Raw genomic sequence first — 72,089 nt, forward strand, 5'->3', positions numbered from 1 at the left:
ATCAGTCTGAAACGACATCTTCTACTCCAATTTTCAAGCGTTATCGTCCATTCGGTAAAAAGTGTCAAACATCGCAGTAATGTCCAAATAACAGTCGAGAATTAGGAGTTGAAATTAACTGAAGACTTCAATCGAGCGAAGATGAAGGTAACTTTGTGAAAAATCAAAGATTCGGTATTAACTGGCCAATAATATAATATTTTTCTTCTTGTAGCTAAGTGTTGTTTTTCCTCTGTGTATGACTAGCTAATGCTTTTGACACTAATTAAGTTGTAGTTCCCGCTTCGTGCTAAAATATATACAAATTCGAAAATACTTATATTACCTTATATGGGTGTGAGTTTGAAATATGGTTCATAAAATGCATCAAAACAAGTGTGTAATTTCTGAAAATTGTAGTCTTTGGCATACATTTTGTAACATTTTAAACAATCTCAGATTGTTTTGCAACTAAGCTAAGAACTTTCACAATTATTAATGTGAATTGCTTATGCCTTCAAGGGAAAAAATAGAGACAAATCGATACAAACCTGTGCGTTGGACCGACCACACAAAAAACAGTTTCGTACAAACCTTATATAGCCGCAATGTTTTCATTAAAATATATTATAATATAACTAAATATATTAATTATATAAAGATAAATGGCTGTGAGTAGAATATTAGGAGTGTTACTTTTTCAGAATTAAAATTCATAAATTAACGCTTATAGGTCTATCTTTGAAACACTTTAAATAAGCTCTACGTTTTTAAAAAATAAATTTGTTATTATATTCATTCATATTTAAAAAAATATAAACTATTTTAACAGAGGGAGATTTCGAGAGACTGAGATTAACGAAAGGAATCCTGCCAAGCAGCGATTGCTCTTAAGTATTCCCCAGAATCATAAATAAAGTCTTGCTCCCACTACCAATCAGTTTATGTTGCAGCTCTAATATCGCAATAATTCATCAATTAGTCAGTTGTATGTAGGCGTATATATGGCTTAAAAAATATATATATGAAATTTGCGCCAATTTACCACAGTTTTAAAGAAACTTTTGGCGATTATATCATCGAGCTGGAAACACCAATTTGCATGGCAATTGAATGAGAAAAAAAAAAAACAAAAAACAATTTACTCTGCCACTTGGCCGTTTATGCTAATAAACTTTTGCCATTGAAATGTATTATTAGGCGTACATTTTAATTGAGATATATCAGGCACACAGGCAGCAGTTAGCAGTTAGCGATGACAACACCAACAACACCAACAACAACGACAATGGCAGCAACAACAAAAGTCATCAACTAAATGAAGCCATTTGCATTATTTGAAGCGACAACAACTAAAAACTAATTGCAGGCCCAGTCGCAGTTCTCAGTCATCATACTTTTGCCGACCCATTCCCCAATCCCCGATCCCCATTCCCCATTTCCCCAGGTAAGGGGCCAGAGTCAGGCAGTTAGTTAGTTAGTTAGTTAGTTAGTTGAAGACAACCCCATCATTTGGGAGTCCAACTGTCGACGCCTGTCAAGGGGGCCGCCCCCTCATTGGCACATTGGGGGCGTTTGGGATCGAGGGAGCAAGGGTACAAGGGAACATGGGAACAAGGGAAATGGAAAGGAGCCGTGAGGCACACTTGAAACAATTTAATTAAAAAGCACAATAAAATAAATGCAATTAAAAATTAAATTTTCATTAAATGCATATTTCCAGTTGTTTGAGCGTCATCAAGTGGCTTGCTACAACAACTGTAGTTACAGTGAGTGCCATTCAGAGTGAAGAGCGCGGCAAGGGGGCGTAACAATGTTCTCTGGTTGTTGTTGTTGCTGTTGTTGTTGCTGTTGCTGTTATCATTATAACGGTTAAGCAGCAGGTGCGCGCGCGTGCTCGATGAGGAAATCGAGGAAATGATTGGGAAACTTTGCGTGGCGAGGCGGCTTCACAAATTACAGCCTGTTTAATTAAATGTTAAAATGGCTGACAGCGAGAGTGTCATCAAGAAAATGTCTCTGGACCATGGAAAGTGCAAAATTCTGGTGGAAGACAGTTTCCTTCTCATCTGCATCCACTGGCACTGCCACCCACCCATTCACCCATTCATCCATCCAACCATCCATCCATCCATCTTTCCATCGAAAAAGGCAAATCAAGCATGCCCAGCGGGCAACGCCCAACTTCAATGGGTGCGTTGAAAGTTAAAGCAGAGCGGACGAGGAGAGGATCGGGAGAGGGAGCTCCAAAATCGACGACTGCATGTCAGCAGAGAGGCTACGAAAGAGACGACGACGGCGACGACGATGACGACGACGACGACGACGACGACGACGACGTCGTGCAGTGCGTGCATTGAATTAATGAAATCATAAATAAAGTCGTGCCGAGCCACTCTCAGTGCCTATGCTTGTGCCTGTGTATGTGCATGTGTGTGTGTGGTGTGTGTGTGTGTGTGTGTGTTATGGCATGCAGGCAATCAGAGCCACTCAAAATGGGCAACAATACAAAAGGGAGTTGGACAGGCGGTGGTCGGTCGGTCGGTCGGTCGGTCAGGTAACCACCCACTTGGCAAAAGCCAAGAACAACAACAAGATGTTCAGGATGATGAGGATGAAGAAGAGGAAACGGCAGCGGCAAGCTAACCACAAAATGTGAGAGTCAAACACACAGCCATGACGCATGCGAGTTGCGTGCGTGAGTGTGAGTGCGAGTGCGAGTATGTATGAGTGCCTGCTGCTTGCCGCTGATTCGCCCACACAAAGCTCACATACACATACACATGCACACATACAATTAGGTATATGTGTGTGTAGGTGTGTGTGTGTGTGTGTTTGGGTACTCACTGACAATCACTCAACTGTGGCCGGCACTGTGCGCTTCTCTTATCAACTTTTCGGTCAGCTGGACGAACTTGGCCGCAGTTTTTCAACGCCCTCCTGGGTTTGGATAAACGCAATACGTCGTCACACTGTCCCAGCTGTCCCCGCTCTCGTTCCCCCCCTTCCCCCTCAACCACACCGTCCGATAGTCCCAATTGTCCGTCCCCGCTCTGGGCTAGTAGTAGTTTTTGGGCACAGCTCAGGAAGTTTAGTGGCTGCACAAAATGGCCTTGATATGATGGCCAGAGTCGAAGGTGTTTGCTGGCAGGTTTATGCGCACACAATTTCAAAACTTTTACATAATTACAAGTATAATGCAATTTAATTTAATTAAGATTGAGTAAATGTTGAACGCTTTTAAGTATCAGACCTAAATAAAATTATGGAATTTTATTGGCTATCAGAAATGCTTTTTAATGGCATTGGATTATACTTGTATGAATTTAATATTTACTTTTTTTCTTCATTTTAAATTGTTTGATAGCTTAGTCGATTAAAACTGTTCGTGAAGCGCCTTTTTTTTTGGAGATTTCCCAGCAAGATCTTGATTTCTACAGATAGAATAAAATGAAAATTCAATTCTAAAACCATTTCATGAAAATTTAACGAAACTAATGTAAAGACCTTGAATTTCAAAACTATTTGGGACAGTTGTTTATCTTCCCGGGGCAGCTTGGGAATGAGATTTGCAGCTTCAAATTGGTACTCTGCTAAAGGAAACTTTTTTTTTTGAAATCTCAAACATATTTTTAACCATTTAGAATCAATTATTGTAAGTTAAACTAAAATAAATGAAAGAAAAGTATTTCTTTGCCAAAATATTGACGCAGATAATAAACTAAATGGGACCTTCATGTCAAGGTATGCTCGACTGCCATACATTTATGAATTAAATTATTCAGAGCATTAATTGCAAATTGGTTATAATATAATTTTTGATATGTGGCGAACACAGCAATATATTGTTACATATTTGTGTTTCTTCTAATAATGTTTCTATACAACCGCAATGCATACAGAACTACCCCCTGAAGCTAAGCATATTAATTAGGGGTGGAAAAGAAACCAAAAATAGTTTTCTTAGTTGCAACCACTTTGTCATTTGATTAGTATGGCTAATGTAAAGGTCTATGGTCTTAAATAGACTATTTATCCATAACCGCATAACGTTAAACGTTATGATTTCGAAACTCTACTTGAAGCTAAATATAACCAGTAATCAAGTACTATAATGTGGGGTGAAGTGGACAAGAACTCTGAATAGAGCGTTAAATAGTTTAGGCCTGACTAATCTCGATCTTCCCTATGACAACTCATCATCATTCAATACTGCAATATTTATTCAATATGATCAATATTATTCTCATTTTTTTGATTAACCTTTTGCCCTGGAATTTTATTGCTTACTGAACAAAATTATGCAAAGACAATCGATTTATTAATTGATTGTTTAGACAATGAACTGACCAGCTCATCTATTGACTGGAATTGTGTATTGGGATATCGTGTAAACGAAAAATGAATGACTGTGCTGGGCTTTGGCTCTTCACTGGCGCTTAAAGTGTTTCGGACTGACGTTGATGCTGCTGTTGGTGTTGCTGCTGTTGTTGTTGCTGCTGTTGTTGTTGCTGTTGTTGTTGGTGCTGCTGCTGCTGCCTTGCAGCAATGTCGTGAGATATGCGCACCAGACAATGTCTGGGCCTGGACGCCACAAATAGTCATGGACACTGGACTATGGGCAATGAAGTGGAGCCTAGTGCTTGGGCTAGGGTTATGGTTTCTTTTTTTTCGGGTCTCTCTGGAGATTTGTGCTGCCGGCGGCCAAGCGGCATGTGCTGTGCACACGATTGTCTTGGCTTTGGGGTTGATTTTGGTCAGTTATAAGCGTCTTAAGTGGCTAGCACATAGGTGTGGGACGCACCGTAGGTGCCTACAAGAATATATCTGCTCAAGGGGAGAATGAAAATCGTAGTGTGCTGCAATTGACAGCAATGAAAACTGTTTTTAGATAGAACTCTGCTACATCAGCAGAAAATTTGTGAATACAAATTAGTTGGGGCATTGATTGTATTACAGAGTGTGTGATGGCATTCCAACGAGGCACAGTGGAGTAACTAAATAAATAATAATGAATCAAGTTAAAATATATTAGCAACTCTTCTTCAAACACTTTTCACAAAGGGAATAAGTACATGAGCAAAAAATGTTTTTTTTTGAAAGTATTTGTATAAAGAGTTCACATATTGCTGGAGACCAACAGACTGTTTCTGAGGTTCATTCCTTTTAAAAATGGAACTGTATAACTAATTAGTAAAATAGATACAAATGGTGGAAGTTATCAAAAATGTGTATTTTCTATTTGAGGGAAAACGATATAGTTCCAAATCTGCCAAGTATATTTGTACTTCTATAACAAATATTGCATTCGTAAAGTGTTGGTCACACATAGATGACAGAATATTGTCTCAGCTAATTGTTTGCGATAAAATCGTTAAAATAATTAAAGAAAACCTTTGAACTACTGTCAAAAGCTGGATTTAAAAGAAGTTGGTATTTTCGAAAAAAATGAGGGATCACATTTCCATTTGCGGATGAAATTGGCCCAGTTCTTGAACAGCTGATTAGTGGTGGTGAAAAATGGGTCACATACGACCATTATTACAATAAATGAATAAACTTGAACAGATAAACGTATAGAATTATAGTCTCAGTAGATTCCACCAGAAAACTATTATAAATCGAAAACTAAAAAATGTATTTTAGTCCTACTTGTATATCTATTATTTGTAAATTGATTTTCGGTAGAAAAGTGACAAAAAGCAGTTCCATACAACACATTTAAGCAAAAATCCCATTACATTAAAACTAATATTCGAGACACCAGGGCTCCATTATAAGCCCCGAATATGAAAAGTGTTTTAGTTTCTTTGCTGATTTATAGAAAGTACCTGTCCAAGAATAAATATATATATAAGTGGCATGCCATGTAAGATAAGCTTATATGAGTTTTTTCCAACTAACATAAAACTCTAGTTCCCATTAACGATAAATGCTATAAAGAAATAAAAAACTGCTCTTCATTTGCATTAATCAATAGTTCCAAGAAAAGCAGCAATGCCTTTCAATTGGGCACACTTTTCAAAAAACAATACGTTTGAGGTAATGAAAACAACAACAACAGCAGCAGCAACAAAACAAGGATTAATAAACGTGTGCTGTAATGGCAACGCAAAAAAATGACGAAAAACTAAGGGAGCAGCAAAACAAAAGTCCGTAACATTTTATCAGAGGCTCAGCAAAGCGCAGGCGATAAAATTCAACTGACTGTGTGGCAAAGCGCCAGGCAATCCAGCACTGCAGGAGCGAGCGAGGGAGAGAGCGAGAGGGAATGAGAGAGAGAGAGAGAGAGAGCGAGCGCGCACTCGCCAAGGATACGCACATCCACGTAGTACTGTAAACCGGCTTGCTCAGAGCAGACAAGGCTAGCTAGCGATGGCCGATTGCTCTCGCTTTTGCCATCCTGCTCGCACAGCGGCCATCGCTCTAATTATAGGTTAGGGCGCATTGAGCATAAGACAATGCGCTCATTGGCTGACAGCTGGCGTAGCGTGCACGCAGCGGGGCGTCGCCAAATCGAGCTGTGTATGAGGATTAGCGACGGTGGCGGTGGCGGCGACGGCGGCGTTGGCGGCAAACTTGTTTTGAGTGAACGGCGCTGTTAAAATTTTATGAATGAAACGAACGCTAGCGAGCGGCGCCAAGCGAAGGCAGCTGCTGCCTATAATACATCATCATCACCAGCAGCAGCAGCAGAGGCAGCAGCGAGAAACAACAATAACAACAACTGTGCTTATGATCACTTTGAATGCCTCGGCATGGGCCTGGGTCTGGGCTCTTGGGTGAGCGCGTTTTGTACATTCTGGTGGTTGCTTTTGTTTTCTTCGGTCCCTCTTGCTGTCTCGCTTGTGCGCCCAATGAGAGCCAGCAGCAGTGGCAGCGACTCCAATTAAATGTGTTGTTGTGCTCTGCGCCAATGTTGCGTGTAACGGCGTCATGATGAATGGCTGCATGTGTGTATTTGAGTATGTATATGTGTTTCTGTGTTTGTGTTGGCGTCGCTGTTGCTGATTCTGCTGCGACTGCGACTGTATATCGTTGAGTCGTCGTCGTCGCCGCAGTCATCGTCATTTGTTGTTGTTTGGTTAGTTTGCCAGTCAACATCAACAGCAGCATTACACACGCACGCGTCACACAAACACACACATACACGCAAATATATTCACACATTCGCCAGAGAATTGCGGATTTTGGCTGGCTTTGTGTATTCCACTCTACGCTCCCACCGCCGCTGCTGCTGCCGTTGCTGCTGCTGCTACTGCCGTTGACGTCGGCGGCGACGTTGTCGCAAGCTTTTTGTTTGAGTTGGCATCGCGTGAAACAGTTGCAAGCCTTTGAACGATCAGCGACGACGACGAAAACTTTTGCGCGGATACTTTTTGGGCTGTGTCCGTTTGTTTGTTTGTTTGTTTGTCTGTTTGTTTGTTCGCTCCTTGGGCCAAGCAACAGCAAGCGAGAAAACAAGAATACAAATTAAAAGAGAAAAGGCCAAAAGCCGTCATACAGCACCTGTGCAAACAAAAACAAAAGCCTAACACGAAGAATTCAAAATCATCGATATATTCAAAAGTTACGAGTGTGTGCACATCATTGCTTCAGTTGTTAATTTTTTTTTCTTAAAACCCGCTTTACACGTGCGTGCCCGATTACTTATTTTTTTGCGTTAATTTATTGCCATAAACAAACAACTCTGAGCAAAAAGTGTGAGTGTGCCAATAGAAACGAGGAATATTTTTTAAAATTAAACAAAAAAAAACATCGCAAAACCTCAAATCGCTTGCCGTTGCAGCAGCCGTCGCTGCCAGCAAATGACAGTTGAGCGCCTGCTGTGTTGCCTTCAAGTCAAGTGGCCAGAGACATTTTCCTCCTCATGTGAGCCGACGGTCCAACAACAAAAGCAACACCAACAGCAACGTGTTACAGCGTGCAATGCCCAATAACACCAACAACAACAACAACAACGACAGCAAAAACAAAAATAACAAGAGCAGTGAAAAGTGCATAAGCCCTCGAAATATATTCGACTAATCTTTTTTTGTTGCAATTTTTTTGTGTTCTCATTTTATGCCTTGTACGCAAACAAAACAAACCAAAACAAAAGATCAAGAAGGCGAGGGAGCGAGTGAGAGAGCGAGAGAAAAAAAGGAGAGCGCGAGTGCTAGTGTGTGTCCTTTGTGAATCCTGAGACAAAGCACCTCAACCATAACAACAATAGCAACACTAACAGCAATAACAACAACTGTAAGAGTAAGAAGCTGTTTTTAACAATTCTTCGGCATTGTTGCCATCGCAAAGCTTGTACTTAAATTTGAATTTTCTGGTCTACCTGTTAACGGCCGTGTGTGTGCCGGTGTGTGTGTGTGGGCTTGTGCCTCAGCCAAAGCAACAAAACAGAAACAACAGCAACATTGTACGCCTCAAAATCACAGCAACAACAACAACAGCAACAACCACTGCTAAGATGCTAACGGACATGACACCGACCGCCGGTCAATTGTATGGCTCACAGATACCGGCAATGGGCATGAATATCACAAATATCGCAACACATTTGCAGAAGCCACAAGTTAATCCGGTGAGTTAACAAACGCTGTGGACGATCAGTAGAGTGTCTACTGATCTTAGATTAAGATACCAATACTATATACGAGTTTGTGAGGGCCAAAGAATGGATCGCACTAAGCAGATATGGGAAGATCTCGACAAAGAATTCCTCTTAACAGTTGGGAATAGCTGTTCCATCGGGCTGATGTTGGTGTATATGCCCTAAGTTTCATCGGAAATAGCATTGATTATTATTTATATTCATTAAAGCAGCTGTTGGTTCACTTTTAAAGCAAGAAAATATTCTCCTTGATGCAACAGAACGATCATAGATACATTGGAGACACTTTTTGTCACAACAGGACTGTCGTAGATACATTAGAGATACATTATAATTCAACAGCATTGTCGTCGATACATTAGAGAGACATTAGAGAGACATTGGAGATACATTTTCATACAGCAGGACTGTCGTAGATACATTATTGATACATTTGGATACAGGAAAATGATTATAGATACATTAGAGATACATTTTGATACAACAGGACTATCTTAGATACAGTAGAGATACTTTTTGATGTAAAAGAACTGTCAATTATAACTTAGAGATACATTTTGATACAGGAAGACGATCATAGATACATTAGAGGTACATTAGAGATACATTTTAAAGCAACAGGACTGTCATAGATACATTAAAGATACATTTTGTCGCAAAAATGCAATCATAGGTTCATTAAATAAGTCATGCAGTACAACAATATTTATAACACTCATAGATATTTCTCCATGTATCTAAGAGATATAGCTCATTTAGTATTTGACAAATGGAAATGTGCTATAGGATCATAGAGTAACTGAAAGTTTGAAAACGTATTTTACATTAAAAGTATCTTACAGAAAAAAATTCAACATTTGTGAATGGAAGTATTCAATGAATCCTATACCAGCATTTTTATACACAATAGGTATATTTTCATTTAATAGATACATACAAAGAAGTTGTATCTATGTTGTATGTTGTATCTCTCTATCGCTGAGAGTTGTCTCAGATACGTTTTAATGCCACAGTAACAGATGCTTCAAAAAAAGATAGAAAGATGGCAAAACATTGTAAAGATACTTTTCGCATAAAACAATTTTTGTTATACATCTAATGGATACATTTTATGCCACAAAAAAACGACTTCTACGTTTGATGTGGAATGTATCCAGTGCCCTTAAAAGATACATTTTGTGTGTAAAACATTTGAAGTTTTAGGTATAAAGTATTCTCTATAAAGGCCGAGCATCGCTCTATTTTAAAAACGCACTTGGACAGTAACAGATACAAAAGCATCTATTAGCTGAAACAAATACATACTATATAGGTATATATGTCTATAACTTTGGCATTACTTTGTTCTCTCACATTCAACAATCATCGCAAAAATCTCATAGTTGGAATCTATCTCACAGATACGCTTTAGAGCAAAGTGCTGGCAATTCATGTTCACAATCTTTATCCGCAATTGAGCCAAGCTGACACTTTTCAAAGTTATATTTTTCGAAAGTATCTCACAGATACGTGTGAACATGCATGCATCGGTCGCTTTCTTCCCAACGATTTGTCGCCCTGCACGGCATCTCTCAAAAGTCGCCCAAAAATCTGACAAATCAGCCACTTACATGCCATTTGTCATTGAACATTAGCACAACAATAAACAAACAATGACAACAGCCGCAACGACAGCAGCAACAACAATGCCAGCATCAGCAACAACAATAGACAGCAACAACAACAACAACAACAATTGAACGGCATCTGAGTTAACGGCGCTAGACGCGACGCTTCGACATCTCTACAGTAGCGTACCTTTTCAACGGCCCAGTCATGGTACGTTTATCTGTGTGTCTCTGTGTGTGTGTGTGTGTTTGTTCTCCTTTTGTTGGGTGTATGTGTGTGTGTGTGTGAGTGCTTGTGTATCGATGATTGAGCCGAAAGTATCTAATACGGCGGCTGCTGCCCAAATCGATTAGATGCGGCTTGTTCAGCTCCTCTGGCTGTGCCAACGAAATTTCACGCTACAGCTTAGCGCATTCGGGTATCTAGCAGATACATACATATGTACGCATGCACACAAAAAGCGTCAGACTGAGATACTCATCTCACACACATACACTGCCATCCATATGCACATGTAGAAGTATGTTAGAGTGTTCAGGTATGACCCGAAATCAATTATTCTGGGCTCGGTTGAGCCACTTGAGGTGTGAAGCTAGCGATGAAATGATTTTCGTTTTCATTTCATTTCATTTTTGTTCTTGTACATTTTAGAATTTGCGAGCTCGCCAATCTAGATCCGATATAGATATATCGTATTACCCATTTACGGTTAGCTGCATTGACTTTGAGCGATTTGTAGAAGAAGATACGAGTAGGTGCCGACTTTTCTCGATTTTCGTGCACAATTCCTTTTGTTGTTTTGAGAACTGGCTAATTGACTTTTTGCCTGCCCGCTTATCGATATATCTGGTGGATATCTTTGAGCGGAAGCAAACACTTAACGGCTTAGCCGAAATTGAAAAAATTTAACTCAAACGCCTACACTGAAACATTTATAAGTACGGCTCATAAATTCAGAAACATTTGTGGTCACCGCTTAGTAAGGTTGAGGAATAGGGCTAACAAAAGAGAGAAAGATGACCCAATAATTCCTCTCTATTCGAAAACTTTTGAAGCATAGACAGTTGCCGCTTAGCTAGAATGAGCAAAAGGTGTAAAGAAAGAGCTTTAAGGACTCTATAATTCCTCTCAATTCGAAAACTTCTGAACCATAGACAGTCGCCGCTTAGTAAGGTTGAGAAAAAAAGGTGAATGCAAGAAAGAAATCTGCAGGCTCTACAATTCCTCTAATCGAAAACATCTAAAGCATGGGCAGCCGCCGCTTAGTAAGTCTGGTAATTAAAAATAATGATCAGAATCATAAATATTCCGGAGTAGTTGAAAATTGAGGTGAATGCTAATATTTTTCTCCGTGTAAATCATCTGGCTAATGGTTCCGCAAATGCCCATCAATCTGAACTACATTTGGCGCTTTGATGTGGACCGCTAAAACGAAACTAAACTAAACCATATTGTGCCCCCAAATGATTTCCTGCTCGCAGGCAATAAAACACAAAACATAATGATGATTATGACAGAATGCCGTTTTCAAAATAAGCCAAAACACACACACACACACACATATTCGTAAGAAAGCAACAAAGCCAAACAAACCAAAAATAAAAAAAATGTTTTTTTATGTGCGCTTTATTTCAATTTTTAAATTATGCAAATTATTTTTCAAATGCCATAACACGCATGAAAAATGCCCAAACAACATGAACTAAAATTATTATGAAGAGACGATGGCAACGGAGAAAAGATTATAAAACTAATCTCATGCTGCTACGAAGCTGCAAATACCCTTCACTCCCTTCAAAAAACTACACAAAACACGATTATATTCATTTCCTCAATACGAAATACAGGCGAGGTATCTTGAAAAATAAGAATTTTATAATTTAATATCTTTTACTGTCCTGTGAACTAGACTACTCAGCACAAATAATTATTTTCATTCCCTTGATATCTTTAGGATATTTAGGGAGTTTTTTTTTACGACAACTCTATGATGTATGGTCTCTTCGTGGCTGCAGTCTCAGAGTTGCAGAATTCAAGAATTAATGGTCTCCCCTGTCTAACTCTGTTCCTTAAAATCGTACTTTCCAATCACACTAATATGCTCATTCGTTTTGAGCGAAGGGTACAGCGCATAGGTATATGAATGCGATATTTATGGGCTACTCGTATATAAATTTGCTCAGAACTTGAAGCAAAGCCTTTTTCAATAGTTGTCGAAAGAAATTAAAAAAATAATAATAACAATAAATAAAGAAATACTAAATTAAAAAGAAAAGGACAAGTAAAGAGTTGTGTTTTTGCTTATTTATTGATTTCTTTTACCAACAAAAAAGGTCAGTCAACATAACTAATGTTATTCAATTACATTTTAAAATTACAATTTGTGTGGTCGTCAATAGATCTAGAATCTAAATAAACAATACCTAATATTAAATAAATAGAAACAAATTAATGCAATATCAAAGATATCAACATACATATAACTAGAAATATGGCTTTGTATCTCTTTCTCCCACTCACTGCGTTCAATCGTTAAATCAGATTATACACAGAGCTTGGTGTGTACTGTATAGTTAATAACTATATTAATACTTAATACCACAATGGCTTTTAATAATTTGGAAAAATAAGAAACAGACAGTCCGTATTATCTTTTTTAATTCATAAACACCTAGGGAAAAATGCCGTTATATCAACAGCCAGCTATGATGATCACTCGTAAATGGGTAACAAACTATAGAAGCATAATGTTGTCGATATACTATATAAGGTCCTGTTCGACTGCCACATCATCTCAGATTATATAAATATTTAAAAAATGTTGATTTGATAGTTATACTAGAAATTATGTAATACATTTTATAATTCCTTACTAAATAATAACACCGATCGAATCGATTTGCAATTATATATTATATGCTCGTATATACATATATAGTATTTTATACATATTTATACGTTTATATATATTTATTCATTGCTTAAATGGTTTATTAAATATTAAGCTGCGGAAGTTATTTAACGTTTTCCTTCATATTCTTATTCAATAGGATATAGGAAGGCAGACTTAAGCTTTTGTCAAAGAGGCTGGGCATATTTTGGAGCTTTCCTGGCTTAGACCACACACACACACACACACTCTTACACGCACACACACACACACACACACACGCATACAACATAGACACATACGCATAAAATTGATGACTTTGCATGCCTTGGCAATCGCATGACATTTTTAATAGAGTTAGTAACGCCAATAACGCATAAACAAGCCGTTCAAATAGGCGCAAAATTGTTGAAGCAAATGCATTAAGTCAGGCATATAGCAACAACAACAACAACAACAACAGCTGGCTGGCACTGGCACTGGCAACTGCCAACGGCCAACACAAATCATTGGCTGTAACGCCAAACGTAAAGTGCAGACGCCACGCAACTGCGTGCGGCTATAAAATGTAAACCGCAAAACGAAATGTGGTCTAAACGGCGACGGTCAATCGCTTCAACTGATGTGTGTGTGGCTGTGTGTGTGTGTGTGTGTGTGTGTGTGTGCAAGTATGTATGTACATATGTATATGCAGGTAGTATGCATATTGATGGCTGGCCGCAGCATAAGCGTTTATTAAAATTAATACCACATCAATCATTTAACAAACGCGCTGTCGGCCAAGTTCAAAGCATGTTGGCCAGCATCGAAGATGCTAGAGAAGCGGGACTAGAAAGATGTAAGCACGTACCGAGAGTGAGAGACAGTGAGACAGTGAGAGAGGGAGAGAAAGGGAGGGGAGGGAGTGCGAGATGTGGGGTGTGAGCGGGAGGGAGGAGCTAGGGAGCTAGACTCATGCAGGCGCTGTACGGACTACACAGCAAAAAAAAAAAGTCAGTCGTTCAAAGAACAACGATCAACGTCCACTTAACAAAGATTAACTGAAGAAAGCAGGCTTATTCTGGAAAAATTGCTTCAAATTGGTGGCCAGAATTATATTTGGATAGAGATATCATTTTCATATGCTCAACAACTCTAAAAAGAAATTAATCATTTTAATAATTCATGCAGTACAACAATTTTCAGATGCTCACAATTGATTTGCGATTATGTGTACTTTTATGCATCCATATTCTACAATATCTTGCTGCCACATCAATTATTTCGTTCAGCTGGACAAACTCCTTGTAACTGTTCGAAGGCATAATCGTCCTAGGAATATACTGCTGACATAGCATTGGGTAGCTAAGATTATTAATAAATAAGCAATCATTAAACATCATTGCTTACCAGCTAGAAAAAGATACAGAATGCAAAGAAACCAAGCCATATAGAAAGTGTTATTTGTGCTCCCGTTTCTTTTAAATGCACTATCATTTCCAAAAAGCTAGAAATAGGGTTATATTCGCACTATTTGTGCGATTTAGGGGCGCTAATCAGTAGCCATCGATCGATTTAGACACGGAATGAATCCGGCTCGGCATTCCTTATGGGCATGGTCCTATTCCTCATTAGCGTTCAGATTAAAAACTGCAAATCTTTTAAATCTACAATAGTTCGTAGTCCATTCTTCATCTCATATATTGGGGAAACAATTTAGTTAGAACAATTTAAAAGAATATGTTATTAATCGCTGTATTGTAAAACTCTTGTTGATTTCCAATCAGTAGGTCTATTAAAAAATACTTGGTTTAGAATAAATTCGAATTAATGTAGTTTCAATTAATTTAAAGAAAACTTCAATTGTGATCTAGAAAAAATGTTCGCCTACAAATTTGTTTCTATAAAAAAGTGCTTTGAAAACATGGAAGTATTCAATATTGGGTTCAGTGTTTTTTTTTATGTGTACCTTTGTGGCTAGCTATATCGGTTAGATGCGCGGGCTGCTTAAGAAAGTTACACATGCGCATTGGTTTTAATTAAAAGCGTTTAAAAACTTGCCGGCGTCGCAGCAGCAGCAGCAGCAGCAGCAACAACAACAACAACAACTAAAACAACAACAGCAGCAGCAGCGTCAGCGGCGGCAGAAAAAGATGATAAATTACCAAGACAAACTGAAATTAACATTTTTTGCTGTGATGCGGCAGTTGGTGTTGTTGTTGCTGCTGCTGCTGCTGTAAATCTGGACGCAAAAAAGAGGAAGAGAAGGCAAAAGCAGGGGTCACATATGAAAGAAAAATGCGAGAGAAAAGGAAAAGGAAAGAACGTGTTGGATAAAAAGCTTAAAGAAATTATTGAAATGTGCTCAGAAATGAGGCTCGACTTGCTACGACTCCCATACTATATACTATATACTTGTGGATATAGGAGTGTGTGTTTAAATTATTAAAAATCATGCAAAAGTCTTTTTCCCATGAACATCAGGCATAACAGCAACGGCAAGAACAACAACAACAACAACAAGAACAACAGCTACTACTAGGCTGGCATGGGCTCATTTGTTTAGTGTTGTCGGCATAATCAGCATAACAAAAGAAATTAAGCAATAAAATATTAATGAAAATAAAAATACACACAGACAGTGGGACAGACAGACAGACAGTCCGACAGAGAGTTAGACTTACAAGCGGCAAGATCGCCTCGTCATTGACTAATTTTGTGTTTAACGGCGGCAGCCGTCAGCCTTTTTAGCCGCCCTTTTGGCCGCCTTTTGTTGAGGCGCCAGGGCGGCGCGCGCTTCGGCAGCCCTGGAGACAAAAAAAAAAAAAAAAAAAAAAAAAAGAAAGAAAGAAGAGAGAGACGGTACTGAATGGATGGATGGATAGCCGGATGGCTGCATGACTGGATGGCGGGGATCGCTGTCAAAATTGTAGCGTTCAATAGATTTAGTTTCCCGGCCCTCACTTAATATGATTTGCTTTAATGAATTTTCGCTGGCTATTTTCCCCCCTCCCCAATTTCTATTCACAGCTCAACTTGCCGTCGTTTCTTCTTGTTGTTGTTGTAGTAGTAGTTTTAGTGGTTTTTGTATTTTGTGTTTTTTTTTGTGGACTCTGCACACATTTTCACCTTTGACAAAAGGCAAAAGGTTGGCCTGTCGCAATTAACTTGCGTCATTTGGAAAATTAGTTGGCATGATGCTGCAGAAATAAAAGCGCAAGCAGCAGGAGCTGCAAGCAGAGCGGGTGCAGGGGCACAAATAGGAAGGGGCAGTGGCAGTGGCAGTGGTAGAGGCAGAGGCAGGAGCCATTGCGTTTGAAGGTCGCGCGAGCTCTTCAAACGCGCCGCCACAAGCATTTTCAATTGGGTTTCTTTGCTGCGCGCGCGTTCGCTTTTTTTCTGTGTTTTATTTTTCAATTACAATAAAAAGATGCAGAAGAAGAATAGGGGTAGGGAAGGGAATGGAGTGGAGTGGAGTGGAAGGAGGGGGAAAGCAACACGGCCAAAGCCACAGCAAGCACGCACAAAATGCTATGCGTGCTCGCTGGCTGACTTGCACTTTTTCGGCACTTGCATTCATATAAGTATGTATATATGTATATACATACATATATACATAGTATACATACATACATCTGTATACATGCATATAGACAGTCATTCAGCCAGTCAGTCAGTCAGTCAGTCAGTTAGTCAGTGAGTCAGTTGGCAAGTACAAAAGGCTGTATGTCAGTTACTTGGCTGCCAACTCTGAAAATGTTTGCCACTTTGCATTTTACTTGTTCGAGGCAACGTTGCGTATACGCAATGGAAAACAAACTTGTATTTGACGCCTGCAACGCCTGCAATCTGCGGCATATGCTCAAATTTAGATGCAAATTCAATCGACCCTGACCAGAAAATGTCGCAGCACAAATTTCATATCAAGTCAACGATCGCGCAAATTGTGCCAACAATTTCCATTTTTACAGACGACAATAATATTTGGGATACAATAAATGTATGCAGCATTGGAGGACACAACAATCTAATATTATGATGAAATTTAAATACTTTTATGGAAACATACATACATATATTCTTGTTATTAATTAGATATCATTATTGACTTTCCTAAAATGAAGATAGTTCGCCAGTTAGAGCGCAGATCCCTTTGGCCTTAACTTTTCACCCAAGGCTTTGTAGTAAATATTTAAATCATTTTTCATTGTTCGAAGTCTGCATAGATATTGCCTGTAATCAAGAGTTCTACTTAATAGGCAATTTATTTAATTTACTTTTTTAAAACGACTGCCTTATTGGTGAGCTTCGATGCAGTTGAACTCATATACAGGGTATTGCTTTTTCCACTATTTAGATAAGTATATCTTAAGCCTTATATCATCTATATTTCCTGCAAAACAAATTTCAAATATGTGGAAATTGAAAAGAGTAGATGGACGATCAAACAATTGACGTCTAGGCACACGTTCTCCAAATAAACTGTTGCCAACAGTGTTGGGTGGTAATCGGTAATCAATAGTTGCGACTTAGTTTGCTAAATAAACTCGATACTGCCTTAATGGCTATAGGTCTACACGTGCTCTACACACTCACACACCCACAATGGGGAAAAGCAAATAAAAACACCCACTATGGAGCAGAATTGTAAAGCCAAAGTACTAAGTAAGTATGACATAATAAATGTAAAACTAGACACGCCTCGCACTGGCGGACTTGCGCTGAAAGGTAAAGGTCGCCCGCACTCGGGCCTGTCAGCAGTTGTCACCAGCGACACGACTTGTGTCGGTGCAAATTAGTGTTAGCGTTGAATAATACATAGACCTAGAGTGCATAGAGAACTGACTGATGTGCAACGCACAATGCTCACAAATGACAAATATGCTGTATCAGGCAGTCCGTGGAAAATAAAGTGCTTCTTTCTCTCTGTACTCGTATACTTGTATTTTCCCTCTATGCAGTTCTGTTCCCTTTGTCTTACGCCTGCCCCTCATTAGAAGCCCATTCAGACCATTGTTGTTGTTGTTGTTGCTGCTGCTGTTGGTGTTGGCCGTTGGATAATTGCCCCGGACTCTAACACTTGGCTATGTTTAGAACAGTTCATAATATGCATATAAATGGAAAAAGTGGAATAAAATGCTGGCGAGTAAAACAAAAATTCAATTAACATTAGCATTTTACATTTTTAAGCATTTCCATTTTATATCTAAATAGTTGCGAGCCGTGCCGAGAGCATTTGCATAAATTCTATTTGGCATAAATGTTTATAATATTGAACACTTGACGGCAGTTAACACGTGTTGTATGCAATGAAGTTTTCACTATTAATTTTTAACTTACACGCTCGCATGTGTTGAGGGGGTAGGAAAAATGTACATAATACTTGTAGTACTATATATAATCCAGCTGAACATATTTTAATTCTGTAATGAAAATTACTTCCATTTAGTGGAATAATCTAAACAATTACACGCTTAACTGCACACAATTTGTTTTTAATTTTAAGCAAGAAAAATAAAATATAGGTATACGATACAAGAGTAGATAGTCTTGAATATTAATGGATCCTCTGCAAAAGAGTGCTTTAAACATATCGTTAAAAGATGTATGGAATGTGAATAGCTAGATTTGATAATAAACAATTCTGAGAAGTATTTAATCATTTCTTGCCCGATTCCTCATATTGCTGCTTTGAGTTCTTTGTAAACAATACGAACAGAAGTGATTCTTATCGGTTGAAATAACTTCCGGAATATAAGAACTATTAGAGCTATAATGGGTGTTCATACACCCAATAAATTTGCCTTACTTAACCCTAAAGGTTGTTGATATTAAGGCGTCATACAACTACTTAATAGTCCCTTCTGAATATATAGAACAAAATCGATGATTATTGTTTCACAATGGCTTCCATATTACCTTTCTTATAGGTATGTGGCTAATTGATCGTCTATCATAGTCTTATCTTTATTATTAAACAAATCCTTAATTGCTTATAAATATTTATAGCATCTCCCTCAATGTGTTACGTCAAAAATAGAAATCTCCTTGTTGCTCTCAGATTTCATTCTTTGAATAAATCTTTATATGTACATACATATATATACAAGTAAAACAGCTTGTCCTCACTGACTGTAAAAGCTAGGAAGCTGATATTTGTACTCAAGTATCCTATCATAGTGTGTACGCACCACTAAGAAGGGGTTTTGGAAAATTCGAGCTTCAAAGGGGGAAACAGGCTCCAAAATTTGTATGGAAAATCTACAATTTTCATCTGATTAACTTCAAACTCAGTTTGAATACTCTAAGAAAAATTCCAAGAAAAACTGCATAGTTGGGTTTTTTTTTTACATGTTTCTTGTATATACATATTTATTTTCACTCAAAAAGCTTTATAATTCCAAACTTTTGGGTTAGTTCCTTTAGAAACTTTACAGTGTCGGAAGCATATTGTAAATAAAGTTATAATTGAAAGCCAAAAAATACGTAGCCTAGCAAAGACGCGAAAGACCTGCTAGTCAGATATAAAGTTGTCTGCTTTTAATTATTTATTATTGTACTCTTCTGACTTGCCAGTCATCAATTAGGAACCCCCTATACAACACTTCTGATAACATTTGTATTAATGAGGCAGTGTTGGTAAACGTTTAATCTTTCCTACTGCCTAATGCTTGTTACGTTTGACATTTCCGTGCAAACATATTTTCGCAGTCTTGTTTCCGAGTGGTTTAGTTTGTTTTAAAATATTGCGTGTGTGCTCATTTTTTCCGGAATATATTCTGTATTTGTGGGTATTGGGTCATTTCTATTCAGCCATTTTATTTACTCATCCAATTAACTTCAGGAAGGAAATGGATTCTTTGGATGTTCTGCCCAACAATATGATTTTGTTTAACCACGTCATCCATAAGTATAACATATGCAATCAAGAGGCGGCCGAGAATCTGGTGTGTGTCGCCTTTGAGAGACAATTTGTCTTCTTCTTGGTGACAGTGCCGCGAAATGCCAGCGAAAGGTTCACATATACCTTTCTCTATTTAATTCCCTATAACGCGGACTGGCAACGGTGCGGCGCTCTGGAATTTTCCCCACACACTTCGCTCCTCAGCATACCAAATAAGGTGACCATCTGTGCTGGATTTGAGTTGGGAAAGGTGACGATTATTCGCACCGATCTGGACTGCCGAAACACCCACCATGACCTGGTCGGGCACACGATGCAAGTGAATGGCGTTGCTTGGGTGTGCATGGGTCGGAGAATTATAACGGTCAGCGATGATAAATCCTGCATTGCTTGGAACATAAATGATGTCAGAGGATCGAAGATAAAGGCCAAATTCAATCTGGGATCGGAGGGCAAGGCCGTGTTGTCCCATCCACGATTTGAGTGCACAGTGCTGGTCGCCGAGAAGCAGGGAAATGTCTTTCTCATCAATGTGCGCAGAAAACATGTGTATTTGATTGTCCAGACACCCAAGGCTCCGCTTACTGGCATTACTTGGCTACCGCAAGGTAACAAATTGTACATAACGACCATGGTCGCGGGCGAGGTCTATAACTGGGACATCAAGAATCCCCTGCAGATGACCGATGCCCGGCACGGGGTTGCCGACATCTGTTCTAGCCGCGCCATCAACGAGGTGGCCTTTCTCAGTTACCAGATACCAGGAGATCTTAGGCTTACCCGTCCGCACTCGACATTGCCGGGAATCAAGTATCCAATGGAGAGCTATGGAGGCGTGCAATGGTACCCGAAACGGCCATACCTTTTGACGGCCGCCTCCTCCAATAAGCTGATGTTTTGGAAACTTCCGCACCTTTAACGCCAGCAACACCTTTTGGCAACCACAGACTGAGCTTCACCGTCATCTTCACCTGTTCCGCTTTTTTTTTTCTTTTTTTTTAATAGCCCCTATTTTAAATTTGTCCGATCAGCAGCTGCAGCACGATCCTTCCATTTCCCCTGCAGTCTTTCACCTTTTGTGTCCAGTTATCGCACAAAGCGTGCTAAATAAAATGCAGTTAAGGCGAGAATTGCGTAAGAAGGAAAGCGACTCTTCAATTTTGTTGACACGAACTCAAAACGATCGAGTAGATGATTTGACAGCAAGTTAGTTCATGAGTTAATCAATTTTAATGCGGCAGTGCATTGCCAACAACAAGAACAACAATCGTTTCTGTTACGTAGTTAGTCAACGTTCAGCATTTACACTTCATCGCCATTGTAGTCGCACAGTGGTGCCAATATTTGAGTCTATTCAAAATACATACAATGTGTGTAGAAATGGCCATTCGGGAAATGTTGCCCAGCTATTGGGTGGAATGGGAAGGACAGTAAGTCTGGTGTGCCTGCTTAGAGCGGAGAGAGAGTTATATGTATATAGAACTTTAAGAAATGTAGAAGTCTGACTTTGAATATAAATAAATAAAATAATGTCTTGGACGAAGCATTGGTTTCTCAATCTAACATTTGTTTATATTCCTATATTCAATTACTTGAAGTTTTTCAATATTTAGTAGAGGCTTGCCAGGATAAATAGAGGATACATTGTTCTTACATTCTACAGCCCTTTCTTGAGAGCTCACATTGTCTTGATGGACCTGCTAAACTCTTCTATCATCTGCAGTCTAGCTCTAATTAAACATTAAATTTATTTGAGCTAGAACAAAATCTATATAATTTGCTAAAATTCCATAAGCATTGCAATAATATTTGAAAGAAAATTGTACAGAAATCGCTTTCTTGGAGTTAGTCACAGAATGATAAAATTTTGCAAGCGAATTGGAGGCACTCGGATAGCCTCTGTTTTGGCACCACTGTGCGGCGTCGTCAGTCTTCATTTGGCAGCTTGGGCTGGCGCAGGCGCAGGCGCAGCGTCGAGTTGGCCGGGGAGCAATCAATCGATTGGAATTGTTTGATCGTGTTGTAAATTTGCTTTTTGACTTGGTGACGGCAACGACGAAAAGACGGCGGCGAAGGCGACTCAGTTGCTCTTGTTGTTGTTGTTATTAGCTGGCCTTATGGGGCGCAAGCGATTGCAGCAAAGTTATTTATTTATATGTATTTTTTATACAGCGTTGTATAACTTGATCAAAAAAAAAAAAAAAAAGGAAACAACAACAGAAAATACCAGAGCGGGCGCAACAGATCGAGTTACTCGTTTAAAGTTTTCAGTTTGCAGTTTTGTGCTCACCGAATGAAATGATTTATCGTCTGAATTACAGATAATTGTGATAATCATACCAAAAGGCAGGCGCGCGATTTTATTTTGCTGTTCTTTTTTATTTCGATTTTTATTTTATCGTCGGGCTTACTCGTACACACATACATACATACATATGTATGTATGTATGTACATATGCTTGAAATCGATATATAAAATCGAGCAGCGAACAGCCATATAAGTGAGGTCCGTTTGTGCGTGTCTAAAATGCATAAAACTTTGCGTTGTTTTTAAAAGCGGATTTCGCAAATTCCTCGCACACACACAGACACACACACACACACACGCAGACATTTGGAAATTATATGCCCAAATAAAAAGGAGCAGCAACGGTAATAGACACACATAAGTATGAACATGGACATGGTAGATGGGACAAAGGCAATGGGATTCAGAATGAGAATGAGAATTGTGCTACATTGTGGCCACGGATATTTTGGCTTTACGCTTTCGGCTTTCGTCTCTAAGCGGCTCAAGGGTCAGCTGCATTGTTGCAGACACATAATTTGTTTGCTTTGCCCCTTAACGAGTGTGCCAGTGTGTGTGTGTGTGTGCTTGAGTGTGCGATGTGTGATTGTTATGGCGTTCGCCATTGTCCGAGCTGAGATAACAAGCCAGAGCCAAAAACACACACTCATCACCGCCATACAGTCAAACTTCTGTATAGTCGACATCTATAGAACGCAATGGCGAGTTTTCTAGAACGGATTTCCAACAGAACGTTTGAACCTCTCTTTCAGAAAATGTGTTCTGAAGCATTGTGCGCCAATTCACTTTTTTATACGGGTAGTATGTGGGTTCAAAAATAATTCTCTCATATGAAACAAAAGTATCATCATCTTTTCCATGACCGTGATCATCTCATGTTATTTTATACACAAATCTTCCCTATATATGTAGAGCATTGGCATTTAAATTATTATACTATTATTTTATATCTCTCATATATCATATAGAGCGATGAACGTTTTTTAATAAAATTTGATTTTGCCGAGCTTTTTTATGGTCTTTAAGAAAAATATACTTATATCATTTCTTGGACGAATCCTTTCAATATATTGTGTTGGAAAAATATATAGAAATATATTCTGCTCTATTAACTGAATGAACAAAGCTCATTTGACAAAAAGTGAAATCATCTCAGACTTTGAATAAGTTTTTCCTCGAAATCTCTCTCTCTCTCTCTAGTCTTTATCAACATTTGAAATTCTTTCAATGACAAAAGGGCAAAGTATCAGATATACTTGTAGAATGCGTTATTATATATCATAAAATATTTAGTATTGTTTGTTTTCCATGAAACTAGTTCTTATCTCATATCATAACTATGGAAATGAAGGCAATTAAATAAAGATAGCAGATCTCTACTCTCCAGAGAATTTATCTTCTGCTTTGTGTTTTCATGTGCTTGATTTATCTGGGGAAAGAGGTAGACAAATATAATAATAATCAATTGTATTCTTCCTTTGAACCATTTGTAATAGATTGTAAATTCTAAAGAAAATGCACTCCTGATATGTGCCGTACTTCATATAGAAGCTCTTCTGTGGCAGTCAGTCTAGTGTGCCCTCTTTATGAATTATGCGCAGTAGTTGGCCAGCAGTTTGTTTTCGTTACGGCTATTTAGTGCTCTCTACAAAGCACTCGAACGGATCGGGATCGGGAATGGGACTGGGACTGGGATCGGGGCACACATTGAATGTAAAGCGCCTTAGTTTATTTGCTTAGCGGCTTAGTCGAGTAATGCGTCCTGTTTGTGAGCCAGCCTGTGCTGTATGTATATGTGTGTGAGTGTCCCTATGTGTGTGTGTGTGTGTGAGAGTGTAACAATGCTCTGCATGTTGATGGATGTACAAGGGTCTGACAGTTTTTCAATGCGTGCGAGTGAAATTCTTATGGATTTATTTTAGTGCTCGTTTCTGTTGCTGTTGCGCATTTTATGTTTTTTTATGTGGCCATATATCTTGAAGTGTTGAAGTGTGCTGCAAAACTGACGAAATGACTAACTGGCTGACTGACTGACTGACTGACAAACTGACTGACTGATGGACCGACCATAGAACGGAAACGAGCGCCGCGCTGTAAAAGTTTTTAAGTTTAATTGCACATTTGGACTTTTTACAGCTTGACGACCGCCCCAGTCGCCAGTGCAAATATTTTACAAATGTCAAAGCCAATGCTGCTCTAAAATATGTAGTTTTATTTATTAACTGTAAACCCGCTGTCCTCGTTGTTGTTCTTCACTGCCTGCTGCTGTACGAGTTTCTATACATACATACATACGTGTCTGTATGTGTGTGTGTCATGTGTCAGCTGATTTCTTTGGCGTGGCCAAAACGCATTGATTTATACGATGTTGGACTGTATTGAGCTGCTTTGGGGCGTTGATTTATGAGGGAGAAAGGGAGAGGTAGAAACAGAGATATATACATACATACATATGTACATATGTATATAGAGAAGTTATGTTTAGCTTGAAAATCTGGGCTTTATTAGTGAATATCTGTAAATGTTAAATGTTATACATACCTACATACATATGTAACTAGTGCTGTCTTGCGGTTAATAAAAATAAAGCATTTCGACTTCGTTGACCTATGCTGTAATGCTTTCCTTTTAAAACGTCTTCCAACAGACAAACGGGCAATCAGACAGTTATATAGAATAAATGTGTATATAGACAGGAGGAGGAGAATGGTTTCATCAGCTCATATGCCTAAGTTGATCTACAAAATATGAACAAGTCAACATCACGACTTGTTCCGTTTCATCAGTTCACAAATAGTTCGATTAAGTACTTGTTCATGAACTAGTTCGCTTTCCCAAATGATAAAACTAAGTCATATTAGTTGCGCAGATTGGCAATGGACATCATTTGGGACGCTTCGAAGCAGTTCACATCAATTGTGACATCAAATTGGGAGCTAGCTCGCGAACTAGTTCATTCCTATACGGAATCAAATTAATTGATTTCGGATCAATTAGTGTTTCATTTTTGAAGAATAATTAAATATGAAGGTTTTTATAGAAACCTTCTTCTCACTTTCTGCATCGTTTGTTAGCGAACTAGTTCTGTGGCGTCCATTCAGGAATTTCCAAATGAATTCCAACGCTGTTTCTCAATCGCATGCATTTCAATGCACAGCCCATCAAAACTGTCAATTCTTCATGCTATTTAGTACAAACGTATGTACATATGTACATACATATATACGATATATGTATGTGGTATATCAATGAATGAAAACTGATGTTGTTGTCGGCTGGCTCCGGTTGTTGTTTGTTGTTCTCGCAATGTGGCGACAGAAACCACACAACCACAGTGGCAGCATTTGGCAGTAGTTGTAAATATTGTGTTAAACATTAAATGAAGTCGTTAAAATTATTTAATGATGCACTCGTTAGTCACTCGCGTTGACAAGTGAAGCGGTGCTCAACGCCGACGCCGACGCTGACGACGATGCAGACGCTGTGGTTGGCGGCGGTGCCGGTGGTGGTGGTGGTGGTGTTGGCTGCTACTGTAACGCTGCGGTGCATGCTATTGAGGCATGCAAGCGGCACGGCGGCTTGGCGGCTCGGCGGCTGCCATGTGGCAAGGGATTCATGCTGCCGCACAACCACACATCACACGGACGGTTGACGTCGGCGGCTGCTGTCAAAAAGAATTGAAAGGATGTTTGATGGCATGCTAAATTGACAAATGCATGCAAAACACTTCTATCTGCTTTGCATCTGCCACATTTTTCATTTGCCACTAAAAAAGAAGACGCACGACACCAGAAAACCAGCAAACCAGCAAACCATCAAACAGGGGGCTTGCAACTCGAGTTGCGTGTAACTTGCCATGCAATTGCCCTCCACACGCAGACAATCTGCCAGTTGCTGCATGTTGCACTTAGCAGGTTGCAAGTTGCTCCTTCTGCCGCTGCTGCTCTCGTTGGGCCTTTTGCAAATTGAAAACGTTTTTAATTTAATTTGAAATGTTCAGAGCAATTAGTGCAATCTGTAGATGGCCAGCAATCCACAAACGAAACAATTTCCAGTAGATGGATACAATGGGACTCGATAACTGACACAATCGCACAAAATATTCAACAAAATAATTTGCATTTTCATTATTTTGATATTCATTCGAAAAAGGACTTGCTCTTTCTCCAGAATAAGAAAACTAGAGCGCATATAAAAAAAAAAAACAAAAAACTCTTTGAGAACCATTGCTGGAAAATGGAAATTTCCTTATACACACAATTTATTAATATATTTGCTATAAATATATGTATATATGTATACACATAAAATTTAACATTTTTACATATTACAACATTTCATAAAATCTTTACCTTTGCTGAACTTCTTGGCTTCATCCCCATCATTCGAGATGCCACAAGTGGCTGTACATTTTTGATCCAAGCTGCCACAACAACAGCAATAATAAGTGCAAGCTATATGTAGTCGTAAGGTCAACTTGGCCGCATTATCAACGCCAACCAGTCAGTTAGTCGCTTAGTCACTTAGTCAGTTAGTCGGGCAGCCAGGCAGTCAGTGATTCAGTCAGCCAGCAGGCAAAGGCAAAGGTAAGTTGCAGGAACAGCAACCAGCAACATCTTCTTCATTGCCATGCTGCAAGCGTTTCGTGCATAAAAGCGTGCGACACACACACACACACACATACACAGAGATAGAGACACACACAAACAACTAACATATAAACACAAAAGCTGAGCTTTGGCGCCTTAAGCCACAATAACAACAATAATAGCAACAACTTCACTGCCTTTGCCCAGCCTTAGCGCTTCATATTGTTGTTGTTGCTGTTGTAGGTGCAACACTGAACATTGCTGTTGTTGTTTTAGTTGTTGCTGCTGGCAGGCAGGCAGGCAGGCAGGTAGGCAGAGTAACCACAACAGCAACAATAGCAACATTGCCGCTGCTTAAGATGTATCTGTTGTGATTACCACCAAGCTAGCGTGTACTTAAGCATTTTATATGGTTGTTGTTGTTGCTGGCATGTCCTTGCAACACACACACACACACACACGCACGCAGGGTATACACACAAGAATTGGGCGCGCGTTGAAATGGCGTTGATGATGTTCATGTTTCATGTTGTTTTGGCTTGATGAAGCGCAAGCGATTATCCCCCCCTGCTAAATGTGAAACGAACTCCACTCAACCCCACTCCCCGACTCGACTCGACTCGACTCTACCCTACTCCACTCTACTCGACGCGACTCAACTAAACTGAAGTGAACTCAATGGAACAGCATAAACAACAGCAACAAGAGCTTGAGAGCTTGAGAGCAGCAACGTTTTGGCCAAGAAAATTGATTGATTTGCCACGGCACGGACGCGATCTGCAACATAAAGTTGGCGAACGTGAAATCGCGAGACTTGCAACATTTTTTTTCTACATTTTTAATCTTTTTTTTTAAATTTTTACTTTATTTTTTTTAAATTTTTTTCTGCCGGCTAAACAAGTTTCAATTTCATTTCTGCTTGTGCCTCACTTTGAGATACTCTTGCCAGATACACAAAAAAAAAAAATAAATAAAAATAAAAAAAATGTAGCGACAAAAATTGCGCTTCTTTGATGGCAACTAAGACGACAACGACAACGACGACGACAACCACAAAGACAGCAACAAAGATGATGAAGGCGATGCTGGCTGGCAATGCCAAAACGCACATCAAACGCGCTCTGGCGCATGGCAAAAAGTGGGCGTGGCAGTTGCATGTCTGCCAAAAACTGCTAAGCATAGCACACACATTTATATGTACTATATATATAGCTGTATATGTATACAGTTGAATTTCCCTAACTTGATGTTATAGACGATAGAAGCACTTTTCTTTTGATTATTTGTTCAACATTTAGTGTTGAAGTTTTTCATTTTAGAACAATATTCGATAGTGCGACTTCTAAGGCTCGAACTACCTTAAAATAAAGCTGTTAACAGTTTTGAATTTCTTTCATTTCAACTGCTAATGTTAACACTATTTATTTTTTCAATGAATAACAAATGAAAAGCTCGCAATCCTCAGCATATACCTCTATAGAGGTCTGCAGAACTACTTTCAGAGAACAAATCAGGAATTTCTTAGCTAAATCGATACAAAAAGTTGTGTTTTAAGTAGGTACTTTTTTTTAAATTGGGGATTACTGTTATGCACTGTAAATGGAGAATTCATGTCTCTCCCACACAGCTGTAGCCTCTCTTGAATTCCTAAGTCAAGTTCTAAAACGCCATATTTACCTTTCGCAGTTAATTGAAGCACAATTTTTTCTGGAAATGCGACTTTTCGTATTTTTTTCAAAAAGATTTCAGACTTTAGAAGATCTAATTGAAATTTGAAGTACGTTTTCAGACGTTGTCTATCAATTTATACATGAATTGCAGATCTCCTCTAAAATCACTGAACTCTATAAATAAATAATACTTTCGAATTGCTTGATCGCTCAACTGCCTATAAATATATTTTAGAAACATTTAAAGGTCGATTGTGAAACTATTGTGTAGTTTTGAAATGTTCTTTTCACTTCATTAAAATACTATAAATATGTAATCTTAAATAGTGGTAATTATATAATGAAATATGTGTAGTCTTTTGAATAACTTATTTTCTACAAAATATGAGAAAAGACATCTTTAATAAAACGTTTTAATATTCTGCTAAAAAGTTAAATAATATTCGTTTTTGCACCTACAAACTGTTTCCAATTCTGCTTGGAGTTGTGAAAAATGGACGGTTATGGAAATTAGTTATCGACGTCTGACTGTAGGTGTATATTTTGAATATTGGCAAAGGAAAATAAAAAATAAATATATATGTACTATATGTATGTATGCGTGAAAATGCATTTCAAATGCAATTGAAACGAATCGAAAATGTGCAACGCCCACTGGTCGGCGGGCAAGAGGAGTTGTTGTTGTAGTTGTTGTTACTGTTGATGATGTTGCTGCTGTTGTTGTTGCTGTTGTTGTTGTGGTAAAATGCATGCGGAAGGCAACGACTGCCACACAACAATTTCTCAATTGAAATGTGTACGCGAAAATTGTTGCCATTGCACGTTTGACAAATAAGTTGCATGCAAATAGCAGCAACAATTGCTACTGCAGAGGCAGCAGCAACAGCAGCAACAGCAGCAGCAGAAGTAGCAGCAGCAGCAGCAGCAATTTGTATGCAATGAATTAAATTCCAGCGCACAATTTTCTCAATGGCAGTGAAAATGCGCAGGCAGCCAAGGAAACAGCAACGTGCAGCTTTCATTGATGAAAATCGCTGGGGCCACCTTTGAACCACAAAGTTGTTTGTCAAGCCGTCTGACAGGCATTTTGGCTGACTGGGCGGTTGGGCGACTGGGCGACTGGATAGCTGGCACTACAGGCTTGTACACATTGTTGACATGACAAATTTGCTTGGCCGCCTTACAGGAAGCAACCACAACTAACGTGTAAGACAAATAAAATTAGTTAACGCTCTTGTCTCGTCCTCATTCAGCTTAGACGCTTCGTTAGATTGTCGGCGTGCCAAACATAAAATGCAACAATTTATACAAAAACCAAAAGAGGAAGGGAACTATTTTTCAAAACTTGCGGCAGTCCAACAGTTATTGCTGGAGCTTTGAGTATTGGATCTTCAAACGCTATCTGGCTTGAATGTTGCAGCCCGACACTGTGATACCCTTTACCCCAAAAAAAAAAAACTTCCGCCATTAATTATTCTATACATATGTACAGAGTATTTCAAAGTCTTCTCTACTTGTTATATCTAAATTATTAGCAGAACAGATTTTATGTTCCAATCAAATGTTTTCACTTCAATACAATATGCCCTTTACAGTGGCGTACGAATAAATGTGAAATATAGTATGTTCACGATCCATGAATTTATCTTTAAAGAGCTGAAGCAGAAACATTTGATTTTGATTCGATATTTCGCATAAAATTACGCTTCTCCTCCCCAACCTAAGCCCCACAGAACTTGTGTTTTTGTTTCTTTTATTTAATTACTCCTTTCGTTTTTTACAAAATGGAATTTACAAAATCAATTTAGTTTCATTAAAATGTTGCCGAAAACATTGCCAGTAAAGCGACTCTTGTATTCAGATTTGAGTCGATGGGTCGCACTATGTGGATCATATGTATGTAGATACGAGTATGTGCGTTTATTGCATATGCATGTGTGTGTAGGTTGCATGTGTATTTGTCTATGATGGGTTTAGTAACCCTCAGAGCATATTTCGCTTCATTCAGTGTGGTTTCTTTTGGATTATATTATATTATGTGTTATTCTATGTTTTCATTTGAGTTTACTGAGTTTATTTGTTAATTAGTTAGTTAGTTTATAGTTAATTAATGATCGTTCAATGCGTCGTTATTGTTGTGTTTGTGTATAAATAAAAAATAAGAAAGCGAATAGTGTTAAATGTGTGGCTTGGGCAGAAGAGAAGTCTTCTGAAAGATTGTTGCTCATGCAGAGCTTCATATTGGTGTCTAGAATGAATTAAGTTATGACATGAAGTAAGCCATCATGCAGATTTATCAGATGCTGTACTTACTTTAGTAGCATCGCGCTCCTCCTGGGTCTCTGGGATGCCATCGCTTTGGTCAGCAGTTTTAGGCAATCCGTTGGTCTCTTTTGCCAGAGGATTGTTAATAATTTGTTGGGTATTATTTACCGTTAATTGTGAAGAGTTGCCGTCTTCCAGGGGAGCTTCTGGCTTATTTGTGCCTTTTGGCATGGATTTTACTTGACCCGAATGGATGACATGGCCGCCAGGTTGCGGGCCGCTGGGTAAAGGCGTGTCTTGGGATAGATTTCTGGAGCTATTAAAACCGTTTTGCTGGGGAATATTTTCATTTCCAGGCTTATGTTCGATTGAAGAAATGTTTCTGGCACCGCCATCGAGTTGGGGCCCAGGCTGCTGGAATATCGGTTGGTCAGGGCGGTTACCGTTCGGAATGCCAAAAGGATTTGGATATGGGACCCTTTGGAAGCTAGCTTGAGGCTGGATTACTGGATTCCAGGGGAATTGCGGAATTGGGCCATGCTGCTGGAAAAATGCTTGCTGTTGGCCATTTGGATTGCCGTCCGGAATTGTAAAAGTATTTGGAGAATTGAAATTGGGCAAGTTTTGGCAACTTGGGTTTCCATTAATAGCAATGGGTGGCGGATAATACAGCAGTCCGTTATTGTTATTGCCATTGTAGATACCACCAGCTTGAGGCAGATTGTTGGCTGGCTGTTGATTGGGCCAGCCATTATAATTGAAATGCCCATTATTTGGTAGGGGATTCCCGGCCCAGTAACCGCGAGAGTCGCCTTCGCATCTGTTACTTTCCGGATAGACGGAAGTGACTTTCGGATTCATTCCGCCGTGCATCCCGTAGTCGCTCCCTTGCGGCTGAAACTGGTTGGAAGTAGCAGCGCTCATGATATTTCCATTCATAGGCAACTGCTGTTGCCCAGGATTGTGCTGCAGATCTACAAAGACTGGTTGGCGAACTCCATTGCTATCGAATATATAACCAAGTTGGAGCTGGTTGTTGGCTGGCTGCTGATTGGGCGAGCCATTATAATTGAAATCGCCATGCCTGTTCACGGGATTGCTTACCCAGTTGCTTTGCGGATTTGCGTAAGCGGTTGGCGAATTCATTCCGCCAAGCATACCGCGTGCGTTATACAGCTGCTGGGGCTGATTGGAAGAAGAAGCGCCCATCGACATACGTAAATCCTGCGTTTTAAGTTGTCCCCAGTTGCGACGAACACCCAGTAGTTTTTGATCAACATTCTTCTTACATCGTGCATAGTCACGGTCCTTCTGGGACTGTAAACGATGGACTTGGCTACGACAATTCCTATTTCCCCCGTACCGTTTTGGGATATGTGGCTTCGGGAATACGCGCTTTTCATAGAACTCGTCTGCAATCAGTTTGATGCTTAGTGTGTTGCAGTTAAATGTTAACGAGCAGTTTGGGCTTACCTAGCGGCATATTAATTGAATCTTCGCGGTCCGACATTTTGAATCAGAAATTCAATTATTTTTGCAAATATAATCAGCACAAAAGGTATCAACGTCACGAAAACTTGCCGTCAAGTGGAAAAAATGATGAAACTGTCAAAGACCACGTTCTAGAATGCCATGTCATTGGTCAGGGCTGCTTTGGACTCAGGGACTAATGTTGTAAAAGCAAGCGAGCGTATCGATTCGTTAATATGGGTATCAACATTTCAAATAAAATATATTACTAGATTGCTTGTTCAATTGCTTACATTTTATAAGTTCAAGTAATTAGATGATGATGCATCGTCTTAATGTCGTGATAAAATCACAGTTTTCACGAGGCATCGATATATTACGGTCTTGGCAGCACTGAAGCTTTCCAGCTGCGACGGCCAATTTTTTTCCTTAACCGGCTATTTTCTTTCTGTTGTAGTATTAGCGGCTTCTTTACAATTTGTTTGCAACTGAACTGTAAATATATTCTTCGCCATTTCTAAGAGATCGAGAGTTATTCTTGGGTATTGGATATGCACTTGCACTGCCCCTTTAAAAATTGATACTCTCACATACATACATATGAATGTGTATATACATATATACGAAATTACTAGATGCAATTAAATGCGATTTTTCATTCAAAAAAAAAAATTAAATCATCTAAAAAGAAAGAAATTCAGGAATTCCTCCATTTAGGGATTATGAGTCCGTATGCCAAGTTTAATATTGATAGGGCGATTTAACAGGAAGTTAAAGCCATATACATACATACATATGTATATCATCTCTGCCCAAGCACTGTTGTTGTTGTTGCTGCTTTCCACATGTTTACGAGACATACACAGCCACATACAAACAAATGCAAATTTCTAATCTATTTTATAGCCATTAACTGTAATCACAACAGCAATGCAAATAAATCCCATTTATTCTAAACAATGCATTAATACTTGTACTTTCGTGAGATGTTTTTGAAGTATAGAAACGATGCTATAATTCCAAAGAACCTTCGTTCATTAAGTTGCATCTAATCCTGTGGCATCTTCTGATAGTCTTTTTTTTAGAGGGCATTAAATACTGTTGTTGGCGCTTGCTGCTTGCAACTTTGTTGCCAATTTTCTTGCTTCGTTTTTCGGTTACCATATGTCGGATGTGATAAAAACGTCTGAAGATTATTTTAGCGCTTCTCGAAGGGCCCATAAAGCTTCGCTCACCTGATGGCATGGTGGAGGGGGGCGGAGGAGGGGGAGGTCCACACCATAAAACTAATTTCAGGGGCAGCCGCAACAAAACAACAAAGTTGCGTCTCAGAATTTAAATCAATTCTTTTGCTTTGTTTGTGGCGACAACAGCCGAGGCAACGCCGTCCGCAGCGGTAACCATGGCAGCGATGCCAGACATCATCGAATTTATTGCGTTTCAGCCACATATAGCGCAAATAACGGTACGGATGGGAGGCCCGTTGCATTGGCTGCAGTCGACGCAGCATAAGATGTACACCGAATTCTAAAGAGCACGTGCATGCCGTGTTGTGCCGAAAAAATCCCGAATATAACACAAAACAAAAACTAAAGTAATACCAAAAATAGTCAACACGACTTTTCTTAATTTTTGGACACCAATAATGCGAAAAAAATTCTTCTGGGCAGGTCAAGAATAGATTTTGAAATATATAACTATATGTACATATATGTAGTGCTGTTGATCCAGGAATTTGAGTGTTAAAGTACTTGAAAAAAGGCCAACAAATTTAGAATTACTAAGGCAAATATCAAGACATATGTATATTCAATATCCCTGACAAAGAAGTGAACGTGTTTTTTCCACTTCTGGAGAAATTTTAACTAAGCGACGAGCTCGGCTTCTTAGCTCAATTATAGATGAGTGCATATTCTTTAATACAAATTGGAAGTTACAACACGTTTGTGTTGGGCCGTGTTTAGAAATATTTTCGTCGTGCGTCCGCGTGCGTGTTTCCAAAAGTTCGTTTCGTGGCCGGGTCGCGTCGGGCCGAAAATAGCCGGCCCATGCCCATCTCTATTGTCAACGACAAAAGCGATAGGATGGCAGCGCGGGGACAGGCTGTTAAGCTATAGGTGGCGTCGACAGGTTGCCAAACATGAGGGGTGGCAGCGCTGCCACTCAGCTGTTTTGATCAACATTCAATTGTGGCGCGGTGGGGGAAAGATTTAAAATCACCACCCGATCGGGCACGACGCCTTGCGTGCCGCAGCATCAAGCTTTGGCGTCGTTACGAGTTAGTGGGACGGCAGCAGAGGTGTGTTTCATAAGTGCAGTTGTAAGTCTAGTTTATATACATATTAAGCAAATAAGGATTAAAAATGAGAAAGCAGTGATAAAAAAAGGGGGCGGGAAGCCAAGCTTGTTGGGGGAGTGGAGTGAAAGGCCCTGTGGCTTCATTTAAGTATGTGTTTTTGGATAATCTCGACCGCGCGTTTCATTATTTGCACTTTGGGCTGCCCATTAATGAAATTTCAGCACACTCTGGCCAGCGAGTATACCCGGAGCCAGAGCATCATTGCAGTATAGTATATATGTATGTATATACAATATGTGTGTGTGGTTTGTGCTGGCAACTTAACCCGCACATTAATCAAAAAGCTACGATCAAATTTCCCCCCTCCTGAAGGGAGAGCCAAAAATGTGCGCGCGTTGAGATCGACAGCTAATCAAAACGATTATCAAATTCGTCGACGGTGATCGGCATGATCGATAGCTGCCGGTTAGAATTTTCACTAAGCGATTCAGCATGTGCTTGTTTCCCACATTCGTCAATATGAAAAGCCTCCAAAGCTGTTGTTGTTGCTGTTGTTGTTGTTGGTGGCAGACCTCACTAACTGAGTGAGTGAGTGACTGACTGACTTTGGCTGCCGTTGCTGTTGCAAGCTGAGAAAATGGGCCGCAGGCTGCTGCACAAGATGTTTAAGGAAAAATCCAAAAAACTAAAACGTTCAGGGGAAACTGAAAAGCCAAAACATCGACAACAGCAACAACAACAACAACAACACTGACGACGACGACGACGATGATGAGAAGGAAAATTGTGGGTAATTTTCGTTGGCAAAGTTGGGGCGCACAAAGGTTTCCACGTGCATGTATGAATGTGTGTTTGTGTGTGTGTGTTGGTTGGTTGGTTGGTTGGTGTGCCTGTTACATTAGCGTTAGCGTTAGCGTGTGTGTAGGTTGTAATTTTCTACTTTGCGCCTAAAAACAAAAGCCAGCCAGCAACCCAACAGCCAACAACGACTGCCAACAACATGAACTAAAGTCATGTGCAATGTTTACACGCCGTCCGATCGGGTGTCATTATCGAGCCCATCAAAATCGACGCTCGACGCTCATAATTATGGCGGAACTTGTTAACTGCTCATAAAAATTGTTAACTCAAATGAAATGATACACACGATTTTTTTTTGTTTTACGAATTTTCGTTGGTTACCTTTTTTTTGTTTTCATGGATTTTAGCGCCTTATTATATAGCTTGTTCTCACTCCCCTGTCCCCTCTGCCCCTTAGTTAACTGATTTCTCCCTCTCCCTCTCTCATCTCTCTCTCCCGCCCTCTCCTTTTTTGTCTGTGTCTGTCTATTGTAACTCGCCTTCTCTAATCTCTGCATGTCCATCGCAACAGTGTTTTGCGTTTTGTTAATTAGCCATTTAATGCTCAATAAAAACAACAACAACCACAACTACAACAATAGTAAAGCCAACAGCATCCACAGTCGCAGCCACTGTCACAATAGCCAACACATTTTGATTTATTGAGTCATTAAATAATAATCATAATTTTCTTGTTTAGCAGCTTTAAATAGCTGGCAGTTCTGTGTGTGTTCATTTATTTTATTTAATCTGTATGTGTTGGTTTTTTTTTTCAACAGAATTGCTTTTACATAATTTCTATATTAGTTAGCAGGGATGTTCTACACGTATAGTCATGGAATTACAGAAAACTTAGTTAGCTTTTAATAATTTAACGCTTCATTCGGAACATGCATGTAATAATTTCTATTTGCAAGTTTGTACTTTCAATTTGCACCTCACAGCATCCAGAATTCTTTGAAATAAAGTTGGCTATGCTTAGATCTTTTTTTTAATTTATTTATTTATTTTAATATTGTCATAATAGCTGGCAAAATGCTTGGACATTCTAGAAATGTATTCAAGAGGAATCATAAATGTGTCCTTATTTAAAGGCAAGGAATCAGCAACTTTTTATTATTGACATACAATATATATAGTGGAGAGATGAGGCAGATGAAGCCATATTTCAAATTAAAACTGTATCGGTTCATTTAAAATATGTTTTTGGCAAATGGTGCTGAAATACAGCATTTTATATATTTCTATTTTCTTTTCTGTTCATAATTAATTGGTATTTGTATTACTTAGCTTCTTCACTCACTCTGACTGATTTTTCACTACTCCTCTCTTTAAATGTGAAAGGAATAATGACAAATAATCCTGTTAGCCAGAAAGAAATTTAAGTACAAATGAATTGAAGAATCGTTGCTGATATTTAAGTTTTATATATATTTTATATTTATATATTTTCTCAACAATACATATAGTACTGCAACTTTAGTTCACTAAGCTTCTTTGCTGTTTCCACATTCCGTCTGATACGTACCATTTATTATTTATCCATTTTAGACTTCAAAATCGTCTCAAGACGTACTTTGCTCGAGCAGGCCAATTTATCAAACTTCATGGCTGGCCGCTGGCATGTAAATATGTTGGTTTTTCTAAATGCTGCATAATGGCCAATTTTCGTTGAACATTTTTGCGATAAAAACAAGAACCGAAAACCAATACAAAATTGATGAAATTAAAATTGTTACAAACTAAAAAAAAAAAAAAACAACAACAAAAAGCGAACTCAAGCTCAATCAATTTTTGCCTAGACAGGCAGCCAAAGTGTTTGGACAGTGTCATTTGGTCATTAATCAAATGTTGGCATAGAAAATATATATACACACATATATGTGAGCTCCGATCGGGTAATTTACTGGCCTGACTTGGCCTGGCCTCGTCCGGCTACCGTCTCGTCGCGTCGATCCAATCAATGTTAGTTCGTAAGCTCCGAAATGCCTGTCTCGCAAAATTGCACAATAAAGAAATCAATAAGTCAGATTGGCAGAGCGCAGCAAGCGATTTCTTAACACTACAATATTCATACACTACAAGTATATATGCACATATGAGTATTCATATATATATATATAGTACATATATGTATATACTATAAGTATGTCTGTGTATGCAGATGTGCGAGTATATTTCATTATTTATTATTAAACGAATTGGTGCAGCCTTAACTGCCAAGCAATTGGCTACCGGTGTTCGTAGAGGGCTTCTTTTTCTTTGTTGTTGTTGTTGCTGTTGCTGTTGTTGTTGTTGTTGCTGCTGCTGCAGTCGAAATGAATATGCAAAAGAGGGGCCGACCAAAACGGCAGGCCCCAACGACAAAGATACAAATGCAAAAATATAAAACCGGCAGCACTTTTGGGGCTGGCCAAAGGGGAGCAACAACAACACTAACTGGACAGCCGAGCACAGCGGGTAGCACTCACCAGACACACATACAAACACGCATATATATATATATACAAGTACACATATATATATTCTTGGATGTGTGTGTGTATGTGAGCTGGCTATATAGCTAATTTAAATGAGCTGCAAAACGAAGTTGGCAGCGTCTGAAGAATCGCTGGCTGCCTACCAGCAAAGGCAGCCCAGCAAAGACATTCATTCAGGCATTCTGGCAATCTGGCATTCAGGCATTCAGGCATTCGGGCATTCAAGCAGGCGCTACCAACGCCTCTTGGCTTTTGTAGCTTGTAGCTCTTTCTTTTCCGTTCTTTTTGTATTCCTTATGACGGGAACTTTGGCGGCGTCTTCGATTTGGCATCGTTCTCCGACTGTTGCTTGCCTGCCAATTAATCAGCTCTCGAGTTCTCTGGACGCCCGGGACTTCAATTGATTTGCATATCCAATTATAAACACATTCGGTTGCTCCCAATGTCTTTTGTAATGGTGCAGCGCCTCTTTTGTTTTACACAAATTGTCGCACTTTAGCGTAACAAAAATCGTTGTTTGTTCTCTAAAGACACGTACAGCTATAGCTTTAGTTATATGCATATATACTGGGCAGATATTCATTTATAGGCCAATAGCACGAAATGCGCTTTTGTACATTTTACAGCGAATAAAATTGACCGACATTTGTGTAGTAGTAGTAGATGTGCGAGTAAGTATAATGCATATAAAATATTGTTTGTAAATATAACAAAAAGCCACAATAAATGCCATTTTATTACAGCTCAGATATGACTATACTATATATGTAGGACTATATGGCAAAAGTCACGCAAACGTTTGCAACAACGACAGCCATTCATATTGAAAAGTTAGGCCGAGATTCGAAATGCTTTGAAAAGTTTTGGCAGTGAGTGTAAAAACAAACTCCAAATTGCTGAGCTCTGAACGGAAGTATTGAGATCAGACATACTTGTTGTAATCGAGTAGATTGTTTCTTGAAGAGGTGTTGCAGCCATACTCTTATTAAATTTTTTTAGAAGAAGTGAAGCTCGAGCTTTTCTCGAGCAATGTTTATGAAAGATAGTGCCTGACATTAACTTAACAATAAAAACCGTGTTACAAGTATGTTATGGATATACTTTGATTAAACAGAAAAAAAAAATGTTATGGGTATATCGCAGTCTTTTATTTTCAAATATTTAATTGATTATTGAGCTTACAATGTTAAACATACTGGTATACCAGGCTGAAAGAAGACCAATCTTAAAGAGACCATGAATATTTTCGACTCACAGATACTACAAATGCGACTTAAGTGTGAACTGTTGTAGGGCACAAGAACATATTTCTGTATATTTAGATTACTTTTAAATAGTCTAGAACAATAGTGTTTTTCAAATATTGTGCCTTGTTGCCAAATTCTTAAGTTAACGATCACTGCGATATGCACAAACAGATAAAAGTATTGCTGCGATCTTGTTAGGAAACAAAATAAATACTTAGCCCAAAAAATCTAATAAACCAAGAATTTGTTGACTGTAGACTCGATTATAGTAGGTTCCATAATGTTTCTGGCATAATTATAATTCTTAACGAATGTCCACCTCAACGAAGAATTATTTAAAGGTCCATAGATTCAGCACAGAATTGTGATATCTTCAATCAGCTTTGAGAGCAGACTGTACTTAGACGACCGCACAATGTTATCTCTTTGCCAATAATGCTGGCTAATTAGTGGCACTTACACACACACAGACACAGACACGCATGTGTGTGTGCTGAGCATCGTTCGGAGAGGGGAGAGGTGCTGGACTTAGCTGCCGCTAAACGCTTCTAATGGCCCAGTAGGAGATGGGAACGAAGGTCAAAGTGCAATGGCTAAAAATGCCGCAACTAAATGAATGAAAATTATTTGTAGAGATAGGGAGAGAGAGACAAAGACACACACAGAGAGAGAGAGAGAGAGAGAGGGAGAGAGAGAGGGAGCAGGCAGACAGGAAAAGATTGAGGCAGTTGGCTGCGCATTTGATGGATGGCTGATGGGCTGACGGCTGAATGACTGGCGGGCTGACTGAAGAGTGGATGCTGTGCGAGAAATGAGCAATGCAATGAGCCCAGCTACTTACCCCATGTTGGGTTTTTCGTTCAGGCAATATGTGCAATTTTGTAACAAATTAGCGCGCTAACACACACACACAAGCATACAAGTCCACACAGGGACATGGCCGCATTTGCTTTTGTTAAATGAAAAGTGCCGGTTGTGATTATCGCTGCAGGATGTCCTTAATATGAGGGTCGAGCGCGCAAAGAGAAAGAGTGCGTGTGTGTGTGTGTGTGTGTGTGAGAGAGAGAGAGAGGGCTGCGCTGATCCGCTTTGTTTTGACGATGCGCAAATCCTTTAATGCGCCTGCGCAGCGCCTAGGACGGCTGTTTAAGTAAATGTTGCAGGAACTGCTCTAAATCACACACACCAATGCACACTCACATACACGCGCATTCTTAGCACCCAGAGACAATGTTAATGAGCCAGGATCACACATGCTGATCCGCACAAGTGTCCTGAACTAGAACTCTCGTTACTCACACATTCTACAAAACCTGCCACTCGGACGCTTTTGTCCTCGCCAACGTCCACTTGACACTTAAGCAGTTCCCTTTGTGGTTAAATAAACAAACTGTACCTTTTGTCCATTCCCTGCAATTCCACAAACATATCCACAAAGGAGTGTGCACATATGTGTGTATAGTCCTTAGGTTTGTGCCGCGTCAGTTTTGGGCACTTGATTTCGAAACTATTTCACTTCTCGGTCGCGTTCTCGGTCTATACAATGCGGTCCGGCCCGGCCCGGCTCTGCATTGGCCTAAAATAACAAATAGCGGCGTTACCAATTCCGGCAAAAACGGTGAATTGGCCAAAATGGATTTTCGCCCGAACTGGAATTTGAATTTGAATTAGAATTTTGTCGTTTTTTGTTCGATGTGTGCAGACACACTTAAAAGCTAGTTTCCTGCCACGCCCATCAAGTATGCGACGCGTTGAACTTGGGCCAACCATGCGCCTGCAATCGCAATTCCAATTCCAATTGCAGTAGCACTTCTTGGCGTTGTTCGTGCTGTCTTTGTTGTAGTCGTCGTCGTTGTTGTTGTTGTTGTTGTATGGACGTTGTTGCGGTGTTATCATTAAACTAAAGCCGCGCTAAAAACCAACCACGCGAAAGTGTTCTAATTGCAAAACTTTTGCCATGCCACATGCCGTTGTAGCAACTTCTGTGTGCGGTACAGTGGCGACTGGCTAAATGAAAAATTCAATAAATACATCAATAGGCATTGCTTAGGGCACTTTTGTGTCTTCAGGTATCAGCAAGCAATTCATTTGTTCGTTTAAGTACCTTTTGCAAACTACAACTGAAATGTTGAAAAATCGTCTATCAATTCCATTTTCAATTATAGATGAACAGAAATCTCAAAGAAATGATTCTTTAACACTAACTCAATAAACCAGATGCCGTATTTTGTTTATTTCCTGGAAAATTTCCAGTGTTCATTTCGAGATATAATGTGATTTTTGTTCTTGTCTAATGATTCCAAAAATTGTCAAGTTGTTCAAAATAAATGAAATAAGAATATGAAAACATTTTTATGAGCACTCTCCAAACGTCGAATAACATACATATGTATTTCAGTTTCGTGAATGTATTTTTTTTTACCAGCTTTTCTAGCGATGTTGGAACAGACATGTTCGCATTACATTTCTTCAAATGTAAATTCAATTTAATTTCAAATAAATCTATTATTTTTCTGATGGACAGTTCAAGTTATTAAAAGAGTTAGAAGCAAACATAATTCAGAATCTGCTAAAGGATTGAAGAATTTCGACTAGTTAGAAGACAACATCTGAATTTCGTTACCAATTCCATGTCTTGGCAATTTAATATTTAACGGATTAGGAGTGAGATTTACGAAATTCAATTTCCACTGTATATTTATAGAAGTGTGTGTGTCTCACACACACTGTCTCTGTCGTACCGCAAACTGCTGCGTGTTTCTGGTAATTGCAAATTGCAGTGGCATGCCAGCTCAGTAAACCCCATATCCTCAGCGGGCCCCCTCATGTCGCCACCACCCTGCCTTTCCCTCCGCCATCAAATGCCAACTTCGGCGTCGTTTATGCATGTGCACACATGTACCTGCATAACACACAAGTACATACATACATACATATGTACATACATACTACATGTATATATGTACATATGTATGTGCGAGTATGTGGGTATTTGGGGCTATAAATTTTTGCACTTTGCTGGCACGTCAACGCGAATCGTTTGAACGTGTTCACTATTTATGTACATACATATATATATATATGAATAAATGTTTGTGTGAGTGTGTGTGTGTGCATTATAAAAAGGAAGCGGGCACTGCGGCTTTTAATTAAAAGTGACGAGTGTTTAATAAGTGGCAGGCCACAAGCACGCCATGGCTGGTGTTCACCAAACTTTCAACTTGCAACACCAAACTTGCAACTACAAACGTCAAACGAATGCAAATGTTGGCTGCCACTCAGTAGGCCGATTGCTCTGAAAGCTCGTGCTAATTGCACGACTTTGTGTTTACTTAAGCGGCTTTAACATACAGACATACAGACATACATACAAGTACATAGTATATGTGCAAGTCTCCTGATTTGTTGTCGAATATCAATCAAAAGACTGGAACGGATGGAAATAAATAAAGTCGCGCTCTCTCCATATCAGCTGTGGAGCTTTCAGTCAAGCTCATTATGCTAATAAAGACACACAGCTGCACACGCCTACACACACACACACACACACATAGGCACACACATACACAAGCACAGTTAAACACACACATGCAAGCGATCCGCATTGACTGACTAAGTGAGTGACTGACGTACTGAGCGCTTGGCTGACTGACTTGACTTGACTTGACTAACTTGTCGACTTGTCTAAATGACTGGTTGGCTGGCTGGCTGGCTGGCTGGCTGGCTGGTTGGTTGGTTGGCCAGCGAGCGAGCAGCTAACAGCGAACCAGCCAGCCGTCGTCGTCATCATCGCCTCCTCCCTTCTCCCCAACTGCCTCCCCTGCTGTTCGACGACGCTCCGTCGTCTATATCGTCGCTCGATCACCATCGTCTGTGGCTGCCTGACCATCGACATGAACATCGACAGCTTGCGGCGACGTTTAAATTTTTCATACCATAAACAAAATGAGCTAAAGATTCTATCTGTTCGTGTAAATATTTGTTAAAATTAAGCTTTCAACTGAAAAGTTTCAAAAATGTTAATTTCGCATGTTGGAATTTTGGCTGCGCTTGCCAAAAACGGCCCTATCGCCAATAGATCGTGGCAGCTATATAGCATATGCATATGATCTGATAAAGGTGTGATCGCAGTTAGCATAGGAACGAACAACTCTATAGTTCAGCGGAACAATACATATCAAGACGAAGTAGTGCGGTAGTTTCATTTTTTCCACGTCATTACAATAATATGCTAGACATTTGTTGAAATTTAATTTTCCGAACCTTCCACAAATCAAAATGTTGTCATTCGAGTGCAAGTTAATTGACAGATCAGCGATTTAGGTCAGTGGCGATCGCATTAAGTGAAGTGTGTAGATGGCTTTGAAACGAGCGCTGAAAAGCTACATACTATTCTAGTATTCTAGAGTAATTTAGATCAGTTTATTGCTATCATTCAAATAATGGAGATCATTTGAGATCACTTTTATGGAGTATTTACCATTATTATTAGGCATTTTATTGTGAATCATAAAAGCGGTCAGTTCTAATGATTTTGTGAGACTACAAGTATTTGCTTAGTGACGATTGCTTGATAATGCTCTAAAAAGAGGTGCGTTTTGTGAATTGAAACTTTTCTAATGTGAAGTTCCTACAATTTGCATGACTGGTGGGTGGTTTTGTTTTGAAAACCCTAAGATATTTTTCGTAAGTAAATGGTCCTTGATCTAAACACATGAAATATAAATCGTTCCGAAAAAGTCAAATGTTATTTATTTTCTACATTTTTTAATGAATTGAAATGCTTGGATGAATGGAATTAAAATGAATTGCGTTGCTTGGAGCGCATCAAGTATTCGTCTATGCCATGAATATTATTACTTGTATTATTATTTGCCTGAGTTGTGAGTTGGCACATAATATAAAAAGGAATAAACAATTTTGTTTGCATTTTTAATGTCTTCTGGGTTTTGCTTTGTATTTAGAATATAGCAGTAGTCGCTGTTATTATTATTGCTGCTGCTGCTGTGGTTGTTGTTGTTGTTGCAGCCTGCGGCAAATGTTGTTGTTTTTTTTACTGTTTTATTTTCTCAAATTAGCTTGCAGACATTTCGTTGGCGAGACATGCAAACTGACGTTTAAAAAGTGGCAGTGGCTACGACCACGGCAGCTGTGGCAACAGCCAAACAACAATAATAATAACACTAACAACAATAACACGTGAATGCAGAATGAACAGGAGCTACAACAGCAACAACAGCAAGCACAACAACACCTACAAGCCTCACATAATTCAATTAATTTGGTTTAATTGCCGCAATGAAAGCGCGCACATAAATGCATAAATTATATGGCGCGTGAATGATGCAAATAATCACAAGAAATATCTACAAGCAGCAAGTACTATGTAGGCATGAACATATAGTACTAGTGTAATATAATATGAACAGTTCGAGAGATGCCTGGAACTCGGCTCCAAAGTGCTGTCAAGGCCTTCAGACCTCGTCGCGGTCGCGGCCGCAAGTCACAAAGTCGCAAAGTGCAAAACGTGGCTGCGCCGCAAATTGTTGCCATTCAATTACGTTTATTAGCCGCTGCCTTATGACCATAGTTATGGTTGCCCCCAAGCCCCCCTCCCCCTCCCTCCCTTCCCCACTTCCTTACTGTAGGCGAGAGTATCTCCGCTGGTTTCTGGCTTGGCCTGGCCTGGCCTGGCTTGGCTTGGCTCGCTTGATCGTCGCGACGTCGGGCAGGTTTCGCAAATCGCCGACCGAGTAGTTTGATTGAGTTGATTTTTCCAACGCTTCATTTTTTCAACTGCCGTCGCTATTTTGCATGAGAGTTATACAAAACACCCTCAACCGAACCGAACGCGTGGGTACAAGAAAAAAGAAACCAAAGTTAACAACATTAACATTAACAGCAACAACAACAACCACAACAACATCAATTGGCTGCAACAAAAAGCCCTCAACTTGATACCTTTTGTTGGGGTTAAGAAACGAGCGAGCCAAATTGGCAATGGCTGGTATTATTGTGGTGGTGGTGGTGGTGGTAGTTGTTGTTGTTGCTTTTGTTTACTAATGACGTCGTGAATTTGTGGTGATATTGTTATTGCTGTCGCCGCTTATTTGTTAGCCAGGCCCAAGTGTTTAAGCCAAGTTTATAGCATTTTAAGCAGTCCCTAAATGTAGTGTGATTGTAGCACGTAATTCAGATTGGATTATATTTTATGCCAACTGCTGTGTAAGCTGTGTAAGTCTCAAAGGAGACTTAGAGAGCGGAGGGAGAGAGAGAATGAGAGAATGAGAGATACGGAGTTAGAGAAACAGGCATAAACTCATAAGGCAATATTCAGGTGAGAAACTGAAATGGAATGGAGAAAGAAAACGAAAGAGAGCAAAAAATAATTACAAAGAATGCTGTGTGTATTCAGAAAGAGAGAGAGAGAGAGAGAGAGAGAGAGAGAGAGAGAGAGAGTGTGAGAGAGAGAGAAAGAGCTAGGAGAAATGGAGAGACAAAGAAAGTACGAATGGAATACCACAAAAGCAAGAGCAAGCAAATGGAATACAAGTTTTAAAAAAAGTCAAAGAGAAGTAGTATGGAAAGGGTAGTACTTCTAAAAACAGTAACAAACAAAAACTAAATAAGTGAATAACTAAATGGAATCTTAAGAGAGAAAGAAAAAAGGCTGGAAGGGCGATAAAGAATATTCCAAAAATATAGGACTGAACAAAAACAAAATCTTTGGAGAGCAATACAAAGTATAAGCATGGCCAGTAGGAACAGGCTGAATAGACAAACTGAAATAGAGAAACAGTATAATAAATAGAACATGTTGAGAAAAGGAAAGGAAAATATAAAACCTGGTTGGATTTGAAATAAAAAGTTTAAATAATTTAAAGCTCGTAATAAAAGAACAATGGTAATGACAATGCAGTTGCTTACAAAAAATCAGCACAGAAATCTCTATACTTAGTACACTATAAAAATATTAATGCTGTCATTGCAAGTAAATGTGCGTTTGTACGCTTGTGTGTGGTTCTAAGTCAGAAGTCTAATGCTGAAAAATTAATTTGCAGCCTCAGAGCCATTTAAAGTAATTTAAAACATAATCACCCCCAATTATAGTCAGGCAATGCTCGAGCTTCAAATTTAACTTCATCTACCCTCTCTAGCCCCCTCGGCTCTCCCTTATTCTATCTCTTACTAAATGTTGATAGGCTTCAGTAACTTGGCAACTCTTTTGGCCTGGCTCTCTGCTACCAGTGCTGTTTGTCTGCTATTTAAGTGCCACAAAAGTTCAAATTAATTGCAATATGAGGCACATTAAATGTGACCCGAAACGAAAACAAAAAATGCCAACGTTCCATCGCTAGAGTGCGGGTGAGGGTTGCGGGCAATGGTCGCCTTTGGCCAATGGCCATGGGGTGGCGACCAAAAATGTCATGTGGCATTAATGAGCGGTCAGTTAATCATGACATTTTATACTTAGCGTGGTCATTTGCAGACTACAAAATTGGCCAAAGAAGAGGGCGTGAATTCTGAAACTGAAAATGCGCACAAAAGTATGCTACGAGTTTAGTAATAATGCGAGTGCGGGTGTGTGGGGGGCAGTGGGGGAGTGGGGGGAATGGGGGCGAGTGACGCTGATGAAGCGCGTCTAATTACGTTGGCTTGCCAGGCCTAATGAACAGGCCGTAGCAACAACAGCAACAATAACAACAACAACAGCAGCAGCAACAACGTGTGGCATGAAAATAAAATTAAAGCATTTCGTAAATTAAAAGCATATTCTTGAGCATGTTGTTGTTGTTGTTGTTGTTATTGCCGCTCGTCGACGCCGCACATTAAAGACACTTTAATGCACTTCATCAATTTGGGTTATGGCTACAAAACGATCCCCAACTTCAATATATTGGCTTTCGTCCTCATCTTCCACGTTCTCGTCATTGCCATCGCCATCACCGCCACCAACACCACCGCCACCACCACCATCGTCATCGTCATCGTTCTTCGAGCGTTCGCGTAATTATCTGCAGACTTGAGCTGCTGCTGCTTGCTACGTTTTTTAAGATTTCGCAAAAATAATAAATAATAAAAAGCAGCAGCAGCAACACCAACAACAACAACAGCAACAGTGAACACTACGTCTTGCAGATAACGCAAAATAAAAAATAAAATAAAAATACGTATACAAAAAAAATTATGATGAAAAAGTCTGCGCTTTGGAAACTCCATTAATTTTTGTTGCTGCTGCAAGTTATTGTTGTTGTTGTTGTATGTATTTTTGGGGCCCACTGCCGCGGTTGCTGCGTCATTGTTAATGAGTTTTCGTGTATGGCTTACTTATGTCCAAGCCTTGCTCGCTCCTTCTTCATGCAGCATTTTTCCAAGGAACTCTGTGGCGAGGAGGCCTAAGACAAAGTTGAGAAGCTGCGAAGCATATACGTATATATGTATATAGTATAAGAAAATTAAAAGCGCTCGCTCGTCCAGAGCCCAGGTCTGACCAGGCTACTTAATATTTGCCGACCAGCAGCCAGCAGAAGCAACCAGAATACTGTTTTGTTCTTTTTGTTTTGTTGTGATTTTTTTCCCTTTTAATAAACTTGGCGAACGCGTCTGGCAAAATGAATTTTCTACGCCACGTTCCCACGCTGCTTTTAATTTCTGAGCCCTGGCCGGTAACCGAAATCAAACCCATTAGTTTACACTTTACATGCTAATGGCTAAAGTCGAGAGTCCGAAGCAGCGGCGTCGGAGTCGGAGTCAGAGTCAGAGTCTCGCGTCCTTCACATGGACTCTGCAAGTGCCCTGCGGTTGCAACCACAACTGCCGGCTGACTGCTTACTGCCTACTGCTAACTGCTGACTGTTGTGTTGCTGCCACTTCCACTTCCAGTGCCACCGCCACCGCCACTGCCACTGCCACTTCTGACTGTCCAACGTTGTTGGCTTAAATAAAACCAATGAACTTTTTAATTGCCAATGAAATTGTGCGACTGAGACTCCGACTCCGACTCCGACTGCGGCTGCGACTTGTGTCTGTCCGTGCGGCTCATCCTTTGCGGTCGCGTATTCGGGTAGCCTCAATGGGCCCATATGCATGTTGTTGTTGTTTCGCGCCGTTTGCCGCAATTTAAAGTTTTGTTTTTGGCGCCGTTGTGCGGCAACTGCAGTTTTAAAGTTGTCGAAAATTTGATGGCCTAAATGATGTCTGCCACACTGGCCGACAAAGTTCGGACAGGCATGTGTTTTCGCAAATATTAAGCAGCTCAAAAATATATACATACTATATAGTAGAATGCAGTTCAGTTTAGTTCAGACAAAAATATTGGTTGCTAGTTATAATTAAAAAGAAGTAATGCCAATATTTGTTGAATACAACAAAATAGATGAAACATAAAAACTAATTGAAAATTGAGTTAAATACACCAAAATAGATTTTATAAAAAATTTATTTTAAGATGCATCTAATACTTGTATTTTGTTATAAACGTATACAATTATTATAAAAAAGTTAATTTGCACTAAGAGTTAAAGAATTCATTTTCAAATATTAACTCAAATTGTAGAATAGAAAATGTTGCCTATTCGTACAGATCACTCTGAATATAAAGTATGAGCTTGTTTTTAGTACTTATTTCTAATTCTGCTTAAACTATACTTGTAGTTATCATGTGCCTTTGATTGTTTTTTTTTTTTAAATGTAATGGCTGACAGTGTTAACAAAAATTGATCAAGTGTTTTGTTTGGCTCATTGAAAAGTTTGCACCGAGTTCGGCTAATAGTGCTCTCTATCTAGTTTTTGAAGTTTGAAGCATGTAATTGAGGTACTTTCGCTTTGGCGGCAAAGTTGTGCCGTAAAGGGCCAGCACCTTTGGAATATCAGCACATAATGACTTGCTGCCAGTAGCGCTTGGTGGTCGCAACGGCGGCTCGTTTGTGCTCGCCTCCTCCCCACCGCTCCCTACATCTCGTTCCTTGGCAAAAGCAGTGTATACAGCAGTGTGGGCAGACAAAAGGGGACCGACGAAGAGAAACCAACAAAAATCAGAGACAACAAATCTAAGGAAATTAGAACAAATGCATTTGCCTAATTAAAACAGTTAAATGACATTTTACAAAGCGATTCAAATGCGCAGCCGGGCCTAAACAAATTCGGCCAACACAGCAGGCCATCCGTTGCACTCACACACACACACATACACACGCATGCCGACAATGTTGCACAGCGGGCGCTATCAGCGACGGCGCTGCAGGTTCAGCACCTTTTGTGCGATAGCGGCAACAAGTTGGGAACATCAATCGGAGGCGGTGTCATAATTTTCACAGCAGGTGTCGTTGCTAATGATTTACAGTGAGTGGTGAGGAAGCGGGGGCAGTCAGAGCACATACAAAGTAAGGGAGAAAGACAGAGAAAGAGATAGAGAGAGAGAGAGAGAGAGAGAGAGAGAGAGGGGGAGAGGTAGCAAGTGACAACGGTCAAGAGTGCAACGTTGCACTGTCAGCAGCGTGGCGGCAACAACAATAAAAACGTGAAAAATCTAAATTCGATGTGGCTGAGACTCTTCGGGCTTTGATGTTCAGCCGGCAAGTGCATGATGAGGGTAAAGGGAGTGAGAGAGTGAGAGAGAGAGAGAGAGAGAGAGAGAGAGAGAGAGAGAGGAACTATAGACCCATCATCACCGGGTATCGCCACCAAGGTGCATGATTGTTTTCGAGCAGCGCTATTGTGTTGCCTCTGCTGCTGTTGCAGCACAATGCGCAGCGACACAAATTGGAAAACAATTCATTATTCATATACTCCTATATATGTATGTATACCTATATTTGTATATGTATGTAAGCATGTATATGTGTGTGGATCCTACGCCGCGGCCACAAGTTTGGGGCGTTGCAGTGGCTCGCTGCGCTCATTTAGCGCGACGTCTGGCTGGCGCCAGTGGCGCCCCCTATGGTGCACGCAGGTTTCCAGGGACTGTTTGTTGTTGTTGTTTTTATTATTATTATTGTTATTGTTTCTAGCTGTTACGCTTACTTATCGTATGTTTATCGTATGTTGTGGTCCGCGAAATTGACGCATATTACTGCCAATATTTATGAAGATTTACCAATTTACAAATTTATTTATTCAATTGGACCGCGTCAGGTGCTTAGAGTCTAGAGTTGTTGTTGTTGTCTTGCCATACTTCTGAGAGAAGCTCCTGATAAGAAGTTACCACAATCCGGTATTTAAAGCATCTGGAGAAGAGCATCAACTTGAAAGGGGAACGGGAAATATCATTAATAAGGAGTTCCCTACAGCTACTGTGTTTTTGGAAATATTACCTCCTCTAGTACTATAAACGCTTTTGCTAACTCATTGACGACCTTCCCTTAACTTGGTGCCAAATCATTCTTGATTTGATATTTTATTCCATTACATCGTTTAAGCTTCTGCGGGAGTCGTGTTAATTGGGAATATCTAAAGTACAGCCATTTGACTCTGTCTTCTCTGGCCATGGGATCAGACATACTTATCACTGAAAAGTAACATACTTAACTCTATAAATAAACAAAAATAGAAAAACAATTAATTCGACATATGTACGGATATGTTCCTATATGCTTATAAAGTGCAACAAGAACTCTTTGTGCTTGGTAATTACAAAAAGGGTAGACACTGCCCCATAAAAGGTATAATGCTAATCGATTAATCAAATCAACTTGTGCCTCTACTCGTATTTGCGCTGACCCGAATGGCTGGCTGGCTGGCTGGCTGGCTGACTGACTGAGTGAGTGCTTGATATTATTTTGTATAATTTTCATGCCACGTACAAACACAGATACTCGTACATGCATATAGGGCATGCATGTATGTATGCATGTAAGTAGGTAGGTAGGTAGGTAGGTAGGTAGGCTGTACTCGTAGGAACAAGTTGGCTCACATAAACGCCATTACTCATACGCGCAGTTGCACGACGTCGAAATTGCTCCAATTAAGTTCGGTCAGCGAGCAGAGAGCAACGAGCAACGAGCAACAAGCGAGTAGTTGTCTTCAGAATACTCTATATTCATTGTTCTGCCTCTGCTCACGACTTCGTGCCACTTCGGCGTTGATCTTCTCTGACGGCCTGCAATGTCATTACGAGCCACCAAGGCAGCCAGTCAGCCAGTCAGCCAGGCAGCCAGTCAGGCAGCTAGCCCGCACCTGTCCCATATAGCACAGGAGGAAAGCACCGGGCAGAGTCAATCGCCGCACCCGAAACTCTTTGGCTACTTGTTAATCAGTCAGCTAATCAGAAGAGTGGGGCGTGAGTTGCAGATTAGTAAAGGCAGTAGATGGCAGTCAAATACCGAAAAACCGAAAACAGAAAACCTGAAAACTTAAAAAAAAATCAGCTACGGAAAAATGTGGAAAAATCAAGCGCTACTCGCACAATTGCGGCAAATCACAGTCGACGATGGCGAAGACGACGACTGCAATGCGGAAACAGCTGGCATAGAAAACTGGCCGAGTTGTTGGACTCACTGGCTGGTTGGCTTTTATCGCTTACTGGTGGGCAGTAGGGCGCTACTGCTATTGCCTACTGCCTAGTGCTGATGTTGTTGTTACTGTTACTGTTGCTGTTGCTGTTGCCGTCAAGCGATTGCATGCAATTATTTGCAAATAGCAGCTTCCGCGCAGAGAGCGCGACCATCACATCTTCCTTTTTGGTTTTGCGCTTTTCTGCTTTTCTGCTTTTTGCCTGATTGCCGGTTGCCCTCCCCCCATCAATTTGGCCAAGTTGAATGTTAGACGGTGGCAGGCAGCAGGCAGCAGGCAACGGTAAAAAAAAGAAGAAAACTGAAACGACCAACTGTAAATTGCTGTCGAGCTGCAGTTGCAGTTGCAGTTGAAGTTGCATTTGCACAGAGAAGCTCAGCTCAGTTGGTCTAAACTATTAACTTAATTTTTGGGCAGCCACAACGGGGCAACCACTTGACTTTGATTTCGACTACTGGGCGGGCCGTGCCGAGTCGGACCGCACGATACAATACTTGTATATAGCATAGTACGTGTATAGGAAGGGGGCAGCGGATAGGCATTGGAGGCTGTTATTGGAATAGTTGTTGACTTGCCCGACAACTTTTACTTACTGCCTGCCTGCCAGTTCGGCTACTGCTGGTGTAGGTTTAGGCCGTGTGTTGACAATTTTTGCGGGCACGGGCAAAAGCAACAGCTGTTGGCCATGCAGGCAATCAAAGCGAGAGTCTGGGATAATTTGAAGGCACTCATTCGGGCACGAAATATGTTTGATGAGGATCACAAAATCGGAATTGTTCCCCGACCGTCGTCAATCAAGCCATCGTTGCGGCAATTGAGGCGCAATTATGAGCGACGCCAACGCACACACAGAGCGTGAGGCAGAGCCATAGCCGAAGTGCGAGAGCAGTGAGCAGAGATACTGGGTACAAGAGTGCGCATTAGGCTAGGTTCAGACGTACTTCAACAACACGATACAATCGCTTTAATGGGGTCCGTTCAGGCGAGCACACAAAGAAACCAATTTGGTCAGCCAAGTTGATGATATGCCAGTGAAAAAGTATTAAAAATTTCGTTTTAAATCCTATTTCAATTCATTAGAAACGGAATTGAGTTAATCCTTGAATATGGGACGTGAATTTTCACGTTCGTGTTCTTAATGTTCTTGAACACACATAATTTATTACTTGTTATATACGAGTAATTCCTAATATAATCGATATTTTATATTTATAGATAATATTATAAAATATAAAATATACTTCTTACACTTGACTTATATATACTATATTGTATATATTTGCAAAAAGTTCACTTTTATCTTTAATTCCATCACCATGTATATGGTAACATAATAATAGTTCCCTGCTGTGTTGAAATCGCACGTCAAACTCCTGTCGAGCTCCTCAAACTAATTACAGCATCTGAACAGGTCTTAGACGCACACAAGTGTCAGAATTTATGGCGCTGCTGCTAGACAAAGCGGAATTGAAAATTAGTTTTGGTTCGCGGCTTGCGCAAAGACAACAAATCGCCTGGCCAAGGACTTTAATGACTTCCTAAGGCCCGGGAACAAGTTGCGGTGGCCTCAGTCGAGGCGTCTGCATTGTCTTGCATTATAAATCAAATGAAAATAAGTTTCGGCTTTTTGGGCAACGGACACACATACTCGCACATAAAACTGCGCAACAAAAGCCCGAGCGTTAAAGAGAAAAAAAACAACAAAAACGGGCTCATAAAGCAAGTTTTGATTTACGTAGCGAATTAATTTCGAGGGTTCGGCGTTGGCGGCGGCTGATATTAGAAATGGAGCCGCCGACAGGAAGCGAAATTGAGCACTAATTTGTATTTAAATAATTTCGAGTTTCGCACAAAGTTAATTAAGAAATGTGGCTGCCATGTTCCCACGCCAATACTCGTAGCAAGTTTTCGCATATGAGAAGAAATTAACTCTCGAAATACACACTTCCAGGAAAGCATGAATAGTTTTCTACATGTGGAGGGCTTGATATCGAAATGTACCGAAAATGTTTAATAAATTAAATAATATTGAAGAGAATATATTTTAATATATTTATATATAAATAAGTATATATATATATATATATATATATATATATATATATATATATATATATATATATATATATATACTTGTATATAGGGAGAGAACTATTTGCAGTGACTTGAGGTCCTTAATAAGTAGCAGTTTATTTAATTGTAACTAAGTATTTCTATTTGTTGGCATCCCATTGCAGGATCATCCCAGCCTGCGCGGAACTCCGCTAGCCATGCTCGCGGCTCAATGCAATAAGCTGTCGAACAAATCGCCGCCTCCGCTGGCCGATGCAGCCGTTGGTAAAGGCTTTCATCCGTGGAAGAAGAGTCCCACCTCGCCCACGGCGGCGGGCAGCAACAGCTCTGGTGGAGGTGGCGGTGGCGGTGGCAGCAGTGCTGGTCAGCACTCGCCCTGTGCCATCTCAGCCGCCAGCTCTAGCTCCTCCGGCAGCGGCAGCGCTTTGAGTGGCTCCGTTTCTGGCTCAGGAAGTGGCTCGGGCTCGGTCAGCTCTCGTAGCAGCCTCCCCTCCAGCATCGGCGGCAGCAGCAGCAGCATCAACACGATGGTGAACATCACCGCTAGGTAAGCATGGAGGCCGCCTCTCTAGCAGACAGGCGCTGTACAACTGTGAGTAATTTGTAGCATCTATCCTTACAGTCGTCCAATCGCCTCATCCTGCGCCGCCGTCAGCAGTCCAGCCAGCGCCTATGGCAGTGATTTATATTTCCCAAATACGAGCACCGCCACCGGCGGCATGGTAACGGATCAGCATCACATGCATCAGGGTCTGTTGGGCAAGGTGGAGGGCGCCACCTTTGGCTCCGTCTATTCGCGTCATCCGTACGATTGGCCCTTCAATGCTGCGGTCACCGCATCGGCTCACAAGGCGGCCGAGGCGGCCAGTGTGAACTCGGGCTGGTGGGATATGCATAGTGCAGCCGCCGCCGGCAGCTGGCTCGACATGGGCAGCGCTGCGGCCGCTGGCATGCACTCGACCATGGCGAACTATGCGAGCGCTGCGGCTGCGGGCACCGATTACAGCTCGGCTCTCTCTCATTCTCTATCCAATACAGCCCATCTGCTGGGATCGGGACAGCATCTGCTGCAGGATACGTACAAGAGTATGCTGCCAGGACAGGGTGTCGGGGGATTTTCGTTGCCGCACAGCTCACCATCGGCTGCGGCCACGGCCGCCTCGCCACAGGCCTCGACCCCATCGACTCCGTCGCCCAGGTCGCAGCGACGCTATGCGGGTCGCGCCACCTGCGACTGCCCGAATTGCCAGGAGGCGGAGCGTTTGGGGCCCGCCGGAGTGCATCTGCGCAAGAAGAACATCCATTCGTGCCACATACCCGGCTGTGGCAAGGTGTACGGCAAAACGTCGCACCTAAAGGCGCATCTGCGCTGGCACACCGGCGAGCGGCCATTCGTATGCAATTGGCTGTTTTGTGGCAAGCGCTTCACGCGCTCCGACGAGTTGCAGCGCCATTTGCGCACGCACACGGGCGAGAAGCGCTTCGCATGCCCCGTTTGCAACAAGCGTTTCATGCGCAGCGACCATCTGGCGAAGCATGTGAAGACGCACAACGGCACCGCTCCGAATGGCATTAAGAAGGGCTCCTCGGAGTCGTGCAGCGACTCTGAGGAGGCGGCCAATCAGTCGGGTGAGTCGAATGGGCTTGGCGGCGCGACCAGTGGCAATCCAAACGTGGGCGGTGGTGGTGGCGCCGGTGGCGGCGGGGGTGGCAGCAGCGGTAGCAGCCATCCCGGCACCCCGACCTCCCACCATGGCTCGGCCAGCACGCCCAGCAGCCTGCTGGGTGGCGGCCTGCACCTGGCCACGTCGCACCAGATGGTCGCCGCGGGCGGCTCGCCGGTGATGCTCCACCAGCAGCAGCAACAGCAGCAGCAAATGTTGCCCCAACATCAGCAGCAACATCAGCAGCAACAGCAGCAGCAGCAACAACAACAGCAACAACAACAACAGCAGCAGCAGCAGCAACAACAACAGCAGCAATCGCATCCGCACGCGCATCTGCATCATCACCACCATCACCATTTGGTGGGCGCATCGGCACCCAGCCCAGGGCTGGATCACCACAGTGCTCTGGTAGATATAAAGCCCCCGATGGTTTGAGGGTCGCTGGGACCCTTTCTGTTCACCAACTGAGCAGAAACGGGTTCCTGGCCGGAACTAGAATTTCTCTGTAATTTGGGTGGGTATATGTGAGCGATATCGATAGCGCCGATATCGCCGCATCGGGGATGGGCGTGGCAGCGCCTAGCTTCTAAGCTATGCGTAAATAATGTTTGTTTCATGTTTCTCTATGCATTCAACTTTTTTTTCAATATTTTTTTTTTTATATTTTAGTATATTTTAGTGATTATTTGATTGTATTTAGTACCAGTGAAGAGTTTTGCGACTAAAGCTAAGCGTACTTTTTGCACATACATTATTATTTAATTGAAAAGCAAACAATTTGAAATAGTATTAGAAATAAAAACAAAAACAAACGCTTTGTATTGTACATAGCAATGGAATCGTAATAAAGTTGTGCGAAATGCTTTTTAGAAATATGCGAGCATGCGAAGAGCATTTTCTATTTTTCATGGCTAACAGAAAAGTACATCAACTAAAAATCTATAAATATATATATGTATGTAGTATATATATATTATTAATAACAGCTTAATAAGCATTTGTAAATACATAAAAGTAACTTGAAATGTTCGTCTATGTGTGCGTGTCTTAGTCTAGTACTTCGATTATAAACATACCTACATATATATATATATATATATATATATATATATATATATATATATATATATATATATATATATATATATATATATATATATATATATATATATATATATATATATATATATATATATATATATATATATATATATGCATTACAAGCGATTCTCAAATGGATTAAATAAATTACATAAATAAATAAATAATAAACGAATTAACAATTATTGCTTATTGCTATGCAGCACATTTTAAATAAAACTAAGTAAACTTTTTTTTTTAACAAAAAGAAAAACCTTAATTTTTTTTAAACTAGCATGTAGTTGTGATTTAAAGTTTTTTGTGTATAGAGTAAGTAAAGTAAATGTTTAAATAAATATGCGCAGCGTTTATTACTCTACATATAAATATATAAATATATTAAATCTAAAAGGTAACTTAAATAAATGATTGAAAATCAAATTTCAATTAAAAGATAAGCCTAACAAACTATTTGTTGAACATTTATGCAATTTTAAAACACTACGAAAACATAAATAAAAACTAAAATAATAATAATAATAATATATTTCTAGTCGAATTATAAAAACGAAACAAAAGCAAAAGAAGAGTGTAAAAACCAAATTTGTAAAAATCTATCGCTTTGCTTTTAACAAACAAAACAAAAAAAAAAAATTAAAAATAGAACAGGCGGAAGGAGATAAAACAGAAAGAGCATACAAGTACGGTGTGAGTGGGGGATGCAAAATAAAATCACATGTTTTTTTTCATTCATAAATATGCAAGAAACAAAATGCTTAAATAATTTATCAATATAAAAACCAGGGCTTGGCGTGTACGGGCTTTGAATTGTTGGAGCCTTCGAAATTTCAGAGACTTCCTAGAAGTGTCGCTGTAGGCATGAGAATATTCATCTTATATTCTCTATAGTAGCTTCAGAGACTTCTTAAAAGTCCGCCTCTTACAGATCTGAACCTCAGTATTTAACTCCATCAGGCTCAATGCTTCTAAGAATTTCCTCTTCACATACTCTGCTTTCAGGCGCATTCGATTTAGAAGGGCGCTATGAAAAAAGAATCTTCAATTTTCTTTCTTCGCACTTACTTTACTTTATTTGATTTCTTCTTCTTATTTCTATAGCCATAAAAAGTTATATTACCGCTTCGAAAGATTATATCTAAGAAGTTATTTTCAGCTGTTTCCTTATATTTTCTCTTCCACATTTTATTGGCGCCTTATTTAATTTCTCTAGCTATACAAATGCGCTCGTCACGCTCTTTAGCTCCACACACATATGGGACTGGAGAGATAATTGCAAATGCTACGAAGTAACGCCAAACATAAATGTGTTGCTCCGGCACGCCTCAGCCGCTTTTGTAAAATAAAAACGATTTTATCTAAATATATATTTTTTCTGCTCTTACTAAATACACAAATAAAAAAAAAAACCAACATATTTTTAGACGCTAGTGCTTTATCATTGTGACTAAATGTTTTGTTGTTTTTTGATTTTAGCCTAAAATATCAATAAATATTCATAAACAAAAACAAAAAAAGGGGAAAGCCCCACAACGAATTCAAGAAAATAGTGCAGCTTGAATAGTTTTTAAAGATCTTTTTTTTTTTATAAATCAGAACTACATAGAAACGAAATCAGCAAATGTAAATTAATTATTTAAAAATAAATATTTAAATTTCATTAAAAATAAATGTATGAAGAAAACAAAAAAAAAAAAAAACAAACAAATATGGTCAAACAATTTATTTGGCTTGGGAAAATTTCAATTAATCGAGTGAGGCGGCAGCGCAAAAGGTTATGCGCCATTAGGAACGCTTAGTGCACCCCCTGTGGCAGCAGTCCACATTCGCCCATCACCCATCAGCCATCACCCACCCCCCTACCCCGCCCCCAGCGAGCAAAAGCCACCCACGTTCACTACTCAATGAAAATCAATTTGCCGACTGCAGCCGGATAACGTAAATTGTATCTGTGTATCTCTGTATCTGTGTATCTGTGTAGCTTTGTAACTGCCTGGGTGCGGGGGAGGGGGGCTGTAAGTGCAATTCATAAGCGTAAAATATGTTTTGACTCAACTCAACAACAACAACAACAACAAGATACAGAAGAAGAAGGACAGCCACCAGCAGGGGTGAATGTATACGCCACCATGTGGGGGATGCTGAGCGTCACTTCCGGCTGCGGGTGCTGCCGCTTGTTCCCGGGTGCTCTCCACTCCGGACTTTATACGGCGATTAGGGTGCGCTGACAGTTTATTTAACATTTGCCAGTTGGAATGCGTGTGGGCGGCTCAGCACCAGCACCAGCACCAGCGACAATTTGATTTTGGGCTTGGGGAACAGTTAACGACTTTAACGCAAAAAAGGTCAGAAGCGCAAACGTTTTAGGGATTTGCTTTGGTCACGACTTGAGGTTGAGTTACTGTTCCTCTCGTGGAGTCACTTTAGCCGGGAATTTGTTTTGGTGTCTCTATTTGTGTGCATGTGTGTGTATGTGTGTGTGATTCAAATTTTATTACCGTAGATTTGTTGCCGAGGGTCAGACAGACCGGCAGATTGAATTTGAAGTGTGTGCAGATTGTTTTTTCTTACTCCTCTCTGTGTCCCATTATTTGTGAGGATATTAAGCTGCGCAGTTTATGGTGGGTTTGTTGACTCAAAGCATTGTGGTGGGCAGCAGCAGGCAGTTGGTACTTCAGCAACAATGCGCTGGGTGGGCGAACATTTCTAGTCAATCTCATAAGAAAGCCATAATGTTGGAGTCGACATTTTCGAGGGAAACACAAGAACCGACAACGTAAGCGATTAGTGCAGGTATTTATTCATTTTAGTTTCTGCTTGAGTTTTATAGCAACAACTGGTTACTTCAGTCTTACAGACTCTGATCAATCAAAGGAAGCAATAATAATCATTTTGGAGTCAAAAGTCTGAGGACTGAGCGCCTAGATACCCTCTGAGAAGGGCAAACCTTGTGGGCGTCGCTGAGCAAATGTGTGGGAAAGTTTTGAATATTTAGCGCTTAATTGCAATGTTTAGTCATTTTAATTTTTAATTAAGGCCTCTAGTGACTGGTAACGTAAAGGATAATCAGAATTTCCTTTTCAGCAACATCGTTGCCTGAGAATAATTCCACAAATACGTCTGTGACTTTTCATTTATGCTAGGTTTGAACGCGGCGAAGGAGTATCAAAACTGATATAAAGTGATAGAAAGAGGAAGAATTTCGCGATGCTAGCATAAAATTTTCAGACAATGTAAGATATTCTAATGATAAGTATGAAGAAATCTAGTCCCCTCCAACAACCAGCTGCAACGATTTAATATGATATAGCATGAAGTATTTACTGCTTATGAATTGATACTAATGTTGATAGTAAAACTGTTTAGCCTCTATTGCAATTTCTATTTTAACTCAAGGCTCTTAGGCAGAAGAACCAACAGTTGAACGGTGAGTCTGCTTTGGTTCGGATTTTGATATTGAAGTTTAAAATAACTTGCTACTTACATAACCGATTTATGGCTAAACTACAGTCAACACTTTTGGACATGTTTTAATGGTTTTTGCAGCTCTCTAAAGGTAATCATTTGTCTGTTTTCTCCTAGCAAAGAAATGCACCTCTTAAATATTTAGTTGAGTTATGAAGTGAAAGTCACAAAGTCTTTAACAATCACGACCACAATTTTAAACAAACTGATGCGTCTTTCTGAATGGACATTCATTTATTTATGTTTGGCTTAAAGAATGTATCGCTTTAACAATTAATTGAATCATGAACAACTTGAAGTCCCAAACTCTTTAAAAATTGTAGAGAGATAGCCTCTCAGCTCGCACAGCTCCATTTCGTCTGGCAGGCCCAGCCATAGTAATCAAACAACACCCCAGCCACGCCACTATGTTAAAACTTGCGCCCAACTTGGTGTCAGATGAAGCGGCATCCAATGCGATGTCCTGCTGTGTGGCAGCAGAAAAAAAGAGACAGAAAAAAGAGAAAGGCGAAAAGGATGCCGGCGCATAGTCAAATTTCAAAGGAGCGTCCCAGCGTACAAGTTGTAAATTAAAATAATGAAAATACATTCGAGAGAGCAGAAGACAAATGCGACAAAGCAGGCAGCAAGGATACAGGCAACTGCGACATGCGACATGCGTTTGGCATCGGCTTGCAGTGTACAGACACCAACGACAACAACAACAACAATCCACAATACTCGCACTCACACCATCCGGACTGCTGGGTGTGTGGAAAGGACATGCACATGATAAATGGACGCGATGCGGCGCTGACAAAATCATTAGCACAAAATTTTAATTAAAATATTATTAGTGTTTTTTGGGCGCTTTTTGTCACACATTTGAGCGGCGTTAGGCGCCACAGAGCATCCGACCCTTCTCTCCCCTACTCTGCGTCGGCCTGGAAGGGGTATTTAAGATTTTCTGTGCCTGTATGTGACGCTCATTCCCTTCTTTACAATTAAAAGCAAGTCGAGCTCTATTCTCATACAATTTGCCTCCTTTAACGCACTTTCACTTATGGACAAAAATGTGCTACAAAATGTTGATAAATTGCAAATCCAAGTTGATCGGATGAAGAATGATGTGTTTCATACAAACGTTGTAGCCCGTTTTTCCTCATATGGAGTGTAAATTTTACATACAGTGTGAAAGCAAACTTGTGACCAAATTTCAATTTTCCAACTCTTATTGTTTGGGCTGTGCGTTGATCATCAATCAGTCTATAAGCATATGGTAAATCGGTTGCTTTACAATTACAGGGAAAACTCCCTTGGCTGGACACCCACGATCGGCCAAGGGGAGTGTCCGTTTAGGGGGATACTTAAATACTTTATACACCGATCGAATGTTTTTAGAAAAAGTGTCCGCCGAAGAGAGTGTCCGGATAAAAGATTTGTCCATTAAGGGAGTTTTCACTGTATACTGTCACATGCCAGTGAATGATTCGAGGTAGACAAGTGTAATTATTACAAGTGCATTAAAGGACCAATTCATACCTTTTTTGGGCGAATAAAATGTTTGAAAAAGCGCTACTATTAGCAGCAACTTCCAATCTACAATCATTTAAATAGATTGCTCGATCTAGTGTTTCTTAGTGATGATGTAAATATTCTATAGCCAAATCGAATTTCCTTCTTCTAAACTCTCTTAGTTACACGAACTATCTAGGTTGTTGCAAACTTTAGGAATCAGATTTTTCTCTGTCTTTTAATAGCGATTTTCAACTGTATTCCCTCCTATGCAAAATCTTTAAAACCCTCATATTTGTCCCTCGATTGTGCACTATTTCCTTTCCATTTCTTTATTCCAAATCTGTACTTCTAGAACTTGGAATCACTTTTTGATTCAAAACTCTGAGCCACAAATGGCGCTCAAGTGTATTGGGAAGTCGTAGTTGAGTGTACATATTGCTCTCTGGACTTGTTTGCGGTTCTTTAAAATGTTCCCTTGAGATGGCATTTCAGAAATGCCCTAATGGCTATGTCTTGCCTGCCTCCGCGCACGCCCCCCTCCGGCATGTCGCCACTTGGAAATCAGCGCCTTGTTCACACATTGTTTTCATTAAGCGTTCCACAGCACAGCAGCAGTAACAAACAAAAATTTCTTAGCTCTTAATTTGTGGTTGTTGTTGCTGTTGCTGTTGTTTTTGTTGTTGTTGTTGTTGCTATCTGTTTGTCGCCTGTTGTGAATGAGTGGTCGTGATTTGTTGCTCAGCTCCAACTAGCAGCTACCAGCTTCCAGCTTCCAGCTTCGGGCCACCGTCTGCCATCTTCTCTGCTGTTTCTTCCTTCTGCTTGCCTCCTCCGTGTTGTTGTGTGGATGCGGTTTTGTGGCATTGCGGCATTGTGGCACTGTGGCTCCCACAACTGGGGCTGAGGTCGCACATCTGTTTGCATTTGACACGATTATTTATGTTTATCGCGCGTTAAATACGCGCTATTATCAGCATAATAATCGTAATTAAAAGCCAACTAATTTATGGCACTGATTTATGCTCTCAAAATTCTTCAAGTCGCGCGCACTTCTTCACACACTTTTCTCGTTATGATATTTCCCTTTTTATTTCATTATGTTTTATTTTTGTTTTCTTTATATTTTTCGTCTTCATTTTGTCAGTGGTTTGTGACTCCTGTTCACCCATTGTCATACTTTGAATATTTGTCTCGCAGTCATTTCTCATTTTCCACATTTTTATGCGCCAATGTCCCGCGGTGCAGCTATCAGTAACAACAAGAAAAACAACAACAACAACAAGCATAGCAACAACAATGCGCACTTGCCGCCCGCTGCGTATTTTAATCTCATTAACTGTCGACGTCATTGTCGCCGTCGTCGCTTACAAGCCGCATTGATTGCAACGATCGGAGTAATCGTTGTTGTTACTGTGATTATGTTCTCTGTCATTTGCCGGGAAACAACATCATAGGGGATTGCGCAGATAAATGTTTGGATTTATAGTTAGTCACAAAAACGGAAAGTGCTTTGATTAAAAGCCCTACGAATTTCCAAAACTTCTCGAATGTAGCTAAAGAAATATTATACGAAGCGACATCGATCAATCTATTAATTTGTGGAATTATATGTATATTTGTATGCCCTTTACAGTGGCATACAAATAAAAGTGAAATTGTATATGTCCATGAAATTGTGTTTTTGTTTCTTTTATTTAATTACTCCTTTTGTTTTTTTTTACAAAATGGGATTTACAAAATCAATTTAGTTTCATTAAAATGTTGCCGAAAACATTGCCAGTAAAGCGTCTCCCTTTGTATTCAGATTTGAGTCGATGGGTCGCACTATGTGGATCATATGTATGTAGATACGAGTATGTGCGTTTATTGCATATGTATGTGTGTGTAGGTTGCATGTGTATTTGTCTATGATGGGTTTAGTAACCCTCAGAGCATATTTCGCTTCATTCAGTGTGGTTTCTTTTGGATTATATTATATTATGTGTTATTCTATGTTTTCATTTGAGTTTACCGAGTTTATTTGTTAATTAGTTAGTTAGTTTATAGTTAATTAATGATCGTTCAATGCGTCGTTGTTGTTGTGTTTGTGTATAAATAAAAAATAAGAAAGCGAAAAGTGTTAAATGTGTGGCTTGGGCAGAAGAGAAGTCTTCTGAAAGATTGTTGCTCATGCAGAGCTTCATATTGGTGTCTAGAATGAATTAAGTTATGACATGAAGTAAGCCATCATGCAGATTTATCAGATGCTGTACTTACTTTAGTAGCATCGCGCTCCTCCTGGGTCTCTGGGATGCCATCGCTTTGGTCAGCAGTTTTAGGCAATCCGTTGGTCTCTTTTGCCAGAGGATTGTTAATAATTTGTTGAGTATTATTTACCGTTAATTGTGAAGAGTTGCCGTCTTCCAGGGGAGCTTCTGGCGTGTCTTGGGATAGATTTCTGGAGCTATTAAAACCGTTTTGCTGGGGAATATTTTCATTTCCAGGCTTATGTTCGATTGAAGAAATGTATCTGGCACCGCCATCGAGTTGGGGCCCAGGCTGCTGGAATATCGGTTGGTCAGGGCGGTTACCGTTCGGAATGCCAAAAGGATTTGGATATGAGACCCTTTGGAAGCTAGCTTGAGGCTGGATTACTGGATTCCAGGGGAATTGCGGAATTGGGCCATGCTGCTGGAAAAATGCTTGCTGCTGGGCATTTGGATTGCCGTCCGGAATTGTAAAAGTATTTGGAGAATTGAAATTGGGCAAGTTCTGGCAACTTGGGTTTCCATTAATAGCAATGGGTGGCGGATAATACAGCAGTCCGTTATTGTTATTGCCATTGTAGATACCACCAGCTTGAGGCAGATTGTTGGCTGGCTGTTGATTGGGCCAGCCATTATAATTGAAATGCCCATTATTGGGTAGGGGATTCCCGGCCCAGTAGCCGCGAGAGTCGCCTTCGCATCTATTACTTTGCGGATAGACGGAAGTGACTTGCGGATTCATTCCGCCGTGCATCCCGTAGTCGCTCCCTTGCGGCTGAAACTGGTTGGAAGTAGCAGCGCTCATGATATTTCCATTCATAGGCAACTGCTGTTGCCCAGGATTGTGCTGCAGATCTACAAAGACTGGTTGGCGAACTCCATTGCTATCGAATATATAACCAAGTTGGAGCTGGTTGTTGGCTGGCTGCTGATTGGGCCAGCCATTATAATTGAAATCGCCATGCCTGTTCACGGGATTGCTTACCCAGTTGCTTTGCGGATTTGCGTAAGCGGCTGGCGAATTCATTCCGCCAAGCATACCGCGTGCGTTATACAGCTGCTGAGGCTGATTAGAAGAAGAAGCGCCCATCGACATACGCAAATCCTGCGTTTTAAGTTGTCCCCAGTTGCGACGAACACCCAGTAGTTTTTGATCAACATTCTTCTTACATCGTGCATAGTCACGGTCCTTCTGGGACTGTAAACGATGGACTTGGCTACGACAATTCCTATTTCCCCCGTACCGTTTTGGGATATGTGGCTTCGGGAATACGCGCTTTTCATAGAACTCGTCTGCAATCAGTTTGATGCTTAGTGTGTTGCAGTTAAATGTTAACGAGCAGTTTGGGCTTACCTAACGGCATATTAATTGAATCTTCGCGGTCCGACATTTTGAATCAGAAATTCAATTATTTTTGCAAATATAATCAGCACAAAAGGTATCAACGTCACGAAAACTTGCCGTCAAGTGGAAAAAATGATGAAACTGTCAAAGACCACGTTCTAGAATGCCATGTCATTGGTCAGGGCTGCTTTGGACTCAGGGACTAATGTTGTAAAAGCAAGCGAGCGTATCGATTCGTTAATATGGGTATCAACATTTCAAATAAAATATTTTACTAGATTGCTTGTCCAATTGCTTACATTTTATAAGTTCAAGTAATTAGATGATGACGCATCGTCTTAATGTCTTGTGATAAAATCACAGTTTTCACGAGGCATCGATATTTTACGGTCTTGGCAGCACTGAAGCTTTCCAGCTGCGACGGCCAATTTTTTTCCTTAACCGGCTATTTTCTTTCTGTTGTAGTATTAGCGGCTTCTTTACAATTTGTTTGCAACTGAACTGTAAATATATTCTTCGCCATTTCTAAGAGATCGGGAGTTATTCTTAGGGTATTGGATATGCACTTGCACTGCCCCTTTAAAAATTGATACTCTCACATGCATACATACATACAATGTATATACATACCCATATATATACATATGTATATAGGAAATTACTAGAATCAGTGAAATGCGATTTTTCACTCCATAAGATCCAAATAAAATGAAATCATCGAAAAAGAAATAAATTCAGAAATCCCTCCAGTTAGGGAATTTGAGTCCGTATGCCAAGTTTAATATTGATAGGGCGATTTAACAGGAAGTTAAAGCCATATATGTACATACATATGTCATCTTTGCTGCTTTCAACATGCATACGAGACATACACAGACACACACAAACACGCATAGACACTACACATACAAACGTACAGAGTATTTCAAAGTCGGGACACCCGACTTTAGCTTCTCCACTTGTTCATTGATAGGCTTCCATGTTTTCAAGCCAACGTTATCTAAGTACTTCGCTCCAATCGGAAGTGCCTCAAATACTTTTCAAGTTATTCTTTCCTGGGCAGTATCTTCTGAGCTTTGATCCATCTTAATAAGGCTGTGTTTCCGACCAGTACTTCCAATTCACTGTTGCATCGCATTTGGTTCCATGAAATAGAATTCCTAATATTCTGCTCTAAAGCACATTTGAAATATTGGTTGTTTGTGGCAGGAATGATCAGCAAAGTCGCCTGAAAATGCATTCTAACTTTGTTAACCTTTCTATTTTTAAGCAATAATTATTTATGAAATTGTTTTATAGAAAATGTTGTATGTGATTAGGTTTCATTGAATGGCGTTTGTCGAAGAAATGTTCGGTTATACTCAAGTACTATACAAGTAAGTTGAAAATAAATTTGAAAGGCTTGTCACGTTTCGTTGCTGCATCCCACTTGTACTCGCAGCCCTTCTGAGGACCCTTTCAGTTGTATATTTGTAAATAATTGCGCGAGAAATATACATAGTATACTATGTATCGTATGTGTAAAATTAAGCGCAGTAGCATATTTTCATTTGGTTGATTCTATAATGAATACGTTGGAGAGAAAAAAGCAATTTCAAATGGCATTTAATTGTAAGCCACAGCAGTAACAACTTGGTCCCAAGTTGTGCCTTCTGAGACACGCAATCCGCTGCCAATTGCAAATGTGGCTGGAGCGGCGATGACGATGGCGGTGAGGATGGCGGTGAGGATGGCGGCTGAGGTCACGTATCCTGTTTTAGCAGCAGATCGATAGATGGGCTTGAAGTTTCATTTAATTACGTCAGATTGGCTGCCAACGATACGCTGCACGCTTCAATGCAGCCAAATGGCAGAAGGAGCAGCAGCCACGCTGCATAGACAAAAGGACACGCAAGGATAATGTAGAAGAGCACAGACGAAGTAACTGGAACTGAACGAGTTAAGCGCGCCAGTTCCTTAACCTCAAACTCAAGGCGAAAATAGGCTGCGAAAGAAGCAGAAGTCCAGCAGCACGAAAGGAGCACATCCACACAGACTATCCTGCCGTCTGCAAAAGGACACTTGTCTGGGTGCAGCAGCAGCAGCAGCAGTGGCAGTGGCAGTGGCAGCGTCAAGTATCCTTAGACAATTACCTCAATTCCTACACTCTCACACCGGCCGAGATGATTATCTGCTGCTAGAGTTAAATTCGATACCGTCTATTAGCCTCGTTATTATCCTTTTGCCTGGCAGACTGGCAGACTGCCAGACGGACAGACTGACTGACTGGTCGTGCCTGCATTTGAAGTAGTATCGTGTGTCTCAAAGCCTTGGGTGCTGCTCATGAATGAAGCGAACAATGCGCCCGAACTTCGTGTCTTCCCTCATTCTTTCATTATTTTTTTCGCATACCTGTTCCCATTAGCTCCCACGCTGTGACGGCCCGCAAAAATATAAAAATTCGAAAATACAGCAATGCTCGAAATGTAAAAAGAAAGGAACAAAACTTGAAAAAATAGTTTCAAATGCGTGCGCGCTCCTCCATTGATGAAATGGGAGACGTTTCGTCACTCGGTCGGCGGGCTTTGACAGGAAGTGTGTTTGTGGAACTATTGTCGGCTTATCGTCGTCATCATCATCCTCATCATCCGCACATTGGATGATTGTCTTATGGGCCTAATATGAGTCTTCGGTTTCGGGCTGCAAGTGCAACATGTGTCCTGTCGATCCCTGCACCTGCAGCTGCAGCGGGCGCAACACTTTATCAGATTTCCTGCGTCTCCAAATTGGCCGAAATTTTTTGTCTCAATTTTTTTTCCTTTTTTTTGCACACATCTAAGCATTATTTTGTATACATTTATTTTTTTCCAGTAATTTTTTTCTAACACGCGCAGTTTCTCACAATTAGCTCGTCCGTCTGTTCCAATTTCCACACGCCCTACCAGCTGGTTACGCCCACTTGTCAACGTTGCCCAAGAGACGGAGAAAGAGTGGCCGGCAGAGAGAAAAAGACTGAGAAAGATGTGTGTGTGTGTGTGTGTGAGAGAGAGAGAGAGAGAGAGAGAGAGAGAGAGCGAGACAGAGTGCAAGGTAAAACAATTACAAAATGTGGTGCATAAAAAATTCTCTATTGGCCACAACTTGCTAGTTTATAATTAATATTTTTCTAATGAAAGGCATTACATTTGCTTTTTTACCTTCTTTTCTGAACATTAACAAACATGCATAAGTACTTGTATAGTGTATGTGTGTGTATGTGTGTGTGTGTGTGTGTGTGTGTGTGTGTGTGTGTTGATATCCTCTTTGCTGGCTTCGCCACAATTTGCGGTTAACGTTGCTGTCATGTAGCTTGTTAAAAAGTGTTGCCAACAATGGCTTCAATAACAACAACTACAACAAATTGTTGTTATTTTGAATAGACTGCTCGTATATAATAATGTGGGGCCTATACGAATTTCGGATGTGCTACATCCACTGATGAGAGCTTCTTAATGTATACAGAAACAATGTAACTTACCCATCTTCAAAGCATAGCATGTTCCAAATCAGAGTCGAAAATATAAGTCCTGATAAATAAGTTAATCATTTAAAACACAAAACTGCTTAAGAACAAGAATTGTGTCCTTTTGAGAACGGATTTGTGATATGCATCTAATATCTATCATTCTCACGACGCTGCACAGCTTTCTCATCTCCAAATTGTCTCTCGATATGCAATGTAGAGCACTTTTTGGAATACCTACCAATGCAGTATCGTTTTAATGGATTTTCCATTTGCTGATCAGATATAGACAGTGTACTTCGCTGGGCCCAACTTGAGTATAAAAAGGACACATAACATAACAAAATAGAATGAAGACTTGGTCTTTATTTTTAATGCCAGTACATAATGAAACTTTCTTGACAAACAACATCTTTTTACTTAGCAGACACTTATAGCTTTATTTATTTGTACAAGTAGTTATTTATTTTTTGCAAATTTCCAATCCAGGAAAACTATATTTTCAACACCAACCAACACCCTTTAACGACTGCGTTCGATAGATAGGAAAATTAGGCCCCTCATTATGATATAGACATTAAAAAACTCTTCTACTTCTTAGGATGGACAGAGTAGTCCTTACTCATATAACAATCGAATGAACTCGCTTTTATTTTTAGTATCAGACTACTGACCATTTCAAGCCCTAGAGTGTAAGATACCCATTGGAGGTAGTGTAGTTGAGAAAAAAAGAAATGTACTTAACTGTGGAAAAACAATCCTGCACATGCAGTCAGTCACACCGCAAGGATATTAATAATTAAGCAGTGCCTGGGAACGAGCGCTAACAAGGTGCTACAAAAAATACAAAGAAACAAAGAATGAAAGAAAAAAACTAAACAAAAAACCTGACGACAGAGCTTTATCAGGTATTACCAATTATTTGTATAGGTATACAATTTTTTTTGTTCACTTTGTAAATTATAGCGCAGAGCATTACTTTTATTTCCCCCACTAGCCTTGCGGTCTGTCAATAAAGGGGGACTGTTGAGAACCGGCACAGTTGGTTGTTGTTGGTGTTGTTGTTGTCGTTGTTGGTGTTGTTGGTGTTGTTATTTGTCAACAGCATACTCGCTACTCGTGTAGCAGATGTTGGACACCCTCCTGGGCTGAAGGTGCCTTCTTCGTTCTGGGACCACAGGATACTTGTATTATTGTTGCGTGCCATCTAAGTTCGCAGTCAATAGTTTCGTCTGCGTAAATACTCGTGCTCGAATGGAGGAAGGAAGCAGTTTAGCATTTTAATATAAATATTGCATTACCTGCTGCTTTTATTCACTAATATGCCATAAATTACGTGCTGGGCTGGGCGCTCACTTCAGCTGAACTAAACCGAGTTAAACTGAGTTGAGTTGAGCTGAGTTGAGCTGAGGTCCTGCTTAGGACCAGCCCTGGCAATTTCCTAATGTTGTCCCCGTCCTTGTCAAATGGTGGCGCAAAATTTTCACGTATAATCAAAATTGAACGCCCACATGGCAGCGGGGGGTGGCATTAAAGCGCTATGGCATTATGGCAAGGCGGTACATTTTCAAAGCGTTTGGGTGTTGGTTGAGTTTCTAAAATTCTAAAATCAACGCATGTCTTTTCTATGTGTATGTGTGTGTGTGTGTGTGTGTGTGTGTGTGTGTGTGTGTGTGTGTGGTGTACACACTCTGCTGCTTCTGCTTCTGCTGCTGCTGACGAGGGCCATTGTCAGTGCGACCAGAAATATTAAAAAAAAAAGTCTAATGAAAGTCATTTGTCAAAAGCCATTCAATTGGAATAATTTTCAGCGCAAGACACGCATAGTCAGTCAGTTTCCCGCTCTATCATTGTGTGTGTGCGTGTGTGTGTGTGTGAAAATCTGTGTCCTGACTGTCAAACGCGCTTTGTTGGCAAACCTTGGCATCGGCATCGGCATTAACAGCCACAATGGTAAGGCGCCTGTTCTGTCGTCCTTGCTGGCTCTGCAGTTTGCTAATTTACACCCAGCCGGCTAATTTTAAATTTTAAACACGCGCTCAGATACCAACAGAAAGAGTGAGACAGAGAGAGAGAGAAAGAGAGGGAAACAAGGACGCGTTTGACGCACTAGCCCAGTGGAAATTTGGCAGCAACGCCTTGCCAGTAAAAGTAAGTGAGGAGCATTTTTTCAATTTCAATTTATTCACATTTCTTAAAAACATTATGAATTAACAAGTGCCTTACCTCACTTGTCTTATCTTCATCTTAAACGTACGGCAGCTTAGCCTTTTCTACTTAATTAAACAAAATGGAGAAATAAAAATGGTTAACAACAATCGACAGTGTAAAGCGGGAAAAATTAAACAAAAAACCCATAAAGCTTAACAGCTTGAACCTAACTGAATACTAAACTAACTTATACAAGTTTTGTAATATTTATAAATAATATTATATGTAGAGTACATACATCTATTATTGAATCCAAGCTTTAGGCGAGCAATCCTTTCTGCAACTAATTCATCGTTTGCTATTGGGTGTAAAACTGGAGTAGAAAAGCGCGAGGGAAGTCTATATAGTAGTTTATTTTGGATGGTTTCAATTTTTTTAATATGACTATTTGCAACATCAGGCCAAACTGGGGACGTGTGGAGCATTTTTATCTCACACCTTGTATATAACGTTTTTAGAAAATCAAGTTATATCATCTGGAATCGATTTCATTTGTAACTGCTATGGAAGGAGAGAAAAACAGGTGCTTCAGAAGTTGCTTTCAAATTTCAGAATAGTATCACTTAAGATTATGATTTAAATTCCTATAATTGAAGCTATTTGTTCCCTTAGCAGTTCAATCGATATCCTTGTGGCCGATATAAATTCCCGAAACCTTCGTTGCCACAGTTACGTAAATATTGAATCAGCATTAGCGCATCAAAAGCCCTCAATCAATACAATGTCTAGCTACCATAGCTTCTGAATTAGTTTCATTAATAAATTTGTGGAATTTTTTCTGAAAACGAGAGAATGTCTTTACGAAAAATCGGCCAAGAAGATTTGTTTTAGCAAGTTGACTAAATATTTCAAATTATTTTAGTTAAGCGTTTGCTTCTTTTTGGCTTTTGGCATATTATTCCTGTTTTAACAACTTTTGGACAGTTGAAATGGTTACCATTCCCAGTTTGTAGTACATAACATTTCGATTGCTCCATGTGGAATGAAATTTAAGCCATTATCCTATTTGGTTTGCCTTCCTTGGCCAAACTAATGGACAAGCCATTTAATGTAATAGAGGAATCAAAACAATTGTTTAATAATTCAAGGGGAAACTTATAGTTTTGATTCTAGTTAAAAGTTATTAAAAGTTATCTTCGCCACTGCCTCTTACACCCTACTCTCTCCGTAGTATCTCATGTTTCTTTAAGAAGAATTATTAGTTATATCTACCATAATCTTAATACGAATACTATGGGGGGTAGTAGTTATTGATACAGACAATTGAACATTGCGATTTGGATTCGTCTCGTCATGCTGATCATATAAGTATGTACATACAACATGTGACCAAAGATTCCTCCATCGGAGTGGTACGAGCTGA

General features: G+C 40.1%; 1 protein-coding gene across 2 annotated transcripts; it reads left to right on the plus strand.

Moving 5' to 3' along the window:
• Window positions 1–8,091: 8,091 nt before the first annotated feature.
• Window positions 8,092–55,832, plus strand: LOC115628030 (transcription factor Sp9). 2 transcript variants are annotated; one of them, XM_030523971.1, is made up of 3 exons: window positions 8,092–8,554; window positions 53,881–54,263; window positions 54,324–55,832. In XM_030523971.1, the coding sequence occupies exons 1-3, from the start codon at window positions 8,441–8,443 to the stop codon at window positions 55,816–55,818; spliced, it is 1,992 nt and encodes a 663-aa protein (XP_030379831.1). In that variant the 5' UTR covers window positions 8,092–8,440; the 3' UTR covers window positions 55,819–55,832. The 2 variants fall into 2 exon arrangements, with proteins under 2 accessions (XP_030379831.1, XP_030379832.1); XM_030523972.1 differs by having other exon boundaries at window positions 54,339–55,832.
• Window positions 55,833–72,089: the final 16,257 nt, after the last annotated feature.

Source organism: Scaptodrosophila lebanonensis, unplaced genomic scaffold (assembly GCF_003285725.1).
Source record: "Scaptodrosophila lebanonensis strain 11010-0011.00,11010-0021.00 unplaced genomic scaffold, SlebRS2 tig00000098-arrow-pilon, whole genome shotgun sequence".
Classification (NCBI taxonomy): Eukaryota; Metazoa; Arthropoda; class Insecta; order Diptera; family Drosophilidae; genus Scaptodrosophila; species Scaptodrosophila lebanonensis.

What these genes read in the sequence shown, in the direction of transcription:
- LOC115628030 (XM_030523971.1), top strand. Translation starts at nt 8,441, where the DNA reads ATGCTAACGGACATGACACCGACCGCCGGTCAATTGTATGGCTCACAG. An exon ending in AGAAGCCACAAGTTAATCCG is followed by an intron (nt 8,555 to 53,880) that starts GTGAGTTAACAA and finishes ATCCCATTGCAG; the next exon opens with GATCATCCCAGCCTGCGCGG. An exon ending in ATGGTGAACATCACCGCTAG is followed by an intron (nt 54,264 to 54,323) that starts GTAAGCATGGAG and finishes AGTAATTTGTAG; the next exon opens with CATCTATCCTTACAGTCGTC.